General features: G+C 47.0%; 2 long non-coding RNA genes across 2 annotated transcripts in view; both read left to right on the plus strand.

The window, feature by feature from the left end:
- Positions 1-17,863: 17,863 nt before the first annotated feature.
- Positions 17,864-35,971, plus strand: LOC144139275 (uncharacterized). The gene is made up of 3 exons (XR_013316125.1): positions 17,864-17,963; positions 33,705-33,767; positions 35,794-35,971. It is a non-coding gene; the product is annotated as an uncharacterized LOC144139275 (long non-coding RNA).
- Positions 35,972-57,461: 21,490 nt separating this feature from the next.
- LOC144139276 (uncharacterized) overlaps positions 57,462-72,089 on the plus strand; it is a 21,342-nt gene continuing 6,714 nt past the window's right edge. The window contains exon 1 of the long non-coding RNA XR_013316126.1: positions 57,462-57,563. This is a non-coding gene — a long non-coding RNA (uncharacterized LOC144139276). The remainder of the gene's footprint in view (positions 57,564-72,089) is intronic.

Below are 72,089 nucleotides of genomic sequence, written 5' to 3' on the forward strand. Positions count from 1 at the left end.
ACAAGGGCATCCGTTGTATACCTTCGCGAACGAAAGCCCGCTTGACGCTTGTCTACAATCCCGTTGTGCTATAAGGCGTCTGTTTATCATTTGCTCCAGAAGCGCGCACAAACAGCTTGTTAATGCAATCCGCCTGTAGCTGGAAGGTAAACAGGTATCCTTCCCTTCTTTTAGTATGGGAACTACGATGGATTCTTTTCAACATTTAGGAAGGCATCCCGCTTGCCATATTTCATTGAATACGAAAAAATTGCTTCTTGTCCGTCTTGATGAACATGTTTTAAACATTTTATAAGTGATTTTGTCGGCCCCTGGAGCAGTTTTTCGACGGGTCGAGAGTCAACAGCAAACTCAGGTTTGTGAACGGGCAGTTGTAGCCCCTGCGATCTTTCTTTTTCTGCAGAGGCTGCTGTTCCATTAAGGTTTTGTGTTCCAAGAATTGTGCAGTGTGGTGAGCAGAGCTGGAGACACTCTCAAAGTGTTGCCCAATAGCGTTAGCTTGATCTTCAAGCGTGTCTCCAGTTGTGCTAACAAGTGGTAGGGTGTTTGTGTTTCTTCATTGTAGTACACTTATTCTTTTCAAAACAGTCTGTGTATCAGTGTAAGATTAGATGGAAGAAAGAAATATTTTCTAGCTGTCAGTTTTCGCCTCTCCTCTAATTTGGTGGCCCATTGCCTTAGCGTGCTTGAAGGCAGCCACATTTTCAGTAGTTTCATACCTTCTGAGTGCTGCCCAGGCTTTATTATATTGTTTGCAAGCTATCTTGCATGTCTCATTCCACCAAAGCCTCCGTTTGTTGTTGCTTTTACCAAAGGTATTGGGAATTGAGAAATGTGCTGCTTCTATTATGTGTGCAGTAATTATATCTGCCCCTTGACCAATATGTAACTTTTCTATTGAGGCATACGGCAGTTGCGAAATCACCCTGAATTTTTTCCAGTCGGCTTCCTCTTCACGAAACGTTGTGTGCGTGTTGGGATTGTGGGGCTATCTATTGTGGTTAATGCAACAGAAAAATGGTCACTACCGTAGGCATTAGGTGTTACACTCCACTCTACGAATGGAAATACAGTGGGGGAGCCTATTGTGAGTTCGATCGCGGAGTAATTGTTGTAGGTTGTGTTGTAATACGTCGGGTGATTTTTGTTAAATAAGCAGTGGCCAGAAGAGAGCACGAATTTTTCTATAAGTCTTCCTCGTGTATCGGCACGTGCAGAACCCCAGAGTTGATGATGAGCTTTAAAATCGCCTCTCAGTATGAAAGGCTGCGGGAGTTGGCCAACTAAAGTTTCAAATTTATTAGCCTGGAGATGGTAATCTCGGAGTATATATAAAGATCAAACAGTTATTAGCTTGTTAAAGATAATCGGTGTCATGGCAACTGCTTCAAGGCTAGTTTTTAGGCTTATTTGATAACAAGCAATCCACTTTTCAGAGGCTAAGGCAGCACTTCCAGAGGAGTGTTGGCGGCACTCTCTATCCTATCCTTTCTAAAAACCGTGCGCTGTGTCAGAAAGTGTGTGTGTTTTGCGTTCAGATGTGTTTCCTGGAGACAAATTACCTCTGGCGTGTGTTCTGACAATATATAGTAAATGTCAAGATTTTTCAACAGACTCCTACAATTCCACTGCGTAATGTTTCGCAGGATATATTTCGTTTTAGAGAAGACTATGCTCCTTTGTTTACTTCAGTTTCCTTATTTGTTGCGTGGTGGACCTGTTACTCTTGTTATTTGTTTTCTACGCTCAACTTAGGGGCGCCGCTCCCTGGTCACGTCTGGTGCTACTGGGACCGGCGTTAAGTCCATTTCTTCAGCGGGCGCCCCATGAGCAGCTGATGGGTCAGGCTCTTTCCGGCCTGCTCCGAGAGGGTTAGCGTCTTTGTTGGCCGCGCGCGCTGAAGGCGGAGAACCTGGCACGGAAAACGTGGAGGGTGGAGCGGCCCCTCCGAGTCCATGCTAGCCAACCTCTCAGGAACATTGACGGTGGGTGCAACAGACACCGGACTGGCCGCCCCACCTCCAGAAGTCTTTGTCGCCACTGCTGCTGCAGTCACAGGCAGTGGGACGACATTTTGGGCGGCCGAGGGCAGCACAGCGGCGGGCGAGGATGGGAAAAAGTGAGCACTGCTGTACTGAGTTGCCACCGACACCAGACGCGCCTCTGCCCCCCGGCGAGCCGCGTTGGGATACCTAGGAGAAATCATGGCATGTTTTCTCCACGCTTCCTGGTAGGTGATGTTTTGCAATATTTTAGGCTGAATATATGTTTTTCTGCTTCGAACTTTTCACATGTTCGGGAACAGTTGGCATTTTGAGCTAATCAGATGTACATTTTTCAGATGGGTGATCGTGCACTGCATTCTTGTCACACGTCAGCCGTCCGCGACAAGAGTTTATACTATGCCCATACCGTTGGCACTTGAAGCATTGGCGTGGGTTGGTTATGTATAGTCGGACATCGCAATGCAAGAATCCTGCAGTGAGTGACTGGGGAAGAGTGCTCCCATCAAAAGTTAGAGTAACATGCTTCGTGGGTATTTCATTTCCATCACGCCTTATCATTATTCTCCTTACTGCAGTAACTTCTTGGTCACGCCTGCCATCTAGGATGTCAGAATTGTTTTTTTTCAAGAGGTCAGGTTCAGAAATTACGCCTTGCGAGCTGTTTAACCTTCGGTGTGGAGTGACAGGTACTTTGACATCGTGAATGTCAGTCTGGGTAAAACGTTTTGTAGATTCTGCTTTAGTCTGCACTTCAACAAGAATATCCCCAGATGTTAGCTTCTCCACATTGTAGTTTATGCAAACTACACTCTCAATGAACTTGGCTACCAAGAAGACGGATTTGCGGGTGATTGGTGCATCTTTCTCAAGGGACTGTATTAGGAGAAAACGATGGAAGTTGTCAGGTCTTGTAAACAATTGAGCAGAAAGTGGTAAGAAATCAATTACTTCGGTGCGAGCCCTCTTCAGGGCTCGATCGTTTGGTTGGGGGGTTTAGCATATATCATACGCTTTTGTATACAGCAGGGAACTGAGTTACTTTCTTCTCGAGCCTTACGCAGTTAGATAGGGAAGTCCCCGAGCTCCCTGCCTGGTAAACAGACCGGGAGCCCATCCGCCGGAGCTTGACCTGGGCTTCGACAGCCATCGTTTGAAGCTTCTACCCTTCAACTTAAAACACATCGTCACGGTTGGTTCCAGCTTATGTTTGGGGGCTCGGGGTCCGCGGTGTCGCCAATACCGTCACCAAGATTAGTCCAGGTGCCCCGTGTGGTCCTTAGAAAAACATCATTGATAAAGTTAAGGCATTTATGTGCTATTTTAATATAAATGTTCACCTGTGCCAAAAGAACCAAAAAATCCCGGGCCCTCTAAACAAACGTGAAACCTAAAGTAGGGTGGAGCATTCTCGCTTTAATTGTGTTCTTTGGCTCCTTAGCGTTTTGCCCTCGGAGATACAACTTTTTGGGGAGAGATAAGCAGCTTTGCTGTCGAGGTCTCGTGTCTTCGAAGAAGGATGCGTTCTAGCGTGAAGCCATAGAAAACGAGTTTCCCTGTATGTTCTTTTAGAATGCATTTTGTCAACGTCAAGGAAACTTTCAAGAGCGAGGTGTTGGAAAACGAGTGTCCCAGTGTGTTGTTTTAATACACGTTACGTAGTGGCGCGAGGCGTTGGAAAACGAGTGACACGGTGTTTTAGTACCGTGACTTGATGGAACAATGATGAGGACCGGAGACGTCAACAGTCACAGCCACTGGCTTCGCACCTAATAAAACGCCACAACAATCTAATACCCCAACGTATTTGGCCATTCATAGGCAAATTTCTCTTTCATGTCTCACAATGACGTCAAGCGACGTAGAATGGTTGCGAATTGTTAAGTAATTCTCTAAATTTCTAAAACTTTTTTTGGCGCGGGGGAAGACTGGGCCCGGTTAGAACGTTTGCTGAGGCGCTTCAAATTCACTGGTGTAAAGACAATTGTCTGCGTTGGTGGCGCAGCTACCACTATATATTGGTATGCCCACCTGTCGGTATGTTACAAAAATAACACCCCAGGTAAAAGCAAGAAGAAATGCTCGAACACGAAGCATATAAGGAAGGCCTTTCCAAAGTACTGAAGCTTGGCATGGTTCACACATACCACCATTATTCAGCACCAAACATTTAGTCATACATCAGGCAGAACATATAGGTATAACGAAGAGAGGCAGCAAGCTTTTTAATTATTATGCGTGTCCATTAAATTGTTATAAGAACAAAAAAAACGAATGTGTAAACACTGTATTATATATAGCTTAGGTAAAAGCAAACATTCAGAGAAAGGATCTCGAGTTCGAGCAACGCATACCAAAGGTCTAAACAGATGTTGTGTGGGGAGTGCAAACCGGTGACATTTCTACTGAATCGAGCAATAATTCATTGGACCTTCTTGATTATGATCCCGGATCGTGCGCGGACTTAAATGGACACAATGTGGTGCTCAATTTTCTCATGTATTTCAACTGTACCCCCCATCCCAGGCCATGCCTAGACTGCTCTACAGGAGGCTCGTTTGGATAATGATTGGAGGAGGGATACAGCAGCGGATAAGCGTTAGGGAAGAGGTGAAGTGGATGGTGGAGCATGGTGCGAGGGGAGAATGGCTCGCGTATTTTAACATCTGCGAAACAAAAACAGACAGAGGGCCATTTTATCTCACGGTTGTGCCGCAGCTTGCCGATGTTGCACGTGTCAAGCGATTGTAACGTAATTGTAGCAATTTTTTATGTTGTAATAAAATTTTAGGGTCAATATTACTTTTGTCAGGATATCATGGGTCGCACCAACCGGGCCCGGGTGAAATATATGGCTTTAGTTTCCTGCGACATTGAAATCGGTCTTGAACGCTCATGAGAGCGTTTGTTTATTAAGGCAAGCAGCATTGTCACCTACTGTATCACACTACACCACGCACTGCTATTGGTTGGGTTCATGTTGAAAACCCCAACTGCTGTCTTCATGCTTCACGCTTTAAAAAAACACTTTCCAGATGGGGGCTCGTGTTTCACATACGAAAACGACACGTGCAAACATTTACTCACCAGCGATCATCACGCAGTTGTAACTATAGTTACACGAACATCAGAAGAAGAAAAAAGATAATTTCGTTTTGTCATGGTATGATAAGATGCACTACAAATAAGACAAAAATTCTGGAAATTCTGCTACAAATCCAGGTATCCGATAACAAGCACCGAACCGGAAAACTACAGCAAAGTATGGGAACAAGAATTGCTAGAGGTAACCATGAAAATGTCAAAATAATGAAACCCTGCAAAGATTTCATGACAGAATGAGAGAGACCAGCTTTTATGAAATATATGCACGCAGGCCTGCATAGTCCACACATTCCATAGGACCTCTGTTGACGTCTTCAAGCCGCTTGCTAATCTACGGCGCCAGTTGCTTTCTTCTTCGGTGGTTTTTGTTGCGGTGAGCAATCCTTTGTTGGTGGTGTTTTTTTATTTATGTAATCCTTTGTTGGTGGTGTTTTTTTATTTATGTATTCAATACCTCCAGCCGTGATTTGGCAGCAAGGGTAGGTGTGCTACAAAACAGAGGAAGAACATAAGAATTCACCTGCAACCAGTACCCGGGTCCGCATTACATAAGAAAAAAATAATGAGGCATTCTTACAAATTCTCACGATACACACGCTACCAGTAACACGGTCCACGATTCGCAAGGCAGACATAATGCTCATGAAATATGTGTATGGTTCTGCAGTTCCGGAGGATGTGATCTTAGCCTGGTATGGCGTTACATGTGGATCAATTAGGGGGTGGTGTGTCAGGATCTCACCCTATCTTGTGTAGTCTAGCTTGAGTGTCCAAGGTGTCTGTTTGAGCTTGTCTTAAGGGTTGCTTTGTGTCTTGTGAGCGTTTCAGAGAGCAGTCATAGTTCCTTCCTTCCCGTGGTGTCGTCCTTCAATTTAGGTGCTGGCGGGACTCTGAGCGTTTGATTTCGTTCGTGGTTGGCGGGAGTCCGGGCTGTAGCTGCGCGGGCCAGCTGATTAGCTTTTTTATTACCTCCCATTCCTTCGTGCCCAGGTATCCAGTACACTGTTAAAGCAGTACACTGGTAAAAATTACAGCAATACCAGAAAAAAACGTAATAAAACATCCGAACAGCCATGTCTGAAGGTTAAACGTATTAAAAGCGGTTGAAACAATAGATAAATAGTTCATTCTGTCGCACTTTGCTTGCGGGCTTTTGTGCCGTGGTGGTCTATTGTCGCGGCGGGAATTGGTCTCAGTTTAGCCCTTGTCCTTGGACGTACCCGGGTTGCCAATTCGTGTGCCCAGGTACGGGTATTGATAACATTTCAGACCAGAAGAGCTTCGCAGGTTGCAATAAACGATGGCGAGTTCCCTCTGCTCAAAAATAAAAAAGAACATACTTGTACGTCAAATCTAAGGCTGGAGGGGGGCCAAAAATACAAATCTTTCTCGTCACGCAGTGATATTTGGGTATTCTGTTTTTGTTTGATTGTGTTTGCATTTACTGTTGCGGACGGTATGGTGCGCCATTTGTGGCTGCCAGTCAAAGCCTGACGTGTTTTCGAGCTTCACACCAATGCGGCGTTCTTTTACAATTTTGTTTTTTGTTGCAAAATGTTTTCCCGTTTTCTGACATCTTCTATGATTCCTTCTAAAACCGAGGACACATCGTTTGATGTCCTTTTTTTGTTTGACAAAAATAATCGATCTTTTTTTGATTTTGCACACCCTAGCTGGGCTGGTTTGGTGTATCTGCACCAATACACACGGGTACATGCTTTTGGTATTACCGGTATTATCGATGAGAACTCTGGTTGCAACTTTGGCTCAATATTCCTGGTCGCCCCAATGCATGTTTCTGAACTTCCCAAATTTACAAAGACCGTCGTATTTTCGTGATTATCACTGGTTTGATTTCAATGTTGAGTGGCCATTTTTGGGATCCGGATTATCCGGATATTTCAAAGGAGCTGTTTCCTTTATATTTGTTAGTAAAATGGTGCAGCGTTTTTTCATTCACTACGCGTGACTTTGCGACAAGCACAAAAGAAAAATTGGCTGCATAAATTGTGTATCCAACCCCTCGCAAACCGTCGCAAAGAAGTCATAGTAAACGCTTGATATCGCAAGGTGGGCCCGTTTTACTACTGCGAATTGGAAATGAAATAAACAGTTACTCCATGTACATGTAATGCAATAAAACCCTGCACATAATTACGTCCAAACCGTTTCAAAGTTAGGCACTACTCCTGTTGTACTTCAGCCGTGAAAACTAGACTTACCGGCAAGAACAGCATATAAAGCATACCAACAAGCATGCATTCACCATGAATCACGTCTAATGAAACCGCCTATAGTTTGCTTCTGTGGCCATTCTAGGTATGACTGGCCGTCTCTAGATATTCTGTCTTTATTAATAGCTCCCTCGGCAATTAATAATCAAAGTGTCCCTGGCGCCCCGATTTCAAAAAATAACAGATGAACGATGCTCAAAACGTACACTAGTTCTGAGAATGAATCTTGCGGACTGAATTGGAAACAAAATTGGCAAAGCTTGGTTTAGTTGGGTGGACTTGCATAAGTTAAAATTAGGCTACTAGTCAACTACGTTTCAGCGAAATTTGTTGTTTGCTTCTCGATGCCAACGTGGGTATGTCCGAGTCTTGGTAGTGCAAAGAACAAAGAAATGCACGGAGTGTACGCGTTGTTGGCCACCTCTGGGAACTAAGTGTTAGGGAGTTAAAATAAGGCTCGCGTAAGTAATTTGCGAATGTCAATAATGTCGTAGACACGTACAATCCCGCTAGGTGTCCAGTTGGCTTGGCGCCCGAAAGCGAACATGTTCCCAGCTATAAGTTTTGAGAGAAAAACAATAAAGCGAAACACGAAAAGGAATATCATAAGATTACGAAGACAAATTCAGAAGTTTTACAGTCATGCTTTCGCAGTTAATTCTTCATAGGGATAGCTCTGAAGTTTTCTTCATTTTTGATGTTCACATGTTAGATACTCAACCAAGTTTTGAATGTCATACTGGCGTGCTGGTGATATAAAACGGCAAAGGATATGAGACATTTCCACCAGCTTTATAGCCACTTGCTGTGTAAGTTCATCATTCTAAACTATCAAACTCATAGTATAAACAGGACAAGTGTAGCTCGAGTATTTAGATGCCTGGCTCAGATACTAAATTTCTAAACCCAACGCCACAGTCACTCAGTTTTTCTCCCTGTTTGAAAGGTATCAAAATAAGTTACGTAAACGAGGTCACCGGGCTTCAATATTTGTAGGTGAAGCCGTGTGCTGCAGTTAATCACTGCAGCTACACAATCATAGAAAGTGGGATTTTTTTTCAAAGCCAGTGCAAATAAACTGCTAGACAGAAAATCTGCGCGACAGTGCTGTAATTGTAAATTTCACTCTCCGCATGGTTAGCTACATGGTCTTCCATATTCCCAGCTCTCCTGCATATAGCAAAATACAATCAGCACTATCTCAACAAAAAGAGTAGAAATTCTGTCAAGTTTAAAACCTGTTGTTGTTTGAACAATAACACCCAATTACCGAGAGGTTGCAAAAATGTCTAAACTGGCCTCATCCTCAGAATTGGTTACATTCACTCCTGCTGCTTTTGCCAAAGCAATACTAATATGGTATACTTTTATCGCAACCTTGGTGGCCATAGTTCTGCACTCTGAGGGCATCTCATTGTTTCACAACACTTCCAAGTTTCTTGTTGACATATTTGGACATAAAGAAGAGCCCAAAACCAGAGAAAAGTAGCTCTACTTCTGCCATTTTGTTATGTAATAAAACAAAATGCACGTTTAGTGCTGTGATTCTACAGTTATTCATCACTTCATTTAAATATGATTTGAGATTTTAAAATTCTGTAGCGATTCATCATTTATCACAGCATATGTAAATTGTCTTGGGGGCAACAATGTAAAAAAGTTACAGTTTCATGTATACTAGAATTTACCTACTCTAACGAAGCCAGCCAGCTCTTATCAGCTGATGTGAAACAATTTATGTGGCCTGCCACACAAACTCACACTAATATACGCTAGACGGAACACTGAAGCTATTATCATTAACCTCTATTGAAGTAAGTGATACAAATATAACTTACTATTTTGGGCATTTCACGCGCCGGACATAAGCTTGGACGGCAATGCGGGACTTAGTGAAAAGTCCGGATAATGTTTGAACACCCAGGGATATTAAACACGCCTCAAAATCTCTACACACGGGTGCATTTGGTGTGTTCTTCCACGTACAAAGAAGCCGCGACTGCTGGCAATCGAACTCGCGTCTGTGTGCGCAGCAGCATATTGCTTTAGCCGCCGAGCACACGCAAAGTACGGTGCCAATGTGAACTTGGCTTGACGTGAGCCTAGACGCTTGTTTTTTGTTCTAGACATCGAATTTTTCGGCTTGATAGGATTTTTTTAGCTTCAACGGCTCCTTTCGGGGCACAGTTCTGTGAGTGTATCGTTCCAGCGACTGCATTGAAAGACTCCAGCAACAAATAGATTGAATAGGATACTAGAAGCATCGGCAAAACAGGTCCGTTAGAGCCCGGAAAATGCGTGTGAACGTCATAGTTCGTATAAAGATAAGCCATATCGTCCGGTGGCAGGGATCATGCCGTGGAACCTCTTAGATATGCATTTGGAGTTGATTAATAATAGTATGTAATACTTCCAACCTAATTGGTGTCCTAGATAGAGAAAGGAGATTTCTGAAAGGTTTGCCGCGGTCTCCGTTGCCGGCGGCCTGTTTGTCGGCGTTCCAATCTTTTACGTGTCTACTGTATATCGGCTCCTCGGGGTGGCGGTGCCGCCCTCATAAGGAGTTTCCGTTCCCCATTTCAAATTTTCCGTCCCTTCTATCATCGTGACGTGGACGGCGCGGATAGCTCGGACTCACGCTTCACTGCCAAATTAAAGATTCCAATCGGTCATTCCTTTAGTGGCAAGAGTTTGCGCTACATTAACTTTCTTAATGATCCACTGTAATATTTATCTCTTTTGTTTTGTTCCAGCCAGCTTCAACATGGTTCACTTCGTTGGAAACCGCCTTCTTGCTGTTTTTGCTCTCATTCTGGTATGGCGAAGCATCCGACGTATATCTTACGCTTTCTTTAAATTGTGTCATGTTAGTTTCGACCAAATGACCTGTGCGAGTTCGTTGCCTTCAAAATCGGAAATATTTACATTATTCGCATTGTTGCGGAACGTGTAGAGTACTATGCCTCCAGAGGTTCTTCTGCTTAGTCAGTGGTCGAGTCCCTCTTTTCTAATAGAACGTGCACTTTGTACTTTAAGGCAACTCATCAACAGCTTTGCCTGTTCCATCTCCACCAAAAATCCTTCACCTAGATAGTTGTAAATCATGCAAGCCATATTATTTGTTGCGACGACCTTCATATATGTTGTATAAATAAACGTAGAACGATTTCTTGAATGCTGTCAGTTCGCCTGCTTAAAAGAAAGGTACTCCTATTTTTCAGTACTCCTACAGTGCTTAGACTCCTAATCACCCTGGCGGCTCCACCTGCATCCGGCGTCGTACAGTGAAACTGAAGGGGCCTGTTATCGAAGATCGGTGAGCGAAAGATTCGTATCCTCAACAACAAGCTGCACGTCTGGTCCTTGCTTCTTCAGGAAACAAACTGTCTGCCTGCTATTTAGGGTTTCGTGTGGCCGTTTGCCCACGTATATGGTAAATCAGCGTGTGCACATTGCGGCGCCTCCGTGCAAGGCGGTGGTGTATGCGGCGGCGTGTTACTCGCAAATGCAACTCTCCCTGGAATGGTGGTGCAACTCCTATAAAGATGTAGTGGCAGTCGCAGTCTGATTTACAAGGGCAACAGTCATTGTCGTTTCTTCCTAAATTCGGCCAGCAGGTAGCTGTCTCTCATGCATTATTTTTGACAGGCTATTGGCTATCCATCAGCAATGCCCCCTGTGCCTAATTTAGGTGGGTGTGGAGTTTAATGTACCTAATTCCGTGTGGGGTTATCCTGTGTCAAGTCGCCGTGGGAGGCGTGTTCGGGGCGTGTTTGTTGACGCGTCCTTCGTGCTACCCAACCAGCATGGCGCAGCGACACGTGCACTGAAGTACTCTCGCGGGGCGTCTTATTCGCCGGACATTACCTGGTCGTTCATGCCGGGCACTCCTTTATGGCACCTGGAGCCCGATTGCTTGGGGAGTGATCACCACCCCATCATCATAGGCCTATACCCGTCGCGGGCCCGTCAACTGCGTGGCAAGGGCTTTGTCGTAAGTTTGGACAGCTTCCCCTCTGGGCTGGATGCCCACCGTGTGGAGACGGAACAGACCTGGTGGACAGGATACGAAGTGCACACAATTGTGTAATCACTACCACTTAAGTGGACGTGGATCGGCCTGTGCTGCATATCGGCCGCCGTAATCTGTGGTCTGCTCACAGGCAAGCCGATCTTGCAGAAGGCACGCCGATACGAAATGGACCTGTCGCGTCGGCAGTGGCACACTTGGTGTGAGGGGTTTCCTTTGAAGACCTCGGACGTCTTTTCGGAGCGCACATTCCGGGCGACAAAACGTGGACGGCGACATCCGGATCAGGGTGCTCACGCTTGCTTTGCCGCTAGGTTAGGTTGCGAAGATTTCACCATATAGCGGCCAAAGAGTTTTTTCCTTTATATGATGTGAAACCTGTCTAAAACCTCCTGCCTTGCTCAAGATTTATTCCTGCACATGTGGACAAGGCTTTATTGCCTTCTGACGTCGAAGATATTGGCACGGTTTTTGCGAAGGCAGAATTCCTCGCGGCAATTGACTGTGCTAAGCGGAAAACTGCGCTTGGTCCTGAAGCTATTCCCTACGAATCATTCAAGAATTTAATCAATAATGTGGTCGCTCAGCTCCTCCATTCAATCAACTTGGCATCGCTTATTGGAGTCGTTCCTGGTTGCTGGAAAGCAGTGCATTTAGTTGCTATACCAAAACTTGCAAGCCAGCAATGGTACCAGAAAACATTCAGCCAGTATCTCTTACGGCGACGATTTGCAAGCTTGCAGCAAAAATGCTAGCCATTTGCTTGTTGTGGCAGTTTGAAAAGCAGAGGCATTACAACCCCGCACAAATCGGCTTTTACTCATCACTTGGCATGGAGGACGGGCTTAGTATTTTAGCACTGTCAACATTATCGTCAACCTGCAGTGGTGGCGTACGGACCATCCTAGCAATGAACATCCAAAAAGCGCGTGACTTCGGTCACGCAGATATCCTGGACTCAATTGATTTTCCCCACCTTGGCATGGGAGTGGGCAAGACAGGATATTTAACACACGCCTTCAAGGAGAAGCTGTTGGTTCCTTTGTTGATGTACGTGGTGTGCCTCAAGGATCGGTATTAGCTCTGATACTAATATGACCTTGATTCCACTGGCATGGCGCCTTCAGGATGTGCCAGATGTTAAATTTCTTATTTACGCCGATTACGTCACCGTGTGAAGCACTCACTATGACGTGGAATCTGGAGCGAGTTCCCTGAAATGAGCCCTACATTTCACCGCAGCCTTGGCCTCTCCCGTGGCCTTCGGCTTTGAAGAAGTAAAACAACTTTCACATCTGTTGCAAACCGCTGGGGCCACAGAAAGCTGGCTGCCTGTCCCATCTGCCTCTACCTGGCTGGGCAACCACTCCAAGCAGTCCAACAATAGTTCCTGGGGTTGACGATACACCAGTCAGGAACGGTAACAGCTTGGCTTCATCAGGCTAAACACCAAGCTTCTCAAACTGTATCCCTAGTACGCCGTATTGCTCCCAAAGCTGGTGGAGCTTGTTCACACGTTGGTGCGACCAATTGTGAGAGCAGTATTACCATAGCGCTTGGTCCACACTGCTCAGTTCCAGAATTTCACGGCAGCGCAGTGGGATCGAATGGAAGCAATTAACAGAAAGGCTATGAGAGCAATTACTGCGCTCCCACGCATCGCCCCAATAGTTGCTCCCCAAGAAAACGTGCAATTGAACAACGTTGGATGAACTTGTTTAGCCACGTCACGAAGCGTGACGTTTGAAGGCTGCATTGTGTCATTACGCGCAAGCATTAATAGCATACGCAGTGTCGCATACGCTACTAGCCCTAACGCAGTGAGTATTTCTCCCGTGGCAGTTTGTGCATTTGAGTGGCAACAAGCCAACTGAACTTCGTCGCCCAGAGTCGAACAATTGGGCGGCGGCCCTTCAACAACGCATCACCGTGATGGACAGCCGACTTCCAACAATCTCCAGCATATTTTAGGCAGGCGTCAGTACTATGTACTAACCACCCAGCCCTCAGCAAAACGTCCATATTTAGGGTCCCGGTACGTACATCAACGTTCAGTGTGGAAGGCTCCGCTGCTTTAACCGGACTCACTTTGCAGCCCGGTGCGCGCATCGTAAGTCGCACAGGTACCCCTCAAGCAGTCCTCTAACGACGGTTATTTAGCCGTAGCCCTCTGCTCTCCCAGAGTATTTATCACCTTCCGGAACCAATTTCTCACAAGATTCTGGTTGAATAGGTTCCGTGTGACCTACTGACAGCTCACTACACGGCCGACATGGCAGCCGGGCTAGCAGCCTCCATTCCATCTCTGACTTCCCCATTATAGCTGGGTGATGCCAAGTTCCTGCCGACTAGAAAGGAACACGTCCGGCACCGCACACGTGCTCTCATTCCACCACGTGCTTCCACTCCCCCCCCCCCCCCATGTCTTACCCGTTCCGAGAAAGTTTCGCTTAGTAGGATCCGCGTGAGGGGGGGGGGGGGGGGCGTAACTCCCGCCGTGACCCGAAAGTGGCCTCACTTCGGACATGGTTTACAAACCCCGGTTTCCCAGGTTGCCAACACAGCGATGCAATAGCCGACCTACACCACTTGCTGTGGTGTTGCCTCGCCCTGCGTCTGACGAGGCTGCGATATCTTGAGGCGACGGGCCTCCGCTTGAACGACGCATCCGCTTACAACGGGTGGATACATAGGCCCATCATGGGTCCCTTCTAGACTTGATCCGCGAAGCGAACATTTAATGTTCATGTAATAAACTTTCCTCATCATCAACTCCTTCCCCGATATTGGACCTGTGGCAAAATAAACGCTCATAAAAGCGCCTAATACATGGCTAAGAGTGATCAGCTACCTTCACCCACCCCTACAGCTCTTCTCATTTCTCAGGAACCATTTGATTAGACTACCATACAATGTCACCCTCATATACACAAGACGGAACACTCAATGTATTTATTAACCCTCCTATGAAATACATAAAACAATTTAAACTTCAAATTTTCGGCATTCACAGCACCGCAGCTACCCCTGGACTACGACGCGCTTCGTAGGGAAAGGCTCGGGATAATGTTTGACCACCTAGGAACAATAAACATGCCACAAAATTTGTACGCACGTGCGTTTTTGCTGTTTACCTCGATGTGCAAAGCAGACGCCACGGCGGGCAATAGAACTCGCGTCTTTGTGCTCAGCATCGTGTTGCCTTAGCCACCGAGTCACCGCGAAGAGTATGATGTCCCTGCGAACTTGGCTTAACCTGGACGCTTGTTGTCTGTTCTACATATGGAAATTTTCCGCTCAATACCTTCTTTTTAGAGTCAACGGCTCGTTCTGTGGCACAGTTCTGTCTGTGTTCCAGTTCAGTCGCTGCATTGAGAGACAGCTGCAACGCATAGAATGAAAGGATATCAGAAGCAGCGTCATCATTGCACACACTCTACTGCAGAACCTGCCATATACTCAGGCAGTTCTCAAAATGGACGCAAAATATTGATTCCGCACTAGGTCGACAATATGACCAGCACAACCGGCGGCGTACCATTCTATACTCGTTCATGACGACGCATGCGTAGAGAGCTCGATTGCATGCGGTTCCCTGTCCTGATCAGTCAAATACATGTGACTTGTGTGGAAGGCTTCTGTTCAACAGCCCGTACACCGTCTAGAGCGAAGGACTCGGTTTTTTTTCCCGGCATTTTTTTCAAGCGAGCAAAGCTGTTAAAAGAACACACTTTTCTAACTGCTGGTCAGTGTTTTTCGTGTGCGTCATTTTAAGTCATACAATTGCTATCGTACGTGAACCCTTCAGTAAAGTTTTGTTTTATATTGTGGTTGCATAATTGAATATCATCATTTCAGACATGTGTACGTACAGCCATGAAGAAATGAGTAATTGAACAATACTACATGAACGCGAACACGCCAAATTGAAAAATATTGTTCATGGAAAACAGCTGATGACGCGATTATGGTATCATTAGAAAATAAAAATTTTAAACTTCGGTATTATTATAAACCCACGCTCCAATTTGACTTTCATGTATGACCCGGTTTATAATTTCACGCTTGCATTTCATTGGTCAATGACTCTATATTCCTTCGCCTTAACCGCAGCTTACAAAGTGTATACAGCGGGCAAAGGTAAGTGATATTCGTCATAAACACCTTGTGCAGAAATGTTAACGCGGTTATGCCCTTATGGCCTACAAAGAAGGTACACCGCTATGTGGTTTCCACGTAGGCATTTTTGAAAAAGCAGTTTCACCACACTTTTACCAATTTTCTATTTCCTTACGTTAGTACTGGTAACTCGTGTTCATAAACTTCTACGCGCCAGTTTGAACAAAATTCCTTTCGGAAATTTTGATTGGGTGTTCCTTTCATTTTCCGTGAGATGGAGGTCCCTTCTTGCCCATCGGGACTATGTGACAAGAGCTTTCCTCAACCATTACTAATATTGTTCTATGTAAACAAACAACTGAAAGTAATTCATGAAGACAGGAAACGCTAAAGCTTTCGTGCTTACAGGAGTGTAAAGAGTACTGAGATAGGTGCTCATGATTATCAAGAAATTTCCCCCTGTTTTGAATCAGAAAGCTTGGCGCACTATTGAGACGAGTGCCATTTATGCACACGTCCCGACATTGACACAGCAGCAACACTATCTGCCCGTCTTTATTGCATCTTGATTCGCCCGATTTTATCCTAATATACCTTAATTCATCGTAACCTACCTTAATATATCCTAATTACTCACACAGATACATACACAGGCCCATGTACGTGCATGCACACGCCCGCCGATACAACAAAACAAAGCCAGCAAGAAAACAACACGTCGCATTAAAATGCGGCGCATGTTTTAAAAAATACCAAAGGGAATTATGGGAAGCAACAGGTATGATTAGGTTTAGAGAAATGTACATTTTTGCGAAGTGTTCAATGCAAATGAAGAGAAAACTATGAACGAATAACAATTCTCGCGGGCAGTAACTATGCTTCAGCGATGTCACCGCAAACTTTAAAAAATTTCTTTTTTTCTGAAGGTTCCTCATTTCGTTTATGGTTGCAAAACTGGTTAACCTTAAGCAACTAGGTGATAACAAAGTTCCGTGACAGAGTATGGGTAAATTAACAAACAAGAGTGCGAGCAAGTGCCGTGTTGATAACAGTTCTAGAAACGAATACTTTACGTTTTAGTCTGTTCCAAAGAAGCGTATCAAAGTAATTTTTGTAGATCGATCGCATAAATGCAGGATATGTCTAAAAACCAAATATAACGTGTCACCAAACAAGTGCCGTAGGCACACACGAATTAGCCACTTTTTTCTAGGAGACGAAAGCCCAACTTTCCATCGCAATGGGAGAAGAAGAAAACAACTTCATAAAAAACTTGAAGTAGAATTTATACAAACACATGCCTAAAAATCTTAAAACAATGCATTGTTATTTCCACGTCCACGGACGCGCGACCGGTGTTGCTCTTTTGACGTCATGTCATTTTTTAGTTTTGTTGCAGTGTCATTTTGTGGCCGTCCTTTTATAATGCTGGTTTTAGTATCAGCGCTGCACTGTCGTCTGCTGCTTCGTCGTTTTTAAGTGCGAATGCACTTCTTAAGCGACCCTGAACCTGCGTCCACCGGCGATGTCCGCGCACGTGGAGATGGGCGCGCGCAGCCTGGCCGCTGACATGGCACATACCCACGTGGGGGATCGGCCAGGAATCTCATCGTCTTCCTTGGCAACGGGGGGAGATGGACGCGCGCTGCCTGGCCGCTGACATGGCACATACCCACGTGGGGGATTGGCCAAGAATCGGGCGTGAGAAGGGCTAATGCACCTGCTTAAAGGAGTACTGACACGAAATTTCAAAGCTGAGATCCGCTCTAGCAATCAAGTACAACGACAACACAAATAGGTGTCTGTGAATAAATGCATCTTTCTTTCTTTGTAGTTGTGTGTGTGTGTGTGATCTCTCTTTCGCGAACATTACCGAACCGCGCAAATTCAACTCGTGCATTCGCACTTTCACATTGTTCCCCTCGGGGAAATGCGGGGAATTTTTTGGTTCAGCAGCAACGAGCAGATAGAGCCAACATATTTGACACGGGTTTGTTATGCGACGGCGGAGTCTCTTCGGGCAATGTATTGGATTATTAAATTTTTACTTAACAATTTGGCAGTGTTTAGTAAAACAGAGCTACGAACTCATAGAGAAAAATTGAAGTACAAAATGGGTTACATTCCAGGTTTCGTTCTTTAGCGTTATAGTGTAATGTAAACATCCTTATATCCTGTAAGTGAGTGAAAGCCAATGAAGGCATGATCTATTTTAGGACCTACATGGAAAGCTCGCTCTTTCAACCTGTCCGATTCGTATGGAATTTTTTTCTGCGTTTGACACTTTTTGGAGGAACCTTGTCAAATTAGAGCTCAGACTTTTTACCTTTTTTGTACTGCTAATAAAAATAATTGGCCTGTCCCACAGCCAGGGCGGTGTTTCGGAGCATATAAACGGCGCGTGACTACAGCTTCTTCTACAACAATACCAAGTGCTGCAAGCTTTCGCCCAGGCCATCCCAGACGTAACCCGTAAGTGCACACCAGTTTCGCTCACTTCTTACTTACACCTCAATGATAAAGAGTTGCCTAAAACAAGTCAACGCTTGTTCCGGTGATTTATTGTTCAAAGATAAAATACCGCTATAGTCTTGGAGGCTAGAGCTAACGGACATTGTGAGAAAGTATTTTAAAAGTATTTGTTGTTGAAGGAGACCGTATGTCTTGATGTTTCTGTAATGGCGCTGAAAATGCACCTGATATATTTCGCTGTGCAATGCCCAACTCCAGCCCATTTGGAACAGCGAAGACGAACACACCGGGATATCTTTTTCAAATTAGTCTAATCGAAGAACCAGAACTAAGTCTGATAAAACTTTAGTGACAAGATAAGTTCGGCAACGTTCCCCTAAAACAGTGGATGAAACAAAACAGGCCCGATAACACCCGGAAAATGTGTATTAACATCATAATTCGTATAAATAACAAGAAACTGGTGTGGCACGGATCAAAACAAGCCAAATTCATTTGCCTAGTGGGAGTGGGCTTTTGGCGTGATGTCATATATACAGGTGTGAATAGGGTAGAAAGTACGGCAAGCTGGGTTGTCTCATTTGTTGCGTTTGCTGGGCCGTTTGTTGCAAGGTGAATCATATAATCAGCATGCCAGCCTTACTGTGAGTTTCCACCTGACGGCTAGGGCTTTTTTGGAGGATTCTGACAAGTTTTTTCTGCTTTTCGGAGCCGGCTTTTCTTGGATTATAACGGCAAAAAGCCAATCGGCGAAATATCTTTCACCAGACAAGGACTGCAAAAGAAAAGAGAGCCCAGTTAACAGAAGAAGTGACTGAAATAAACTGCGAGATATGCGACAATCATTTCTCCCCATCAACCCCGCCTCTACCGGTTTATTATGGTTAGTTTTGCTCTTAACAGCGGAGCTGCCTAAACGTTGTATTGCTACGGTGACGTCAGCAAAACATTACCGCGAAAAACAGCGCCTGCTGCGTAGGGTGCACCACTACAGATAAAGTGTTATATCTCTGAAGCAAATGGGGAATCTACGTATGCGCACAACCTGTTTATATTGTGGAGTAGCATTTCTTCATTGCTCCCTAACGCAGCGCATTTCCGAAATTTCCCTAGGCCGGGGTTTTCTCATTAGTTGTCTCTATATAAGATTGCGCGCGGGATGCGCGCTAGCGCTGTTTGAAGTTCATTTTTACACGCTCTGCCGGCATATTTGCTCTGCTGCCGATGCACATCTTCGGTTGCTCGACGTAGAGGCTGTGTCGGGTTATGCTGCGTCGCCGGCGCCCCCTTTGAGATATACAGACGGAGTCGTCGCCACACCACCCCCCCCTCCTGGCAGAGAGTAGGCTCCAATAGGGTTAAAAAAAATTCGTAAACGACATGCAACGTCCGAAGCACGTGATACAACTTCCGGACTACCGAGGCCCACCTCGCCCCGAACTCGACGAAGACTTTTCTGCTGCCCAGGCCAGACAGGCCATGTTTGCGCCCAATCGAAAGTCTGAGCCTGGTCCTGGTGGGGTCCCTAAAAGAATGCTGAGAATCCTTGACGCCCCATCAATTGCCTTTCTGACCGACAAGATCAACGAGATCTGGAAGAATGGTGTTGTTCCTGCAGAATGTAAAATAACCTGCACCGTGCTTATCCAGAAACCCGGCAAGGCACCGTACTTCGAGAACACTATGCCCATTTCTCTAACGTCTTAAGTCGGCAAGGTAATAAGGCACGTTGTACTTATTAAGATTAACATATACCTAGAAGACAACAACATTTACCCGTTCAACATGATTGGCTTTCGAGTCGGACTCTCGACGCAGGGTACCATGAAACTAATCAAGCATCAGATCGTGGATGGCCGTTTCTGGAACGTAAAAGGTCTCCTCGACCTGGACCTCTAGAATGCTTTCGATAACGTGCTCCACACCTTCATCGTTAAAACAATTTCGGACCTGGGTCTCGGTTCCAAAAACCATAGCTACCTTGTCTCTTTTCTAACGGACCGGAAGGAAAAGATTCGCATTGGACACTTTCGTTCCGACAATGTCCCCCTCGTAGGAGGGGCACTCCTCAGGGCGCCGGCATATCTCCCATGCTGTTTAACACCTTTACGATTGGCCTTTCGGAGAGGTTGTACGGAGTCGAGGGCATCAAGAATACCATATACGCCGACGACATCTCCGTCTGGTGCTCTGGCGGCTGCGAGGGAAGAGTTGAAGAAGCGATGCAGGAGGCGACCGATGTGACCGAGCAGTACCTCCTCAGCACCGGACTTCCGTGCTCCCCCCGCTCGGTCGGGGCTTCTGCTTTACAGAAAGGAGAAAGGAGCCAGACCCTAAGACTGGAAGCTAGTCTCTGAAAGCAACATCACTGTTCGCACCTGTGACCAGGGCTGATACCCTGGGTCGACGTCAATCGGGTCCTATGCATGTTTGTCGAATTCAATGCCGGGAATAGACGGCTCTCTGCAAAATTATCGCGAAGATAGATAACGCTTTCCACCTCGCTCGAAGAATTGCAAACCGACAACGAGGCATGAAGGAGGACAATCTCTTCAGGCTGATCACTGTCTTCGTACACTTCACGTACATGATTTCTATGTACATCTGGCGCAGAGCGGAACGAGACAAGCTCATCGCTCTCATCCGTAAAGTAGTCAAAAGGACTCTCGGATTATCCTTCAGGACTCATACAGAGGATCTCCTCAAGCTGAGGGCACACAACACCACCGAGGCGATTGCTGAAGCCAAAGAATGTGCAAAACTCGCTCGCCTGAACACCGGAGCAGCAGGCAAACGCATCTTCGAAGTGCTAGGTTACCCTTCTGCAGGATCCTCGAGCAGCACTATCCCGATCCGTAGGTGCATTCGATAGAAGTTCCTAATGGCCTCCATGCACAAAAACGTACATCGTGTCAACAACAAGGGCAGATGCAAGGCGAGAGCAGTAGCGATCCTCAAACAGATTATGGGCACGAAGATTAAAGCAAGCTTCGTTGACGCCGCGGGGTATAGCAATAGGAAGACCTTTGTCGCCGTTGTGGTCGACTCCAACGGCAAGATCTATACCAGCGCTTTCATTCGCCCTTCAGACCTCCAAGTCGCCGAGCAAGGAGCCACCTCCCTCGCCCTGCAAGACGGTGGTGGGTCGGAGATATACAGTGATTCCAAAACAGCAGCCCGGGCTTTTCAGAATGACCGCAGAGCTGAGCAAGCTGCTCGGCTTCTTAGCGTTTGGAGTCCAGATGCTCTCACGCATAATTCAATTCACTGATTTCACGCTCATGTAGGATCTGTCGCGGGTGCTCCACCGAACATCAATGAGTCTTCTCACGAGGCTGCGCGCGAGCTCACTGCCGCGTTCCTCTGTAAGCAGACCTGACTCCCCTCCTCCTTAAGGCCTCAGGGACGTTCCCGCTACTTATAACGAGGTCACAAAATTCTTCAACACGTCTAGAAAGGTCTTCCCACCTCCTCACCCCAAGTAGAATAGTGCGCAAGCCGTTTCCCTTATACTATTACTGACTGGCACATAACCCTGTCTGGCACATCTACAAGAAGTGTACCCCGACGTACAAAGCGACAACGCCTGCCCGTCCTGCTGACAGACCTCTACGCTAGCTCACATGCTCTAGGAGTGCGGGTCCGCATACCTCAGGTTCAGCATGAATTAGTCGGACTCTGTTTTGCGTAGCCCCGCTCTAAAAAGCAAATCCTGCAAGTCCGGCGTGCCTACGACCAGACCTGTGGGTCAGACCTGGCGGTCCCGACGTGAGACTATCCGGGTGCACGACGAGCTCCCGTCATCGCCGGACCCGAATAAAGTTCTTACACTCATCCGAAGCATGTGGTGCAGGAAAAAGACCGATGGGTCTGGGGTGGTTACTGGCGGTTTAGGGGAGGAGCGCATGTGGACGTCCTTCCAGGTGATTCGGAGGCTCAGGGTTTTGTCGTCACGACGAATGACTTGCTATCATTGTTGCCGAATGGGGGACGATGCACGTGAGGGCTGTGAGCGGACGTCCTCCACGTCGGGTCCGCAGTTAGTGGCAAATTAATGGTGCCAATTCGCGTGAAGAGCTAATCTTTTAGTTCCAACATGTTCAGGTTCACGTAAAGCATCGCCTGATACCAATACGGTTAAAGCTAGTGTTTTTTCGTCGATTTGTCCTTTAAAACCATCGAACGGTGGGAGACCGCTAAGCCTAGGCGTGGTCACCGAGGTTAGGCTCTGCGCCGCACCGGTCGGGGTTGGCTGAACCTTAGAAGATGACACGTTTACGCAGAAATGGAGCCGCCCATTCCGTCTACTAGCAATTACGGCAAAATGAGTGTGCAAGTGGAGGGCATAGACAATTCGCCGGAGGCAATGAACGAGGCAGGATGGAAAGTTGCCGGCGAACGACTCGCCCGTAGCCAGCAACGAGAGACCGCATTGAGAGCGAACAAGAACGCTACCGCGCCTAGGAAAGCGGCAAATATTGCAAGAAAAACAAGGTCATCAGCCATAAAAGCGGTGAGAATGCCAGCGTTAACGAGGGATCATATCAAGATCGTCATGAGGCCGAGTAGAGGAATCAGCGCGGCCAAGTTAGAGATGGTCGAAGCGATCGCAGCCGTTCACGCGGCGGTGGGAACCGCCAAGGAAGCCGAATGCGGAAACCCTGTGCGTGAACGCGCAGCAGAACATCATAGTGATCTGCACGGCAGAAGAAGAAAGGGTCAGCCGATAAAGCCAAGTTTAAGAGATCGCAGTGAGAGGGCAGAAGTGCGAGGTGTGGTCCTCCAGAACCGCCCCACACGAAACGGCCAAGGGAATAATCAGGGGAATCCCCACCAATGAAACTCCCGAGAACATCGATGAAGGGGTGGTCAACCGACGCTAACCATAGCGTTAAGAGCCAAGATAATCGGAGAGACGACGACGGACATCGTCGTCTGCAAGAGAACGGAGGTTCCAAACTACATTGACGTACGGATCGGCGCTGCAGCGATGCTCTTCGTACTGCACAAGGGTGGACGTGTGCTACAAATGCGGTCTAGTGGACCACCTAAAAGACGTTTGCCCAAACAGGGCAAAAAACAATGTCCGGGCTGCGACAAGCTAGCCCCGAGGGAAGAGCACTCGTGCAAGCCGAAATGCATGCTATGCGGCGAGGAACACGTGACGGCCGACAGGGCCTGCAAAGCGCACTTCAAAACGACCTACGTGGTCAGGAAAATACAATGGGAGCGGCGCCTTGCGTCCGCGGAAGAGCAGCTTCCGCTGGAGCTAGATTTCCCGTAACCGTAACGGAACTCCGTATTCAGCGGGCCCTCGGAATGGAGAGGCAGATCGTGCCCGAGCGGCGGCATTCTATGGAGGCAGAGTACGAGTTCCAGCGTCACGTGGAAGGGAAGGTCTACATCGAGGGAGCGCGTGAGCTGGCCGGACAAGGCGAAGGGTACAAGGAGGACCGGCGAAAGAGAGCCCCAAAAGCAACAACAAAAGCAGAGGAAAGAGAATGAATCCATGGATGCTCTTCGAGAAGAGTACAGGGAGATGAAAAAACTATACAGATGATGACGGAAACAAAGAACGTGGTTGCTACGCCCAGCCCCTCGATCTCGGCGGTGGAGCGACGTACCGGGACTTAGAGAGCCGGCCATAAAGAAGAGAAAGATAGGAAAGCGGAGCACCCAGAAGATTATTAGGATCGACGCCGGCAGGGAAGAAAGACTGAACGGCATCGAGGGGCGAATGACGAAAGGTTGAACAAGTTCGAAGCGAAAATGGAACGGGTGTTTGAGATGATAAAGGCAACCATCGCAGAGAAGAACAGGCAGGACCACTAGCGATTCATGAAAATAGAATGGGCAGTCCTGCAGCTACAGAGCCACATGAAAGCAGTTATCGAATATCAAGACCCGCGCAGCTCGCCGCAGGGAGGCATCGCTAGAACGAAACAAGCATGCACCCAGAACCAACAGTGATCATCTGGCATTGGAACTGCCGCGGCCTGGAAAGGGAGTGGGCGGTACTACTGCAACACGTCGAGAACAGCAAGAAGAAACCGTATGCAATCTTACTACAGGAAACAGAGGTGATGCATCAGCCACTTCACGGCTACACAGTGATCTGGACCACCGACGAAGACAGCAGGGGACTGTGCATCATGACCAAAACGGAGACCAAAATGCTGGAAATTAAACTACAAAATGTCGCAGTAAACCGCGCACTGGCCGAGGCGGTAACTGGCAAGAAGAGGAAGGAAAGCGTCTACGTCCTCAACGTGTATAGCAACCCGAGCCCCGAGCAAGCGCAAACAACATTTTAGGGCATTGCCCTACAGGGCGAGGTTACAGGCAAACGGCTCCAAGCTGCTGGTCTGAGGCGACTTCAACACCAGAGACCAGTCCTGGGGGTACGCCAAGACCAACGCCGATGGCATGAACCTGGCACAAGACGCGATCGACAGCGGATACGTCCTCGTCACGGACCCCTCCAACCCGACGAGAACGGGAAAGTCGGTATCCAGGGTTACTACTCCCGACCTCACTTTCGTCAAGAACGTTGCAGCGGACAATGTCGCGTGGAGAAACACTGGGACGAACTTGGGCAGCGACCACATAATCATGGAAACAACAATTCGACTGAGGGGGTCCGAGTGGCGCAGACGCAAAAACACAAGTGGATAGACTGGGAAACGTTCAGGAAGCTGAGAATGAAAGTGCGGAGGGAGATCAACAGAGAGAAGACATCGGGGCCTGGATGGAAACAATCACCGGGGACGTGAACGCAGCCACCAGAGAGATAGAAACGGACGACCAGGTAGACTGCATGGACAGCATACAGGCCCACCTTATGGAAGCCAAAAAGACCATACAGGAGAGGTGGACTTAGCAAAGGGTGAATAGGAGGCTGCGAAAGAAGGTCAATGAAATGAATGGTAAGATAGAGGAGCCCTGCTGCACGCTCGGCCGCCAAATATGGGACGAGATATGCAACGTGGCAGACGGACAACTGCACAACGGCAAGACCTGGAATCTATTCCAGTACCTTCTAGACGAGACCAAGACCAAGTCTCACCAGAGGTACAGGCTGGCGAAGATCATACACGCGGAAGTCAAGGAGAAGGGAACGTTGGAGGTGGAAAAGAAGCTGCTGGAGAAGTACAACCCCACCACTCAGAGGGTATTTCATGGAGACAATCGCGGAAGACCCAAAGAGGAGCTAGATGGAGACAATAATGTAGAAGAAGCGCGGCCTGCCCTGCAAGAGCTCAACAGCAGGTTGGCGCTGGGCCCAGACCGCGTACCGGACAGCCCGCTCAGGAACCTCGATGATGCATCAATGGAGGCACTCACCAAATTCTTCAACTGGTGCTGAATAAAGGAAACCGTACCAAACTAGTGGAAGCACTCGAAGATGATCCTGATCCCTAAGCCAGGCAAGCCGCCGAGCACAGTCAACCTCCGGCGCATTTCGCTCAATTCGTGCGTGGGCAAAGCATTGGAGCATGTATTGATGGCGCGATGGCAGGACTACCTGGAGGACAACGACCTCTATCCCTACACCATGATTGGTTTCCAAAGACACTTGCGCACGCAGGACGCTATGATCCAGCTGAAGCACCTATTCGTTGACAGCGACTCCCGCGACTCGAGGGCTATCATGGGTCTCCATCTGGAGGGAGCATTCGACAACGTAAACCACTTGGTGATTCTAAGTCAAGTATCGAAGCTGAACATGCGAGAGAGAACCCATGCGTACATCACAAGCTTCCTGACGGGTTGGACGGCGGAGATCAGCGCGGGTGACATTGCAACGAATGTCTAAGAGGTCGGGAGGCGAGGCACCCCGCAAGTGTTTGTGATCTCACCTCTCCTATTCAACCTTGTCATGATCGAAGTCGCGAGCAGACTCGCAGAGGGGGAGAGCGTCCGTCACACTATATATGCTGATGATATCACGCTGTGGGTCGAGGGCGGCGGTGATGCCCGAGTAGAAGAGGACCTGCAGCGAGCTGTGAGAGTGGTCGAGGACAGCCTGGAGGGCACAGGTCTGAAATGCTCACCGGGCAAGTCTGAGCTGTTGTTGTACAGACCCAAGGAAAGGACGCGCGCAGAGAGGAGAAGGTAACAAGAAGAAACCGTGGTGTACACCAGAGACGGCTCTGCGATCCCCAGGGTATCATACATACGCGTCCTTGGCATGCTCCTCTCACGAACGCAGAAACAACGGGAGTATGGTGACGCGGGTCGTTGGAAAGGCGGCCAATGCCATCAGACTAATCAAGAGAGTGTTAAACAAAAACAGGGGGCTACGCGAGGAGAACCTCACATGTCTCGTGCACTCCTTCGTAATGAGCCACATTACGTACGTGGCCGCCTTCCACAGGTGGAAGAATGGCGAGAAGAATAACTTTGTGGCGACCATCCAAAAGGCATAAAAGGTGGCCATCGGGGTACCGCGTCTACAAGCACCGGGCGACTGCTCAGCCTAGGCATCAAAACCACCCCAGAAGAGGTCATTGAAGCGCAGCGAACGGCGCAGCTGGAGAGACCGGCAACAACTAAGACTAGAAGGAGAATCCTGGAAATCTGGGGCTTCGACGGGATGCCCCTGGGAGCAACTGGTTGTCAAAATGCCGATCTCGGACGAGGTCAGGGGCATGATCCGGGTGGACCCGATCCCGCAGAACATGCACCCCAAGTACAACGAGGGCAGACGAAAAGCGAGGGCCAAGGCACTCGCGGAACTACACGCCGGGGACGCGGGCGCCCGCTACGTGACGCCGCCGAGTACGAGAACGGAAGCGGTTTCGCCGTAACCATGGTCAATGCCGAAGGCGACGTCAGGGCGGCGGCCAGTACGAAAAGCGACAAACGAGAAGAAGCGGAGGAAGTGGCCGTAGCACGACTGCCTGCTCTCTGCTCAGCCCTTTGCATGGCTGAGCAGAGAGCAGGCAGTCGTGTACGGGCAGCTCCAGACAAGAACGGTCATGAGCCCGTCTCTAATGCACAAGATGCACCCGGAGACACACCGAGACGACACGCGCAGTGTGTGTCGTAAAGCCACTGCGACCCTCGAGCACATCGTCTGGGATTGTCTCAATTTCCTGGAAGGACTCACGACAGAAAGACTGCACCCGCTTTTGAGGAGGCGAAGCGATCCGAAGACCAAGACCTCCAACTCCAGGCCGTCCAGCGGGTCCTCGTAGCGCTGAAGAGGCAGGAGCGCGAGCGACCCTATGACGGGAAGCAAGGCTCGGGCCTGGCAGCGACGGCAAGGGCGACACCGGCCATGTCTGAAGTCTTAGTGTAAGGCTTCAACCGCCGGCCCAATAAAAGTTTTTTCCAATCAAATCCAATGCGGAATGGACAGCCCCATTCTGTTCGAAATCCTTCGGGAGGAACGAAAACTTTCCGCAATTTCTTTCCTTTTGATTCCCCAGAATGTAAAAATATTGCCCATTCCCATTCTCTTAATGGCCGTAAAGTTCAATGCCAATCGTCTCAATTCGCAATGCAAAAACTTCTTTGTTGCTGTAGCAATTTACAAGCGCAACATAACGCTGTCGTTATCAGGTGTGTTGAAAACTGCAGAAATATATTTTCACTTCGCCAAATCCCAGCGATGGCAGCAGTTGCTGAAATCTCGCGCAGAGAGTCATTTATAAAAAAACTATCGTCGCAACAATGCTTCCTCGTGGGATGTGAGAATCAGCGAGCATCACTGCACTTTGACGTATGCCACTGAGTTCTGTCGTTAAATGAAGTCTCGCTAAGTGTTCTGCAGGTTGAATTCAGTGTGCTAAACGCATGATGAAGCGAAACGTGGGGCACCACCAACAGACCGCATTTAAAATATTTCTTTATTAGGGATATTTTCCTTGCGTTTTTTCTTTGTTTTATTTATTTCTCGTTATAAAAAAAAGCCTTCGCGACTCGGTAATGTTAGACCTATGTTCAGGCTTAGCACTAGGAAAGCTTATCGTTTAGCTTAACGACGTAGCAAGGAACGCAAAATTCATTGTATGTCAAACTGCGGGTCCGGTTGAAGACAGACCTAAAATCGTGCACTTGATGGTTGACATAGTGGGATGACATACGCCCGTCCACCGCTTCCTCACTAGCTACTCGGCTCGTTACCCTTCTATATTTTCACATATTTTCTTTTGCCACAGGTCACCCTTCCCAAAAAAAGCCGCCCGCATCTTCCCACGAGGGAACTCGAGTAAATGCGTCACAGAGTGGTGGGGGTATCGCGTGAATGTTGCGTAATTGGGTATGGTTTGGGAATGCTTAATTGTTATTTCGTCTGTAATATTTTTATTTATTGAACGAAGGAGAAGCGAAGGCAAGGAGTGTAGAGTTAAAGTCTGTCTTTATTGCTTGGTGCCGTCAAGCAAAGCGTCAAGTCAAGCGAAAGCCAAGCAAAGACGCGCTTGACTGAATTCCGAACGCGCGCTCCGCCGCTTATCTAATAACCGCCCGCGTTCGAGGGAGAGGAGTACGGGGGAGAGACGCTCATTCGCACACTTGCGTACACAAGCGCGGGAACTTTCCACGCAACCACCACGCCGTTATCACGTGTACACGCCCTGCCGCCGTTACTGTTGAGCGCGACGGAGCGTACGGGTAGCTACGACGCATGCGCGCACAGACGCGCTCCCCCCGCATAGCCGCAGCTGTTGTTGAGAGCGACGGAGCGCACGGGGTACACGCGCTCCTCCCGCACCGCCGCACCTGTTGTTGAGAGCGAGGAGGGTACGGTGAGAGACGCGCACCAGCGCCTCGACGCGACGCGCATGCGCAGTGAGCGTGTGGACGGCGCAGACAACATGGACGAGTGACATCGCGAGCCCAAGAAATGCTCCGCATTTAAAAAACATTTATAGTACATCAGCTCTTCTTTTCAGCTACATCTCGCGTACCAGCCTGTGGGGTCGCCCGCCCGGCGCGTACTCGCGGACGGAGCCAATAGATAGGTCAGCCCAAGGCATACCCGTAGGGCAACACATACCCGGTTTCGGTGCTAGTGCATCCCGTCGTCCGCAGATAATGGAACGTTGGCGTCCAAACTTATACCAGAAGAGAACGTTTTTTTTTGCCACCTGAGCACGTAATGTTTCAGCCAGGCTAACCCCTGAAAAGGTTCACATGGGTGCCACCCTTCGTACTACACCGCCTGAGAAGAGTCGGCGTCGCACACCTCATTGGGCCCGTTCTTTGCGCGAAGTGAAACTTGTAAGCGCTAAGTTAAGAGCAAACGCCCAAACTGCAGTGTTGAAGCGTGAAGAGGGGGCGGGGAGGGGGGAATGCCATCAGGGCACAGTTGTGCCAACGCTTTGAGATGATGCGGCCCTACAGAAATTGGAGAGTGTGACCACGTCATAATTGCTTTCAATTTCTTGAAACATCGTACTTCATTTCAGGAAATTACGTTTTAGTTTATCTGAGGCTGACATGTGGCATTAGAACATTGCTCATTTACGCTACCCGAAAGATGAGATGCACGGTAGTGGAGGTTGTCATCGCCATGGTGGGTCAGGGTGGCCGTGCTTACTACTGCGGTGCTTGACGCTTGCGCGTCTGCGGAATGCAAGGGTAGACGCGCGGAGCATTCACTTTAGCACACATTTGGGGCCAGAAACATTTCACCTGTCTAGAGCTTCTTTTTTGCCGGATTTAGTGCAGGAGTCACAACTTTCAACTAACATTTCCCAGCAGCTGCGTAGAAGTAACGACAACGATTGGCCGCTTTGGTTGCAGTGATGCTGGTTACACAGCTAGCTTGGCTGTAGGACGCAGCACAAGATCTTCAAACCTGGAATAAAGACTGACCCCGTTTCATTTCCATTCTATTCCGGGCAAAAGCGCTTAATGCGAAATGCAATACCATTACTCTAAACCTTCCCGGCCTTCCATTCCCATTCGACCCTTCGGTCGCGAAAAAGTGGAATTAACCGGGAGTCATTCCGATTCCGTAGTTGTATCTCCGCCACAATTCTTGGTATGTTGCCTAGTAATGTAGTTGGAGAGGCGCACGTACAGTGCCGTCGCAGAGAGAAGCGTGCGTTCATTTTGCCGAGTTCTTAAATGCGAACGGAACCAGCGTGGTATGATCGAAACCGGGCGGCAAATTCGAGAGCATTTAAGCTGGGGATGTCGGAAGCCGTGTTGGAGAATTCCCCGGGAAGGCGAAGCTGTTCCCCGTATACCAGTTCAGCGCTTTTGGCTTGGATGTCTCGTTTGAAGGTGGTGCGCAGAGTGAGAGTGAGAGCAAGGGGTGTCTCGAGCCATCTTTAATTAGGGTGGCACTTGATGCGTGCTTTGACCTGTCAGGTCATCCCGTTGGCTCGAGGGTGGTAGCAGGTGGTCGCAAACGAACGAATCTGGGAGACAGTCCGAGGGGCCTGAAAAGCTAGAATTAAGAGTGCCACCCTTGATGTCTGACGCGACGAGGGGTGCAGAAGAGGGATATATAGCAGGAGAAGAAACTCGAGGCGATCTTCTGCTGTAATCTTTCTGAGAGCCCATTCCTCAGGCCATTGTGTGAAATAATCAGGGGAGGTGAGGCAATAGCGGCAAGTTCCGGCTTATAGAAGGGCGCTAATAATGTCGATGTGGATGTTTTGGGGACCACTGTGACCGCAGCAGAAATGCCCGGGCAGGCTAAGTGAAATTCCGCGTGATTTTTACGCGTTGGCATTGGATGCAAGTGCGTGCCCAGGTGCGACAGTCACGCTGCATTGCCGCCACAAGTAGCGGTTAGTCACAAGGCGTGTAGACACGCCAATGGCGGCTTGGCTGAGATTGCAAAACTTGTTCAAATTTAATTGAAATTTACTGTTTCAATTTAAGGAAAGCCAAAATCATCATTCACCTATTATTTGTAAAATCCGTCGCATATTTTTTAAATTTCTTGTGACTGTATACTACCCTCAGCTGAAATTTAAAACGTATTATGTTATAACTTTGAACTTTCACATTGTTGTATAAAGGTATGGTACAAAATTTTCGCTTTTTGTCTTAAACTCCGTTTGGGTGTGTTGGACCTATTTGGAAAATAACACCATATATATCAAATAGTAACGCTTACAATGCGTTGTCGTGAAACCATGAGCAGCTAGCAGCCTACCAGACAGTGGTGTCATAAATGTTGTTACATTAGCGAAGGACTTGAACGGAAAATAAAACTTGACTAAGTGAGCATTGAATTATCAAAAAAAATTAAGTGTCCTGCTGCACTCTCTAGAAGGATCACATGCGGAGCTTGGTGCAGTTCAATAAACTTGTAAATCGCCATTGCGGATACTTCCCAGTTTATTAACTGCCTGAAACTTAGAAGGCGTACAGTCTAATTCTAGCGGACCAAGGAAAGGCTGACCGTTTCACTCCAGTAAAGACCAATTATATTCCAGCAGACGATAATTGCATATTATTTTCAACCTCGATGTGGACTCTCTATTTACAATGACTGCATAGAATTTGTCGTAATATTACAGCCGGCCCAAAGGCTGATTTAAATGCAATTTTTGGGGAGCAGTTTACATTGAAGAACTTTTAATGCCGTCTTCTGTAACCATGCTCCCTCCAGAAACAGTTAATTATCGTGAGGAGCCGGGAACGGTGTGACGTTCACGAATACACTGTGAAATAATTCTGACAACTAAATGAAACAAAGCAAAAGTAATAGAGGCGACTTAGGGGCCAATATTCGTGTGATTTGTTTAACTCAAACTTGCGATTTCAAGGTAGAAAACATTTTCCAAAAATTTGGCTTTGGTGCAGGATTTAATTGTATCGACGAGTCTTTTCTGTCAGAACCTAGCCTATAACAGCTCCTCTAGAAATTGGCGGATTCCACGCACAGGTGGAATTGAACGTAACAACAAGATTTTACTGTGGCTTCGCCTAGGTTCTCAGTCTTCCGGACGAGGAGTACTGGGGGAGGGCATTGACAAAAATTCGGCCCCCCTAGCAATTGAGATGCAAAGACTTAGCCAATAGTGCATCTTGTGGTATACACCAGTTTTAACTTGGTTTTTCTGAGATCTGTTAATCTTATCGGTAGACTGGACACTGCTGCCGCCAAGCGAATGCGGCACCTCTAAGCTAGGAAAAAAAAACCTGCACGTCAGAGAAACGTCCTCCCTAGGCGCCTCTAATTCTCGACGAGCCCCATTAACCCCCTTTAAGCATCTGTCCACTTCCTTTCAGCCAAACTGCAAACGGAACGCGCACGCTACAAACACAAAGAAAATATTCGTCGCCTCCAATGCGATGACAGCGCAATATAGTAAAGAAAAAAGTTATATCAATGGGAGAGACGCCGGTATCATAGCGCGAGGTACCGTCGTTCGATTGCGACCAGGGGAAACGTTTTTTCTTCATGCTCGCACTACCCACACTTACTCGCTGGCTCTTTGCCCACTCCCACTTGTTGGTATAGCAGTTTTCTCCTCTCCACTTTGGTTCTCCAAATTCGGAGCGACGCCTGACACGGACGGAATAAAGCTTTAACAGCACGGCTGTTGCAATACGAGGTGTAACAATGAGCGCTAAACGTCTCGATCTGCCTCGATAAAAGCCATCAGATGCACGCGCAGAGAACGTGGTACACGCTGTAACAGCAGCTTCCTTTTCTTCTGTTCCGCCAATCTATTGTGCCGGTTGCGCTCATGCTGCGGTACAAGGAGGCGATCGTTATGTCGTGTAATATAAAAACACTGGCCCACTGTGCATGGTTAACGGAGGCAGCTCCCCGGAAAATTGGTGGTAGAGCCAAACAAAGAATCTCTTCAATATCGGGGGAGAATCGTTTATGGAAGGGCAACTATTACCTTACGGTAGCATGACGATATTTTCACAAAACTTTCAATGGTTTCACAGTGCATCCCAATAATAAAATGTTTCCTTGGGCAATTTTTATGGCTTGAGTTAAAAAGTCAATGTGCGCCTATGTAAACAAATATGGTTATAACGCGATGCTTGCCCCCAGACAATCTACGTCAATGCTCACAATCCAAAGTGCTTCGTCCATGTCCGACTGCTGTAGACCGGTAGACGGCAGCTTCATAACGCGGAGACCCAGGCTCCATTCCAACCACGGGAGGCGCATTTTCTTTGTGGGCATGATGTGCCTTTATTGAAACCAATTCTGAAAATTGGATGTCCTGCTGTGCGTCCTGGTGGAACTATTCGAATCAAGGGCGTTGATTTCGGGCGTTTAAGACCTTAGCTTTTCAACAAAGACAGCTTCGCGTTTAACCAGTCTTTCGCTTCGCCCACTATCATCATCACCATCATAGAAATTTCGCCTACCTAAAGTACATTTTGATACAATGTCGCCATCTGTGAGCTTACACGGCTCACCTTTTAGATATGCGTTTGGAGTTGGCGAATGCTAATATGTAATACTTATGACATATTTGGAGTCTAGGATAGACGATGGGGGATTCTGAAAGGTTTTCCTTGGTCTACGCTCCCAGCAGCATCTTTGTCGCCGTTCCAATCGCGTGCCTGTCTACTTTACTCCTGTTCCCCGGGGTTGCGTTCCCGTCCTTACGATGAGGTCACGTTCCCTATTTTGAATTCCCGGCCTCTTCTGTCATCGCAACGTGGACTGCGGGGAAAGCTCGGATGGCTTCGCTGCCACCTGACAGATTTGAATTGCTCATTAATTTACTCGCATGTGTTTGCGCAACATTGACCTTGTGAATTACCCGCTGAAATCTATTTTTGTTTTTGTTGCAGCCAGTTTCAACATGGATCACTTCGTGGAAAACCACCTCCTTGCTGTTTTTGCTGTCATTCTGGGTATGGCGGAGCGTCTGACATAATTTGTATGGTTTCTTTCAGTTGTTTTATGTTAGGCGTGAGCAAATGACCTCTTCGATTTCGTAGCCTTTAAAAGCGGAAATAAGTAACAATATTCGTGTAATGGCGATACGTGTAAAGGCATATGCCCCCACGGTGTTTTCTGCTTAGCTAGTTGTCGAGACCCTGTTTTGTAAGCGCCCGCACGCTACGCAGTTTAAGGCAACTTGTCTGCGGCTTTGTCTAGTGTAGCCTCGCCAAAAGTCCTTCCTCTAGGTGTTTGTAAATAATACAAGATTTATATTCTTTGAGATGACCTTCGTATTTGGTACATAAATAAAAGTAGTATGTGATCTTGAATGTTGTGAGATGGCCTGTATAGAAGAAAAGTACCAGCGCTAGTCAGGTAATTATATTTTCGGAATTTGCGCATTCCACGCAGTTGAGGTACCCTCAAGTGCGCCTCCGTCAGTTGTTTCACAAAATGAGGCTGGTAACTAAATTTTTATGAGCTTAACGTCATCGTCAACTGTGATAGAGGAAGACATTTATCAAACCCATTCCATCCAGATAACAGCGTAGTGTTTGTTCCTTTTTGTTTGGCGCAGTGGGGACAGAAAGGTAAAAATCTCAAAATGGAATTTAAGCCTGGAGATTCATGTGTTAATTCGGAAGTCAAGATGATACCTCTATCCTGCACATTTTACGTCACCAGTTTCCTTTTCAGAAAAACATTACAAGGAAAGAAAACAAAAAATAGAAAAACGAGGAATCCGAGCGGTGCACTCGGTTGGTTATTCTATGTGAAGGGAATGTAGAGCCGCTTGGCAGGCACGGTAAATAGATAAAGAAATTGCAAAGTGTACCATTCATCAAAAAATAATTACCACTCAAAAAAAAACATTGAATTCATGCTACACTAGAGAGAGAGAGAGTGAGTTAAGGTGAATAGCTTGGATTCACAGTAGAAAAAAACGACGACGGGCTGCGACCGGCAGAGTACGAACTTTAGGACTATCCAGTTGGAGTTACAACACACAGAAAGAATCTGCTGGAAACTACTCTGCTGACGTTCGTCAGAGAAGCAAGCACCGACGACTGCCTTTAGGGCCACCTTCGTTTCTCCGTTCTCCCCCACTTCTTACTTCCTAACCAATTTTGTGGTCTGCACCGAGGCCTCGGGAAATGTTAAGGCGTTTCTCTTTTGAATACACCTATGTTAATTCATTCAAATAAAACAACACTATCAACTAGATAGCACCCCGCACAAAGATGTATCTGGAGCCATTACCACGAAGCAGGTGGACGAAGAAACCAAAGGGGTGCTTTACTCACTATCAAAAAAGTAATGGCAATCATTTAGGGAAGGTGGATACACCCGTGCTCTCGCTATGGCCTTGATGCACACGGCCTTACATCCGGGCAATTGGAGCCAACATTCTTCAAGTTCATTACTAGTCGTGCACCTCTCAGGATTTTTGGTGTGTAGTCAATACATATGCGATGCACAATTCATGCTCATTCGGACACGTTCCACGTTTAAAAGGTCACATTTACCAGTGTTTTTGTTATCCCGCGGTATTTGTGTGCGACGTTTTTTGTTCCGACTGTTATCCAGGTTGACATGGTGTGGAGGCTGTTTTCTTGGGATAAAGTCGGTAGCGTAAATGCCGTTTGCTCTGTACATTTATTCGGTTAAACGTCTCTTGGGGACGTGGGAGTATCTTTGACCAAAACGAGGATTTTACATTTCGCCACGAGCGGAACAATACTGTTCCACCGGAAAATGTATCATGCAGTTGCTGAAAGTGTGGAAAGTTTTGAAATTTAACACCTACATTCTTGTGAAAAACATATGTGTAAACACACTTCGTGTGGCTATCGTTATATCCTAGTGAGGTTCGAAAGACGCCTCCATTTTAAAAAATAAGGCGCATTCTTTTTAAAGTTGCGAGATATATTATGCGCGGTAGGCAATTCACTGAAGCATGGTCGAAACTAATTCTGCGGCATATTTATCTTGCAGTCTTGGTGTCCTTTATCCAGGACTCCGCGGCGATGTTTCCCACCGGTGCACTTCAGGACCTCAAAAATGCTATTACAAAAGCTGAGATCATCTTCGTAAGGGATGCCTAGCTGACGCAATACAAGAAGTAGACGTACTTCTGCAACTGCGTATACAATAAAAAGACGTTGTATGTTGCCTTCTCCTGAAATGGTTCAATTACTTCGCACGGTTGTAAAATTGCAGGAACCGGGTGTAAGCTTTTGTTTCTTTCTGGATGTTTCAACCACCATTTCAAGGCTTGCCGAAGAACGTGGTGTGGCTGCTGGAAAAACGCGGGGGTGACAAACCCTCTCTGTTATTCTCGCACGAACGCGCACGCACGCACGCACGCACGCACGCACACACACACACACACACACACACACACAAACACACACACACACACACAAACACACACACACACACAAACACACACACACACACAGACATCCACACACACAAAACACACACACACAAACACACACACACACAAACACACACACGCACGCACGCCCAGGCACGCGCACAACACGGGATACAAGATTTTCTCTCAGTCAAGGTTACAGGAATTTTTATCTGTGGATGCGGAAATGTTGCAGCTGGTATTATACACAGGTGAGAAGTTGCTTGGCTTTTGCATAAATAATTTGAATGATTGTTTTAAATGCGACCGAATGAAGCGTCTTTTTGCATTTCGTACTACTTTATAGCAACGCTCTGCATGCTGGATGTCAGCTGCGCTCCAGGCATGTTTCCCACCGGTTGTGCTGCGAAAGAGGTTACCAAGCCGCTAAATATTGGTTGTGCGACACATGTCAAGGAATTCTTTTTGTGGGCCTGTCTATATTCCACGTCGGCCGTAAGTAGCTATGGGCTTCAGGGGCTCTTCTTAGCGCCAATCAGCCAACGAGGCCCAGTTATGTTTCGTTGTTTGTAAGCAATTGAGTGCGACTTTGATTTTGAGATGGCAAAAAGGTTTTCCAAAAGGAGAGGAATATGGATTTCGGGGCACAGGGAGACGAGGTGGGCAGAGGTGGCAAAAATTTGCAGTACAGGCGTGAACTCTGGCTGGTAGATATGGAACGAGATGGCGCTGTTAGAATGTCCAAGCTTTTAGACGGCGCCTAATTCACAATTTTTTGACAAAGAGGGCACGGTGGGGCGTGCGTGCCTATGGCGAGTGTGGCGGTAGGGCGACAGGATGAGACTTGAGTAGGATATAATGAAATGTCCAGGGATTGCACCCGCGGCCACATCATGTACCGCTTCGTTGCCATGGAGAGAGGCACGTCCCTGTGTGATTATGATGGTGACTTTGAGTAGCTAAGGGATAGCTTTGGAATTTTTTACGCCGCCACGGGTACACGTCCCAAGACGGAACTTTGGCCGACTTGTTGATAAACGGTAAAAACGATTAGGTGGATGATGGGTGTGCTCGTGTGCCCGCAGAAATTGTGGTGGGGTGGGTTTGGTAGCTCTTGAGGAAAGATAATGAAGACTTATGGTATCGTCGGTGTCGGAGGCTGTTACAGTCAGCGGGGGTATGGTGGTTCTGGGGTAATTTCGGTGTCCCGGGCATCCAGTGGCGAGGAGTACTTCTGTTGAAGGTGTTACACTAGGACTTCGCATCACCCGCTGTTGTACGCTGGATGTATATTATGTACAGGTGTTGCCCCTTGATATCGGTCCCAATATTGAATGGGAGGTGGGGCAGCACATTCTGGTGGATTGGCGTGCGGTGGCGTAACGCCCTCAGGAGAGTTTGGGCGGTTGCAGTGAGTAGCAGGCACGCCTACAGACACGAGTGAGGTGCCCTGTTCGGATATGGTTCTTGCAGACCCAGTGATTCAATTGCTGGGGGTAGAAAGCTGGAAGACCCAGTGTGCCCTTGTCGGCCCCACAAATGATTTCATGTAGTACTATTGTGTAAGGACCGACTAGTTGTTTTACAATCAGGGCTACGTCCACTTGTGTAAAAAGGAACGCCAAATATTTGACTTGTATTGACTTGCTGGACCAGTGTATCCTTGATAATAGTTTGCGGATATTGTGCGGTGCACATGTGTCGACCGCGGTTTCTTGCACATATGACAAAGAGTGTTTGCCTGAATTATAAACAAGGTAACGTGAAATACTGATGTATGCCGGAGGCGGAAACGTTGAAATCCTTCGCGCGCTGGAACGCGCAGGGTGGTGGACGCTGAAACTAGCCGGACTCGAAACGCTGGGATCTAGCAGGCTTTGGAACGCGAGGTGCTCTATTTGCGTAAATGCGCAGGCAGGTTACGCCGAAACACGCCGAATACCGGTCCTTCTTCAGCGAATAGTGCGGCCGGCCGATGCTCGCGCAAGAATATTTTAATAGCCGTATATTGACAAACCTGCGTAGGTGTTTACTGAAAATACATACCTTTTTTTTCACGGAAGCGTAAGAAGCACTACAAAATTTGATTGATTGATTTGATTGATTCGGGGTGAACGCGTTGGTGCTACACAGGAGTTGAGGTGAGCTATAGTGGAGCGGATTGAGCGGATCCTGATTTATTTTGAGCACCTGGGGATCTTTACAATGCGGCAGAATCTCTAACACATAGGTGTTTTCGCTTTCCGCCTGCAGTACAAAAGCGGCCGTAGAGGCCCAGAATCGAACCCGCGTTTTTGGGCGAAGCAGTGCAACGCCATAGCTTCTGATCCATAGCGGCGGGTGCTACACAATTTGTCCAGGTTTAATTGGTCACGTTTTTCGTGCTGCTTATTGCATTGCTTCATCATTGCTTTCTGTCGCTGAAAATGAATCGCCAGGTAAACGCGAATTTAATCTCCTAAATAGAAAAACGCAGGAACATCACACTAACGCGTACGACTTGAAGCAGTGAAGGTGTACGCAACCTTGACGACCACTGCGACGGTTTTGGTCCACAATTGCACCCGATTTGCTTTTTCTTCACTGCCGAACGACCTATACTTCATCGTTGTTGCTATAAACGTGAATTAGCTCAATTGTTTTTTTGGAAGTGACTATTTTTGGACATCACTTTGGAGGGGCTTATCCGATGACGTGTCCATCTTGTTCCGAGCAAGTATTGCCCCGCCTATAGCACACGCTAGACTTTCAGGCCATTCTTGGCCACTTTGTCTAAGTGAGCATGCTTGGCTTTACATAATGGCGCTGGGGACACAAGGCCGCCGCCGAGAGCCAGGCACTCACGAGCGCTTCGCATTTTCTGGCTGTTTTTAGCTGCCGGGAGGTCGCCTAGAGAAACACGCTAACGTGGGCTTGGCATTTTCTCAGTTTTTAAAACTCGGGACATCCTCAGATAGAAAAAATATTGAAGCAGCATTGATGTGTAAGGATTCGAAAATTGGTTCGTTATATTCCGTAAGACCATACACACATAAGGGGACAAATATTTTTGAACCCGGTTTTTTTTAAGCAGGACGTGAGAAGTAAAATGGAAGATGAATCCTTAGCTTGGTTCCTTCGTTTGATGAACCTTGATCTCTTGATGCAACCTTCGTACAACAAGACTCTGAAAGGTATTCTGTGGTTTTAAAAGCCAGCGCATCTGTGGTGCAGCAGTGCTTTGAAGAGTTAGCACGAACAGTATCTACCAAATTCATGAAGGGATCATTCCACTATCAGACTGTTCTTGAAGCCCATCGGACGTATTCACAACTACGCTGAGTGCGAGATTCGTCAGAGCCTAGAATTATTTGTCCTTCGCTGTGACTGCATCAATCACATCAAAGTACAAATAATTCATGGCACTGTAATTTGTGGTCGCCATTACAGTGGTTGCTTCGTAGGGCCACTATTCTTGCTATTACAAGAGCTTATAGAACTTTACATGTGAGTGTGGACACGTCTCCGCGGCATATATTGAACATTTTGTGAAAACATTCAGGATAAATACTCTCTATGAAGTACACACAGAGTAAATGTGAGCTGAAGAGAACCGCTCAGCCAAGCTGCCAGAAGCAAATTTTGGGTGAAAATTCGGAAATCTGGAAGAAATAACAGTGTACCAGGAATATAGGCAAACGTGTTCCAGAGACCCCTCCTTACCCTACTTCATTCGAGGCATTGGGGGTGCCCCGCTCCGCGAGTCACTCTTCGGGACACCATTCGGTAGGGGGGTTGTCCTAAACTATCCATTTCCGTTTTCACCAGTATCACTTGAACCCATTCACAAAACGCCTGTTGCGTCCGACCTGTTCAGTTTAGGTTCGTTCCCGAAACGATCTTCCTGTTTGGCCACTTCCCCTTTCAACGCATTAACTAAAAGCCCTCCCCGTTTCAATCCGCTCCCAAAATGCTCTTCCCCTTTGAACCAGCATTTTGTTAAACTGTTTCAATAGATGAAAATTTGCATTACAGTTTTGAAAGTGCTCCTGCAAAAGTGCATACTAGGGAAGCGCCATGCACTACTGTAAAGCGTCCTATGCAGAAATATATCTCGAATTGTCAATACGGCCGGCATTTCCAACCGATAAAAACTTGCCAATGGCTGAAGTCGATATTGTGATTTTCACATTGATTTTGCAGCAGCGAAAGTGCAGTGCAAAAGATACCCTAGACCTTGAGAAGGCACGTGCATTAAGTTTTTCTGCTGTTGGTGTCCGTACTTGTGGCTGAAATTGATTGAACAGCCGCTCCAACGTTTATTGTTTAGAGCGTACCTTTTTATTAGTGTTCGACAGATGTATAGGAGATCTAAAAAATCTGGAGGAGAGATCTAGGAAAATCCCTAAAAGGTGCTGAAATTAGGAGAATCGGTTAAGTATTAGAGACGGGCGATAGATCGCTTAACCTTCATAATAATAGATAATTTTTCAGTCCTAATATGTTTGATCGGTTGAAGTCAATTGAGAAACACGAACCAAGATTCCCATGTGGATATTTTTCACAACGATGGTGACAGCCGGTCGTGTGTTATAACAGGAATCAGAGCAGGTTTGCTAACTGGGACCGCTCATGAAATCCGCCAGATGATAGAGAAGGCACAAGAAAAAAAATTATTCAGTTACTGCAAAGAGAGAGACATATGCAGAGCACTAAAATTAGAGCACTGGCACTCAGAACACTTTGGCCCTGGATAGACTAACTGACGTAAGTAAACTATCAATGATCATTTCCCCCTCTAATAAAAGTTAGGACATCTGGGAGAGCCGGCGTTAATGGCTGCGAAATTGTTTGATTGACAACAAGCATGGGGATAAGCGCTTCGGCCATATCATCGTCAAAATTATAATTAGCTTACCTCGTCTGGAATTTCTCAGAACAGGGTCAGAACCATACTGATAGCTGAAAATCTTTTACATTTATTTGCCGTAGACCAGCAGGAACTCTCTATAAATGGACAGAATTGCTGAAACTATACAGAGCCGGCTATCTCACGTGAAACTCAGTTATCAATGGTGAAAAATGTTTTCCTTTTTTCTTCTACTATACCACACCCTATTATTCGATCAATTACCTATTAAAGTCTGGTGACTGGGTAAAATGTTGAAGCAGCATTCATGTGTAAGGATTGAAAAATCGGTTCGTTATATTCCACAGGACCATACACACATCAGGGACAAATATTTTTGAACCCGGATTTTTAAGCAGGACGTGAGAAGTAAAATGAAAGATGAATCCTTAGCTTGGTTCCTCCCTTGATGATCCTTGATCTCTTGATGCAACCTTCGTAAAACAAGACTCTGAAAGGTATTCTGTGGATTTTCAAGCCACCGCATCTGTGGTGCAGCAGTCCTTGGAAGACTTAGCATGAACAGTACCTACCAAATTTATGAAGGGATCATTCCACTTTCACACTGTTCTTGAAGCACATCGTACGTATTCAAAACTACACGGAGTGCGAGATTCGTCGTATCCTTGGATTATTTGTCCTTCGCTGTGACTGCATCAATCACATCAAAGTACAAATAATCAATGGCACTCTAATTTGTGGTCGCCATTACGGTGATTGCTTCGAAGGGCCAATATTTTTCCTCTTACAATAGCTTATAGAACTTTACATGTGATTGTGGAGACGTCTCCGCTGCATATATTGAACATTTTGTGAATATATTCAGGATAAATACTTTGTATGAAGTGCACACAGAGAAAATGTGGGCTGAAGAGAACCGCTCAGCCAAGCTGCCAGAACCAAATTTTGGATGAAAATTCGGAAATCTGGAAGAAAGAACAGTGCCCCAGGAATGTAGGCAAACGTGTTACAGAGACCCCTCCTTACCCTACTCCATTCGAGGCATTGGGGGTGGCCCGCTCCTCGAGTCACTCTTCAGGACACCATTCGGTAGGGGGGTTGTCCTAAACTATCCATTTCCGTTTTCACCAGTATCATCTCAACCCATTCACAAAACACCTGTTGCGTCTGACCTGTTCAGTGTGGGTTCGTTCCCGAAACGATCTTCCCGTTTGGCCACTTCCCCTTTCAACCCATTCACTGAAAGCCCTCCCCGTTCCAACCCGCTCGCAAAACGCTCTTCCCCTTTGAACCAGCATTTTGTTAAACTGTTTCAAGTGATGAAACTTTGCATTACCGTTTTGAAAGTGTTCCTGCAAAAATGCATAATAGGGAAGTGCAATGCACTACTGTAAAGCGTCCTATGCAGAAATTTATCTAGAATTGTAAATACGGCCGGCATTTCCAACCGATAAAAGTTTTCCGATGGCTGAATTCGATATTGTGGTTTTCACAATGATTTTGCAGCAGCGAAAGTGCAGTGCGAAAGATACCCTAGACCTTGACAAGGGACGGGCATTAAGTTTTTCTGCTGTTGGTGTCCGTACTTGTGGCTGAAATTGATTGAACAGCCACTCCAAAGTTTATTGTTTAAAGCGTACCTTTTTGTTAGTGTTCAGCCGATCTATAGGAGATCTAAAAAATCTGCAGGAGAGATCCAGGAAAATCCCTCAAATGTGCTGCAGTTAGGAGAATTGGTTAAGTATTAGGGGCGGGCGATAGATCGCTTAACCTTGATAATAATTTATAAATGTTTCAGTCCAAATTGTTATGTTTGATCGGTTGAAGCCATTTGAGAAACACGAAGCAAGACTCCCATGTGGAAATTTTCCTCAACGATGCTGACAGCCGGTCATGCGTCGAAACAGGAAACAGAGCAGGTTTGCTAACAGGGAACGCCGATGAAATCCGCCAGATGATAGCTAAGGTACAAGAAAGAAAAAATATGCAGAGACTGCAAATAGAAAGACATATGCAGTGCACTAAAATTGTGGCACTGTCACGCGCAACGCTTTGGCCTGGATAGACTAACTGACGTAGGTAAACTACCAATGATCATTTCCCACTCTAATAAAAGAGAGGACATGTGTGAGTGCCAACGTTCCTGGCTGCGAAATTGTTTGATTGACAACAAGCATGGTGATAAACGCCCCGGCCACATCATCGACAAAATTATAAATAGCTTACCTCATCAGGAATTTCGCGGAAGAGGGTCTGAACAATACTGATAGCTGAAAATATTTTACATTTCTTTGATGTAGAGCAGCGGAAACTCGTTGTAAATGCCTGGAATTACTGAAACTAGACCGAGCCGGACGTGTGACGTTGAACTCACTTATCAATAGTGAATAAGTTTTTCTTTTTTCTTCCACTATACCACACCCTATTATTCGATCAATTACCTATTAAAGTCTGGTGACTGGGTAAAATCGGCTGAATTAGGTTTCACCGTATTTCATTCCACCTAATAATGAGTGTCCAAGATGAATTAAGGGCAGCATTTATTTATTTATTGGCAGATCATTTTTTGGATAATGCAGGACTGAACACACGGATATACATATGTAAAATATAGCGTACAACTACCTGAGTACTACTTGAGTACTCTTGAGTACTGCTTGAGTACTGATACCTGAGTACTACTTCGCATAGTTTTGAAGAACTTCGCGCAGTAGAATTGAAGAACTCGGCCGATGCTAAACAAGGTGGGGCAAAGGGTGCACACTCGCCATGAACTGAGGACCCTTCATATGTGGACGTTCTGAGAAATGATTATCAAACGGTTCCGAGCGGTGAGGCTCTTGGGCACGAGTTTTCACAAGCATATAGCACTTTTCTGTCCAGTAACATGCAACAGACCACCGCAATCATCAACGACCCCAGTCATTGTCTCACCATTTCTCCGTTTCTTCCTTTTACTACTCCGGACCCCATGCAATAAACCTCTTCAAATCTACGTTTGGTAATTGCTCGTCTAGAAATGGAGTAAAACAAGTAACCAAATCCCAACAAAACCACAGCTTACTCGCGTCCGCCTACCGCACTTCCATAGATAAGGTGGAGAGGCAATTAAGAACCACTTGGTGTTAAAACAGCGCTCAGAATTTTTTTCCTTCCCAACGTATTCCTCAAGGTGAAATGTCTAAAGTAGATCACACTGTAATTCCTGGCATTGAACGAGCAAACATCAATGCTCGCAATGGTTTGGACATAGCCAAACAGGGCTTTGAACATCGCTGCTACTTCAGGAATCCTTGTGGAAATAAAGTTGCTGTCATTGATGCTTCCCAATCTGTGTTCCAAGTCTTGAAAGACAGACACCATCTCCTTATTGGCTGGGCATCCTGCTCTATAAAAGAAAACTTCGATGTTGCGTCTTGGAACCGGTGCTGCTCCTATGGCCATGTATCTGACAGTCCTACTTCTGATTATGTGTGTTGCCTTATGCCGCTGAACACCACTCCGCAACAGACTGAAAGCTCGCAGGTAACAATAGGGTGGTATCCCGTGAGTTCGGTGGGGGGAGGGTAGGAGCCACGATAATACGATCAACATTGTAAGACTGCGGGCAAGAGCAATTGATAAGGATGCACCCCCTAACCCCCAATCCGCAGCTTCGTAAAAATCACCATGAAAATGTTCAATTCATATACCTGCCCTGACTTACTTTCAAACCAAAAGTGTCTGTACAGTCAATATATGTTACCAATAGAGACTTTTGAATGTGCTATTGTAATTTCACGCTTCCGTTGTGTTATCTCCTGTTCTATTGCCCGGACCTTCAAAAACCCGCAACGCTTCATTGACATTCCTTCATCCTTCAGAAAACAGGCGGGAAGGAATAGTCCTACAGCCTGGGACTTTGTATTCCCCCGCTGCGCCCGATCCCCTTATAGATTTTGCAACGTATAATGACTTGACGTCTAAGTGATGTGTAATTTATATGCTGATGAATATACAATTGAGGTTATACAAGAGCATTGGTTGACGTTATGTCACCCTGAGACACCCCATTGTATGGTGGTTATTCCACGGCTCAAGTATGACGTCTATCCTATTAACATCTCACCGTATATCTTGGCTCCGCAGCTGCTGGCTTTCAAGGTGGTATTGTTATTGATAGGAATTTACGCCGCGCCATCAGTGCCCTCTCATACGTCTTAACATGAATAGAAGGATTCTGAGGCAACCATCCTATAATGAACGTTGCAATCGCCCGACACTTCAACTCAAGAATTCTGCTGAGGCGTGAAAGTGTTTTCACAGACCTGGAGACAAGCTGGAGGAGTTTCTTCACGCTCGAAATGTACAGCTGTTCAACGACTCAAACACCATACTGACATATACAACGCTATATATGGATACCTGGATCAATATCACTGTAGTTGCTGGGCCATTTGGACGACTGAAGCGTTCCGGAAGGTTCGAGGCCTTCCTACAATTTCAGAGCAAATATTTGTTTAGTTTGGCCTTCCATCATGTTCCTTCTACCGCCAGAAATGCCTCACCAAAACTGAAGCACGACGACTTGTGGAAGAGCGGGCCAAGGACCCTTCGCTGAATGGCTTGAGCCTGCAGCCAGTGGCGTCACAAAAACTACTCGACAAAACTTTAGATTGTTCCTCCGAAAAATGTATTGCATTAAACAAAAATATGAGAATGCCCCCACAAAATTTAATGGCGATATTTGGTGGACTGTTGAACTGGCACAGGAAAGATCTGGTGTTCGCACACTACGCTGAAGATATCAAAGCTAACACTACCCATTATTGAGAAGTGGTCTCTATTTCACCTACTATAGATCTCTGGCCAGATAAAGATGGAAGATAGAGCAAGCTAAAGACATTGCGTTTCAAAGAAATTGTCGAACGGTGTCCAGAAAAAATTTCTTCGGGCCCCTTTTGACCACTGCGTTTCAAGCATTTTCCTCCCGATCAGACCCCTTTTGGCTTTCAATGAGACCTTAACTAGCAACACCTCGCAGCTGCAGGTTTTTCTCCTGTATAGACTCCTGCAAACTGATATAACTCAAAATGGCACACTCTCTCGACGTGACTTGAGAATATTTTTTACGAGACACACGCATGCAACGCCTTCCCGTGAGCATGATTTCACCATTACGCGACTTCAAAAGGCTATAAGAGGTTTGAAACCTAACCCTGCTGGGGGGGTTCATTGTATCGTGACGTACATGATGCACCTGTTTTTTTTCTTTAGGCATCGCCGTTTTTACTTCGTATACTTAATTGCGCCTTGCACCATGCCCACTACCAATCGCACTAGAAGACAGACAGTGTTATCTTTATTCTGAAGCCTGGTCGTCCTGCGGACGAACTCACAACGTACAGGACAATTTGCTTTAGCTCCATTTTTGGCGAAGTATTGCAGTGCATGCTAAAGACAGGTCTGTGTTTTGTAGCACCGGTCCGGACCACTACACCCTAATAAATACGGATTTACTGAAGGAGACAGCTCCCCCGGAAGCACAGTAAAGACGAGGGCAGTTATGCGTTAATCCTCAGTTTTGACTTAGAAGGGGCTTTTGATTCCATTTGGCATTCTACTCTGCATTATTTCTTCTGAATCCCAAACTGCCCTTCCAACAATTACTATCTTCTGTCATAATTTCTGACAGGCTATACAGCCCATTACAAGATGTTTTCTTGAGACATAGGCAACGACAACAAAGGTGTGCCCTTAAGGATCTCCACCGAGTCATTTGCTGCGGAATGCCTGTTGTATGATTTACTCAAGTTATAAATCGCTGAAAATACGCACATTCAAGCATACTTTGATGATACCATGAACGTCCGCATTACACAAGTAACAAGGTCCGCATTACACAAGAAAGAAATAACGAGGCATGGTTACAAGTCCTTACGGTACGCACGCAATCAGTAACACGGTATACGATTCGCAAGGAAGCAGTAATGCTCATTACGTATGTGTAGGGTTGTGCAGTTCCGGAGGATTTGATCTTGGCCTGGTTTGAAGTTGCATGTGGAGCAATTGGGAATGGTGTGTCAGGATCTCACCATATCTTCTGTAGTCAAGCTGGAGCGTCCAAGGTGTCTGTTTGAGCTTGTCTTAATGGTTGCTTTGTGATTTGTGAGCGTTTCAGAGAGCAGTGGTACTTCCCTCCATCCCGTCGAGTACTCCTTCAATTTAGGTGCGGTCGGGACTGTGAGTGTATGATTTCCTTCGAGGTTGGCGGGAGCCCGGGCTGTAGCTGCGCGGGCCAACTGATTATCTTTTTTATTACCTCCCATTACTTCGTGCCCAGGTATCCAGTACACTGTTAAAGCAGTACACTGGTAAAAAATAAAGCAAAATCACAAAAAAAGAAAATAAAACATCCCAACAGCCCTGAATGAAGTTCGAGCGTATTAGAACCGACTAAAACAATGAATAAACAGTCCATTCAGTCCAACATTGCTTGCGGGTGTGGTGGTGTTTTGTCTTTGTGGGAATTGTTCTCAGTCTTGCTCTTGCCCTACACCTACCCGCTTTGCCAATTAGTGTGCCTAGGAACGGGAATTGATAACATTGCAGACCAGAGAAACTTCACAGGTTGCAATAAACGATGGCGAGTTCCCTCTGCTCAAATATAAAAAGAACACATTTTTACGTCAAAATACAGGCTGGAACCAGGCCAAAAAATACACATCTTCCTCGTAGCGCATGATTTATTGGGGTATTGTGTTTTTGTTTGATTGTGTTTCATTTACTGTTGCGGACGGTATGGTGCGCAATTTTGTGTCTGCCAGTCAAACCTGACGTGTTTTCGAGCTGTTTTCGAGCTCGAGCTGTTCGAGCCTGACGTGTTTTCACACCCATGCGGCGTTCTTTTACAATTTTATTTTTTGTTGAAAAATATTTTTGCCGTTTTCTGACATCTTCTGAGATTCCTTTAAAAACCGAGGACACGTCGTTTGATGTCCGTTTATTTTTGACAAAAATAACTGATCCTTTGCGATTTGGCACACCCAAGCTGCGCTGGTTTGGCGTATCTTCACATACACACGGGCACATGCACTTGGTGGGAGCAATTCCCGGTATTTCCAATGGGAACTTTGGTTGCAACTTTGGCTCAATACTCTGATATTCAGCAAAGACCGACGTGCTCATGATTATAACTTGTTTGATTGCAACGTTGAGTAGCCATTTTTGGAGTTCGGACCATTCGGGATATTTCAGAGAAGTTCTTTCCTTTAATATTTTTTAGTAAAATGGTGCAGCGTTTTTTCATTCACGGCACGTGCCTTCGCGACAAGCACGAAAAAAATTGGCTGTACAAATTGTGTCTCCAACCCTTTGCACATTGTTGCCAAGAAGTCGTAGTAAACGCTTGAGAATGCAAGGCGGGCCCGTTTTACTACTGCGTATTTGCAATGATATAAACAGGTAATCCATGTACATGTATTGAAATGAAACCCTGCACTTAATTATGTCCAAACCGTTGCAAAGTTAGGCACTTTTCCTATTGTACGTCAGCCGTAAAAACTAGACTTACCGGCAAGAACAGCATATGAAGCATACCAACAAGCATGTATTCATCATAATTCACGGCGAATGAAACTGCCTATTGTCCGCTTCTGCGGCCATTCTAGGTATGATTGGCCGTCTCGAGATATTCTCTCTATTATTAGATCCCTCGGCAAGCAATAAGTATAGTGTCCCTGGCACCCCGACTTCAAAAAATAACAGATGAACAATGCTCATAAGGTACACAAGTTCTGAAAATTGAAACTTCTGGACTGAATTGAAAACAAAATTGGCGAAGCTTGGTTTAGTTAGGTAGACTTGCACAAGTTGAAATTAGGCTACTAATAAGCTACGTTTCAGATAAATTTGTTGTTCGATTCTCGATGCCAACGTGGATATGTCCGAGTGGTGGTAACGAAAAGAATGAAGAAATGCACGGAGTGTACGCGTTCTTGGCCACCTCTGGGAACTCAGTGTTGGATAAAATATGGCCCACATAAGTATTTTGCGAATGTCAGTAATGTCGTAGACACATGCAATCCGGCTAGGTGTCCAGTTTGCTTGGCGTCCCGAAAGCAAACAGGTTCCAAGTCATAATATTTGAGAAATTGAAGAAAGCGAAGCACGAAAAGGAATATGATAAGATTACGAAGAAAAATTCGAAAATTTTACAGTGATGCTTTCGAAATAATTGGTTCATAGGGATAGCTCTGAAGTTTTCTTCATTTTTATGTTCATATGTTAGATATTCAACCAATTTCGGAATGTCATACTGGCGTGCTGGTGATATAAAACGGCTAAGGATATCAGACTTGTCCACCAGCTTTAGCGCCACTTGCTGTCTAAGTTTATCATTCTAAATTCATTCATTCTAAGTTTATCATTCTAATTAAACTTATAGCATAAACTGGACTAGTGTAAGCTCAAGTGTTTAGATGCCTGGCTCAGATACTAAATTTGTAAACCCCTCGCCACAGTCACTCAGTTTTTTCCGTGGTTTAAAGGTATCAAAAGAAGTTACGTAAACGAGGTCATCGGGGCTCAACATTTGTAGGGGTAGCTGTGTGCTGGAGTTATTCACTGCAGGTACACAATCATAGAAAGTGGAAGTTTTTTCAAAGCCGGTGCAAATAAATTGCTAAACAGAAAATTTGCGCTTAACATGAACTTGGCTTAACTTGGCTTAACATGAGCCTATACGCGTGTTTTTTGTTCTCGACATCGAATTTGCCTGCTCGATAGGTTCTTTTTAGCGTAAACGGCTCCTTTCGGGGCACAGTTCTGTGATTGTCTCATTCTAGCGACTGTACTGAGAGACATCAGCAACAAAGATATTGAAATGAATACTAGAAACAGTTGCAAAACAGGTCCGTTAGACCCCTGAAAATGCGTATAAACTAGATCCTGCGGTGGCACGAAACATGTCGTAGAACCTCTTAGATATGCATTTGCAGTTGATGATAATATTATGCAATATTTCCAACCTTATTGGTGTCTTAGACAGAGGCCGGAGATGTCTGAAAGGTTTGCCGCGGTACCCGTTGCCAGCGGCCTGTTTGCCGGCGTTCCAATCCTTTGCGTTGCTACTTTATATCGGCTCCTCGTGGTGGTGGTGCCTTCCTCATGGGAAGTTCCCGTTCCCCATTTCAAATTTCCTGTCTCTTCTATTATCGTAACTTGGACGTCGCTGATAGCTCGTACTCACGCTTCGCTGCCAAATTACAGACTCTAATCGGCCACTCCTTTAGTCGCAAGTGTTTGCGCAAGATTGATCATGTGAATACCCCACTGTGATATTTATCTCTTTCGTTGTCTTGCACCCAGCTTCAACATGGTTCCCTTTGTTGGAAACCACCTTGTTGCTGTTGTTGCTCTAATTCTGGTTTGGCGGGGCGTTTGGCGCATATCTAATGCTTTCTTTAAATTGCTTCATGTTAGTTTCGAGCAAATCAATGGTGCGAGTTTGTTGCCTTCAAAATGAAAAATAATTACATTATTCGCATTGTTGCTGTACCTGTAGAGTACTATGCCTCCAGAGTGTTTCCTGCTTATTCAGTTGTCGAATCCCTCTTTTCTAAAGAACATGCGCTTCGCCCTTTAAGACAAGTTATCAACAGCTTTGCCTGTTGCATCCTCGCAAAAATCCTTCACCCAGAAGTTTTAAATTATTCAAGCGTTATTATTCCGTGAAACGGCCTTAATATTTTTTATATAAATCAAGGTAGAACGATGTATTGAATGCTGTCAGATCGCCTGTTTAAAACAAAGGTACTTCTATTTTTCAGTACTCCTACTGTGTTTAGACTCCTAATCACCTTAATCACCTTGGTGACTCCATCTGCATCCGGCGCCCTACAGTGGAATTGAACGGACCTGCCATCAAAGATTGGTGAGCGAAAGACTCGTATCCTCAACAACAAGCTGTACGTCTGGACCTTGCGTCTTCCAGAAACATGGATATTGTGTGGCAAAGTGAAAAGAACATAAAATATAAATGCCTCAGCCTGTGCCACTAGGTATAACAAACGACCTGCCTGCTATTTAGGGTTTCAGTTGCCCCATCTATGCTCGATCAGCGTGTGAATGCTGCGGCGCCTCCATGCAAGACGGCCGTGTTTGTTGTGGCGTGTTACTCGCAAATGCAACTCTCCCTGGAATGGTCGTAACACTGGCATCAGGATGTAGTAGCAGTCGCAGTCCGATTTACAAGGAAAACAGTGATGGTCATTTCTTCCTAAATTATGCCAGCTGGTGGCCGTCTCTCATGCATTATTTTTACCAGACTAATCGCTAACCGTCCGCAATACCCATGGTGCCCAATTAAGGTGGATGGGGGCTTCATTGCACCTACTTCCGAGTAGGGTTATCCTGTATCAAGTCCCCGTGGGAGGCCTGTTCGGGACGCGTTTGCGGACGAGTCCTTCGTGCTACTCAATCACCCTGGAGCAGCGACACGTGCGGTAAAGAATTCTCGCGGGGCGTCTTATTCACCGGACATTACCTGGTGGTTCGGGTCACGCACTCCTTTATGGCACCTGGAGCCCGATTTCTTGGGGAGTGATCACCACCCAATCAATAGGCCTACACCCATCGAGAACCCGCCCACTGGATCGCAAATACTTTGCCGTGAGTTGGGACAGCTTCGAGTATAGGCTGGCTGCCCAGCCGATGGAGGCAGAACAGACATTGTGGACAGAATACGAAGTGCAATCAATTGTGTTACCACTACCACATGGGTGGCCCTGAATCAGCCTGCACTGCGTATCGGCCTCCTTAATCTGTGGTCTTCTCACAGACAAGCAGATCTTGAGCCTTTCTTGATCCTGGTCCCCTAAACGCTCGCGGGCGCTTTCAGTTACTAACAGCAAAGGCAAGCCGATACGAAATAGAACTGTCGCGTCGTCAGTGGCACACTTGGTGTGAGGGGTTTTCCTCAAAGACCGGGAACGCCTCTTTCAGGCGACAGAGCGTGGGCGGTGACGTCCGGATCAGACTGTTCACGCTTGCTTTGCCTTAAGGTTAGGTCCCGAAGATTTCGCCATATAGCGGCTAGAGAGTTTTTTTCCGTTTCATGATTTGAAACGTGTCCGAAACCTTCTGCGTTGCCCACGATTCATTCCTGCAGATGTGGACAAGGCTCCTTTTGACGTCGATGATATTGGCACGGTTTTTACGAAGGCAGAATTCTTTGCAGAAATTGACTGTGCTAAGCGGAAAACTGCGCTTGGTTCTGAACTAATTCTCTACGAAGCCTTCAAGAACATAATCAATGACATGCTCGATCAGCTCCTCGATTCAGTCAACTTGGCATGACTTAGTGGAGTCGTTCCTGACAGCTGGAAAGCAGCGCATGTACTTGCAATACCAAACTTGAAAGCCAGCGATGGTACTAGAAAACCTTCAGCCAATATCTCTTACGGGGACGATTTGTAAGCTTTTAGGAAAAATGCTACCCATTCGCTTGTCGTGGCAGTTTGAAAAGCAGGGGTATTACCACCCCGGAAAAGTCGGGTTTCACTCATCACTTGGCACGGAGGATGTGCTTAGTGTTTTAGAACTGTCAACGTTATCGTCAACCTGCAGTGGTGGTGTACGAACCATCCTGGCAATGAACATCCAAAAAGCGGATGACATCAGTCACGCTGCTATCCTGGACTCAATTGATTTTGTCAACTTTTCCATGGGAGTACAGGAAGACAGAATATTTACGGTACGCCTTTATTGAGAAGCTGTTGGTTCCTTTGTTGCTGTACGTGGTGTGCCTCAAGGATCGGTATTGGCTCTAATCCTAATGTGGCCTTGATTCCACTGGCATTGCACCTTCACGATGTGCCAGATGTTACATTTCTTATTTACGCCGATGACATCACCATGTGAAGCACTCACGATGACGTGGAAACTGAAGCGAGTTCCCTGCAATGAGCCGTAGATGTCACCGCAGCCTTGGCCTCTTCGGTGGGCCTTCGGCTTTGAAAGAGTAAAACATCATTCACATCTGTTGCAAACTGCTGAGGCCACCGAAAAATGGCTGCCTGTCCCATCCGCCTCTAACTGGCTGGGTAATCGCTGCAAGGAGTCCAACAATATGTCTTGGGGTTGATGACACTCCAGTCAGGAACGGCGATAGCTTGCCTTCCTCAGGCTAAACACCAAGCTGCTGAAACGGTATCCTTAGCACGCCGGATTGCTCCCAAAGCCGGTGGAGCTGGAGCTTGTTCACACGTGGAGCGACAAATGGTGAGAGCAGTTTTACCACCGCGCTTGGTCTACTTTGCTCAGTTCCGGAATTTGACGGCAGCGCAGTGGGATCGAATGGAAGCAATTAACAGATAGGCTATGAGAGCAATTACTGCGCTCCCATGCATCGCCCATAGATTTGCTCCCTAAGAATACGCGCAATTGAACAACGTGGACGAATTTGTTTACCCGCGTCGCGAATCTCGACAATTGAAGGGTGCATTGTAAGATTCTGCGCGAGCAATAATAGCTTACGCAGTGTCGCATGCGCTACCGGTCCTACCAGAGTGAGTAATTCCCCCGTGGCAGTTCATGCCATTGAGTGGCAACAAGCCAACTGAACTTCGTCGCCCAGAGCCGTAAAATTGCGCGGATGCCCTTCAACAACGCATCACCGTGGTGGATAGCCGTCTTCCACCCGGCTCCACCCTATTTTATGCAGGCGCCAGTACAATGCAGTAACAACCCAGCCCTCAGCAAAACGTCCAGGTTTAGGGTTCTGGAACATAGATCAACGTTTGGTGCGGAAGGCATCGCTGGCTGTAATCGAACTCACTTTGCAGCCCAGTGCGCGCATCGTTGGTCCCAAAGGTGCCCTTCAAGCAGTACGCTTACTACGGTTATTTAGACGTAGCCTTTTGCTGGCCCAGAGTATTCACCACCTTGCGGCGCGAATTTCTCATAGGATTCTGATTGAATGGGTTCATTGTGACCTACTGACAGATCACTACAAGGCAGACGTGGCCGCTGGGCTAGCAGCCTCCATTCCATCTCCGACGTCCCTGTTATAGCTGGGGGATGGCAATCTTTTGGTGACTAGAAAGGAACACGTCCGGCGCGGCACACTTGCTCTCATTCTACGATGTGCTGCTACCCCCCACCCGTGTGCTACCCGTTCCGAGGAGCTTACGCTTAGTAGGATCCGCGGGAGGGGGGTGGCCGTAACTCCCTCCGTGATCCGCCTGTGGCCTCACTTTGGACAATGTTTTACCAACCCCGGTTGCCCAGTTTGCCACCTCAGCCATGCAATAGCCGACATACACCGCTTGCTGAGGTCTTGCCTCGCCTTGCTTCCGACGAGGCTGTGACATCTTGAGGCTACGGGCCTCCGCTTGAGCGACGCATCCGCTTACAACGCGTGGATACATGGGCCCCACCATGGGTATCTTCAAGACATGATCCGCGAAGCGAACATTTTTCTGTTCATCTAATCAACTTTTCTTATCGTCAACTTCTCCCCTTATCTATGCCCCGTTGCAAAATAAACGCTCATGAAAGCGAATGATACATGGCAAAGAGTATTCAGATGCCTTCACTCACCCCTGCAGCTCTAATCAACGTTTAGGAACCATTTGATTGGCCTACCATACAATCTCATCCTCATATACGCTAGACGGAACAATGAATGTCTTTATTACCCTCTTATGAAGTACATAACACAAATAAAACTTCAAATTTGGGCATTCACTGCACCGGGGTATACGTGAAATATGATACGCGCCGTAGTGAAAGGCTCGCGTTAATGTTTGACCACCTAGGAACATTAAACATGCCTCAAAATCTCCACAAACGGGAGTTCTTGCTGTTTACCTCGATGTACAAAGCTGGCGCCACGGCAGCAATGGAACTCGCGTCTTTGTGCTCAGCAGCCCGTTGCCTTAGCGAGCGAGTCAACGCGAAGAGTACGATGTCCCTGTGAACGTGGCTTACTTTGAACGTTGACGCTTGTTGTTTGTTCCATATATTAAAATTTCCCGCTCAATACGTTCTTTTAAGAATCAACGGCTCCTTCCTTGGCACTGTTCTGTCTCTGTTCCATTTCATTGGCTACATTGAGAGGCAGCTGCAACGAATAGAATGAAAGGATACAAGAAGCAGCGTCATCATTGCGTACACTCTAATGCAGAACCTGTCATATTCTAAGGCAGTTATCAAATTGGACGCAAACTATTGATTCCGCACAAGGTCGACAATATGACCAGCACAACCGCGGGCGTACCATTCCATACTCGTTCATGACGACGCTTGCGTGGAGAGCTCGATTGCATGCGTTTCCCTGTTATGATCAGTCAAATACATGTGACTTGTATGGAAGGCTTCTGTTCAACATACCGTATACCCGCCTAGAGCGAAGGACTCGGTTTTTTTTTGCCCGGCATTTTTTTGAAGCGAGAGGAGCTTTAAAAAGAACATACTTCTGACTACTGGTCAGAAGTATCAAAATCGCCTTTACAGTAGCTTACAAAATGTATACAGCGGGCAAAGGTAACTGGTATTCGTCATAAACACCTTGTGCGGAAATGTTTGGGCGGGTATGCCCTTACGACCTACAAAGAAGGAACACCGCTATGGGGTTTCCACGTAGGAGTTTTGAAAAAGCAGTTTCAACACACCTTTACCATTTTCTATTTTCTTCTTTTAGTATTGGTAATTCATGTTCATCAACTTCTACGCGCCCGTTTGAACGACATTCCTTTCGCAAATTTCTGATTGTGTGTTCCTTTTATTTTTCGTTAAATTGAGGTCCCTTCTTGGCCATCGGGAGTATGTGATCACAGATTTCCTCAACCATTACTAATATTGTTCTGTCTAAACAAGAAAACTGAAAGTAATTCATGAAGACAGGAAACGGTAGAGCTTCCGTGCTTACAGGAGTGTAAAAAGTACCGAGATAGGTCCTCATGACTAGCAAGAAATTTCCCCCTGTTTTGAATCAGAAAGCTCGGCGCACTATCATGACGAGTGCCATTTATCCACACGTCCGGACATTGACACAGCAGCAACACTATCTACTCGTGTTTAGTGCATCTTGATCCACCGGATTTTATCCTTATATACCTTCATTCATCGTAACCTGCCCTAATATCTCTTAGTTACTCACACAGATGCATACACAGGCCCACGTACGGGCATGAACACGCACGCCGATACAACAAAACTAAGCCAGCACGGAAAAAAACAAGTCGCATTAAAATGCGGCGCATGTTTAAAAATACCAAATGGAATTATGGGAAGCAAAATGTATAATTAAGTTCTGAGAAATGTACATTTTTGGGAAGGGTTCTATGCGAATGAAGAGAAAATTATCAACGACTAACAATTCTCGCGCGCAGAAGCTATGCTTCAGTGATATCACCACAAACATTAAAGAATGTAGGTTTTTCCGACGGTTCCTCATTTCGCCTATTGTTGCAACACTGGTAATCTTGAGAAACTAGGTGTGAACAAAGTTCTGTGACCGAGTATGGGTCTCTTACTAAAAAAAGAGTAGGAGCAAGTGTCGTGTTGATAACAGTTTTTTTTATAAACGAATACTTAAACTTGTAGTCTGTTCCGAATAACCATATCAAATATACTTGTTTACACCGATCATGCTAACGCAAGGCTCGTTATAAAAACAAAACAACATTTTGCCCAACAAGTGCCTATGCGCACACACGAATTAGCCCCTTTTTGTCCAGGAGACGAAAGTCCAACTTTTCATCGCAATGGCAGCAGAAGAAAATGCTTAAAGAGGTGCGGGAAGGAAAGCAACTTAATAAAAACTTTGAAACCGAATTTCTACAAGTACACTTGTCTACAACTGTTAAAACTGTGCATTATTATTTACAGGTCCACCGACGCGGAAGCGACATTGCCGCTTTGACGTCATGTCATTTTTTGGTTTTGTTGCAGTGTCATTTTGTGACCATCCTTTGATAAAGCTGGTTGTATTATCAGCGCTGCACTGTCGCTTGCTCCTCTGTCGTTTTTTGGTTCAGCAACAACGAGCAGATAGAGCACACATGTTGGACATGAGTTAGTGATGCGACGGCGGAGTCTCTTCGGGCAATTTATTGCATTATTAGATTTTTACTTGAAAACTTGGCATTTTTATTAAATCAGACCTACTAACGCTTGGAGGAAAATTCAGGTACAAAATTGGTTATATTCAAGGTTTCATTGTTTAGCTTTTTACTGCATTTTATGGGTCATTATATACTGTCAGTGAGTGAAAGCCAATTAGGCATGTCCTATTTCAAGACCTAAATGGAAGCTCGCTCTTTCAAACTCTCTGACTGATATGGAACTTTTTTTCTGCAATCGAAACTTTTTCGAGGAAACTTGTCAAATTAAAGCTCAGAATTTTTTCCTTTTTTGTTCTGCTGATAAAAATAATTGGCCTGTCCGCCAGCCAGGGCAGTTTTGCGGAGCATATGAACGGCACGTCACTACAGCTTCTACCACGATACCCAGCTCTGGAAGCGTTCGCCCAGGCCATCATAGACGTACTACGTAAGGATACACCAGTTTCGCTCATTTTTACTTACACCTAATGATAAAAAGTTGCCTAAAACAAGTCAATGCTTGTTCACAAGATTTATTGTTCAAAGATAAACTACGGCTATAGTCTTGGAGGCTAGAGCTAACCGACATTCTAAGAAAGTATTTTTGAAAAATGTTTGGTTGAAGGAGACCGAATTAATGGTGTTTTGTATTGGCGGTGAAAATGAATCTGATATAATTCGCTGTGCAATGCCCAACTCCATACCATTGGGAACAGTGACGACGAACACACCGGGATACTTTTTCAAATTAGTATAATCGAAGAACCCGAACCAAGTCAGATAAACCTTTAGTGACAATAGAAGCTCAGCAACGTTCTCCAACAACAGCAGTTGAAACAAAACCAGTCCGATAACATGCGAAAAATGTGTATGAACATTATATTACTTATAAATTAACGAGAGACTGCTGGGACACAAAATAAATGCGCCAAATTCATTTGCCCAATGGGCGTGGGCTTTTGGCGTGATGTCATATAACCAGTTGCAATAGGGCGGAAAGTAAGGCCAGCTGGATTGTTCATTTGTTGCGTTTGTTTCGCCTTTTGTTGCAAGGTGAATCATATAACCAGCATGCCAGCCTCATTGTGAGTTTCCGCCTGACGGCTAGGATCTTTCGGGCGATTCTGTCCAGTTTTTTCTGCTTTTTGGAGCTGGCTTATCTTAGAGTCTAATGGCAAATAGCATATCCCTCCACAGACAAGGACTGCAAATGAAAAGAGAGCAAAGTTAACAGAAGAAGCGACCGAAATCAATTGCGAGATATGAGACAATCATTTCATACCATCTACTCCTGGTATACCGGTTTATTATGGTTAGTTTTGTTCTTTGACAGCGGAGCTGCTTAAACGTTGTCTTGCTATGGTGACGTCAGCAAAACATTACCGCTAAAAACAGCGGCTGCTGCGTAGGGTGCACCACTACAGATAAGGTGTTATATCTCTGAAGCCTATGGGGAATCTGGGTATGCGCACAACTTATTTATATTGTGGAGTAGCATATCTTTATTGCACCCACACGCAGCGCATTTTCAAAATTAACCCAGGACGGGGTTCTATAATTATTGGTCTCTACAGAGGAATGCGCGAGCGATGGGCGCTAGCGCTGTTCGAAGTTCATTTTCATGCGCTCTACCGGCATAGCTGCTCTGCTACGGAGGCGCATCTCCGCTACTCGACCTAGAGGCTGTGTCGAGTTCTGCTTCGTCGCCGGCGCTCCCTTTGAGATATACCAAGGCAATCGTCTTCACACCACCCCCCTCCTCGCAGAGAGCAGGCCCCCATATAGTTGAAGAAAATTCGTAAACGCCATGCAGCGTCCGAAGCACGTGATACTACTTCCGGAGTACCGACGGCCTCCTCGGCCCGTAATGGACGAAGACTTCTCTGTTGCCCAGTTAAGCCAGGCCATTTTTGCGCTCAATCAAAAATCTGCGCCTGGTCCTCATGGGGTCCCTAACAAAATGCCGAGAAACCTTAACACTACTACAATTGCTTTCTGACCCACAACAACAACGAGGTCTGGAAGAATGGCGTTGTTCCTACATAATGGAAAATGGCCTGCACGGTGCTCATCCCGAAACCCGTCAAGGTCCATCCATCGAGAACCATTGGCTGATTTCTCTAACGTCTTGCATAGGCAAGGTAATGGAGCACGTTGTACTTAATAGGATTAACAAGTAACTTGAAGACAAGAAGATTTACAAATTCAACATGATTGGCTTCCGAGTCAGACACCCGACGCATGGCGCCATGTAACTACCGTAATTACCCAATTCTAACGCTCCCTTTTTTTCCAGAAGAATAGGTCGAAAAATCGCATGCGCGTTAGAATCGGATACGAAACCGAAACTGCCGAAACAACAGAAATTTCGTCCCGCCCATCACCATCGCCATCTCAAGCAGGCGCCAAAGCTTTTAGCAACGATTTTTCATGCACAGGAAGCATAGGTATGGTGCCTAGAATATTCTCAGCACTATAGCATAGGCGCCTAGGATTTTCTATCGGCGTTCACACAAATCGTCTAATCGTTCCACTTGCGACCTTGATAACAGCAATGGCGGCAGAGGCTCTCACGCGTTCAAAACATGGAGGAAGAGTTCAAAACGAGTGGTAGGCTGAAGCGTGCGCCTCTGGAGAAGATCGCAGGATGGGCGTTCGAGGCATGGGCCACGATCCCATCGATCATGGTTGAACGTTCGTTATGAAGTGTGGCATCGCGAACGTGCTTGACGGCACCAAGAACGAGAGGTTGTGGTCTACGGAGAGCGGCGAGGAGTGAGATGAGCGAGATTATTTCGAAAAATAAATCGCCGGTTTCCCTCGCAGTCGTTTTTCTTGCTCACAAAGTTCCGTGCGCGTTACAATTGGAGGTGCAAATTTTTTCGTTTTTTTGCCAGGAAAAGCGGGTGCGAGTTAGAATTGGGGGCGCGTTAGAACCGGGTAATTACGGTAATCAAGCATCAGTTTTTGGAAAGCCGTTTCACGGACGTCAAGGCTCTGCTAGGCCTCTCTACCTTGAGAACGCTTTCTATAACGTGCTCCACACCTTCATCGTCAAAACAATTTTGGACCTGGGTCTCTGTTCTAGATTCCACAGCTACGTTATCTCTTTTCTAATGGACCGGAAGGCCAAGCTTCATATTGGAGAGTTTTGCTCTGACGATGTGCCCCTCCGAGCACGGGGCACACTTCATGGAGCCGTAATCTCTCCAGTGCTGTTGAGGGAGTCGAGGGCATCCCATAGAGTCGAGGGCATCAAGCATACCTTCTACGCCGACGACATCCACATCTGGTGCTCCTCCGGCGGCGAGAGAAGAGTTTAAGAAGCTATGCAGAAGGCGATGGATGTGTCCGAGCAGTACCTCCGCTCCACCGGCTTAACGTGCTCCCCCGCTAAGTCGGAGCTTCTGCTTCACAGAAAAGAGAAGGGAGCCAGACCCAAAGACTGGAAGCCAGTGCCACAAAGATACTTCACTCTTCGGACCACTGACCGGGGATGATACCCAGGGTCGACGTCAATCGTGTCCTGTGCGTGTTTGTCGAATCCAATGGCGGGAATACAACGAGTCTCTGCAAAATCATCGCAAAGATGGAAAACGCTTTCCACCTCGTTCGAAGAATTGCGTACCGACATAGAGGCACGACGGAGGACAATCTCTACAAGCTGATCAATGACTTCGGACTGTGCCACTTCACGTACACGATTTCTATGCAGCACTGGCGCAGAGTGGACAAGACAAGCTCAACGCTATTATCCGTACAGAGTCATCTCCTCAATCTGAGGGTACTCACTGCCACCGAGGAGATTGCTAAAGACCAAGAATGGGCGCAACTCGCTCTCCTGAACACCAGAGCAGCAGGCAAACGCATCATCGAAGAGCTCGGTTACCCTTCTAAAGCATGCTCGAGCAGCGCTACCCCAATCCCTAGGTGCAGTTGAGAGAAGTTCCTAGTGGCCTCCGTGCACGGAAACGTACATCCTGTCAACAAGGGAGACGCAAGGCGAGAGCAGTAGCGATCCTCAAACAGATCATGCACAAAAAGATCAAAGCAAGCTTCGTTGAAGCCACGGAGTACAACAAGGGGAAGACCTTTGCCGTCATTGTGGTCGACTCCAGCGGCAAGATTTTTAATAGCGCTTCCATTCGCACTTCAGACCTCCAAGTAGCCAAGCGAATAGTCATCTCCCTCGCCCTGTTAGGCGGCCGTGGGTCTCAGATATACACTGATTACAAATCGGTAGTCAGGGCTTTTCAGAATGGTCGCATAACTGAACAAGCTGCTCGCCTTCTTAGCGTTTGCAGTCCATATGCTCTCACGTACCATTCAATTCACTGATTTCCCGCCTTTTTAGGATCCTTCGCGGGTTCTCCACCGAACCTCAATAAGTTTGCTCACGAGGCTGCGCGCGACCTCCCTGACGGCGCTTCCGCTGTAAGGAGACCTGACTTCCCCCCTCCTTACGGCCACAGGGACGCTCCCGCTAATTTTAATGAGGTCACAAAATTTTTAAATATGTCTGGAAGGGTCTTCCACCACCTCACCCCAAGGTGAAAAGCGCGCAAGCCGTTTCCCTCAGACTATTACTGACCGGCAGATACCCTTGTCTGGCACTTCTACACGAAGTTTTCACCGACGTATATCGCGACGACGCCTGCCCGTCCTGCTGACGGTCATCTACTCTAGCTCAGATGCTCTGGGAGTGCGGGGCCGCATACCCCTGGTTCAGCAAGGAGGATTGGGACTCTCTTCTGAGTAGCCCTTCACTAGACAAGCAAATATTGGCAGTCCGGCCTTCCCGCGACCGGACCTGTGGGCCAGATCTTGCAGTTCTGACGTGGGACTAGCCAGGTGCACGACGAGCTCGCGTCATCGCCGGATCCCGAATAAAGTTCTTTCACTCACCCGAAGCACGTGGTGCAGGGCGCAGACCGATGTGTCGGGGGTGGTTATGGGCGGGATAGGGGAGGCGTGCAGGGTTTGGAGTTTGGAGGGATCATATCAAGATTTTCATGAGGCCGAGAAGCGGAATCAACGTGGCCAAGTTAGGCCTGGTCGAAGTGACCACGGCCATTCACGCGGTGGAGGGAACCGCCAAGAAAGCCGAATGCGAAGACACCCTGTGCGTAAACGCGCAGCAGAACATAATCGTGATCAGCATGGCAGAAGTAGAAAGAGCCAGCCGCTACAGCCAAGTCATAGAGACCGCAGTGAGAGGGCAGACGTACAACGTGTGGACCTAGAATCGCCGCACACAACACGGCCAAGAGAATCATCAGGGGAATCCCGACCAACGAAACTCCCGATGACATCGATAAAAGGGTGGTCAACTGACGCAACCCGCAAGCGCTAGGAGCCAAGAGAATCGGGGAGACGCCGACGGTCATCGTCGTCTTCAAGGGAACGAACATTCCAAACTACGTCAAGTACGGATTGGGGCTGCTGCGATGCTCTTTGTACTGCAAGAAGGTGGACGTTTGCTACGAATGCGGTCGAGTAGGCCACCGAAAAGACTTGTGCTCAAACCGGAGCGAAAAGCGATATCCCGGCTGCGCCAAGCTTGCCCCGGCGAGAGAACACTCGTGCAAGCCCCATGCAAGCTATTCAGCTGGGAAAACGTGACGGGCATCAGGCACTGCAAGGCGCGCTTCAAAACGCCCTACTTGGTCAGAAAAAGACAATGGGAGCGGTGCCTCTTGTCCGCGGAAGAGGAGCAGCTGCCGCTGCAGATAGATTTCCCGGAACTGAACTCCGAAGTCGCCATCTAGGGGGCTCTCGGAATGGAGAGGCCGATCGCCCTCGAGCGGTGGCACTCTACGGAGGCAGAGTAGGAGTCCCAGCTTCACGCGGAAGAGAAGGTCTCCGTCGAGGTAATGCGTGAGTTGGGCGGACAAGCCCAAGGGTACAAGGAGGACCGGCAAAAAAGAGCCCCAGAAGCAACAACAAAAGAAGAGCAAAGAGAATAAATCCATAGAGGCCCTTCGAGAAGAGAACAGGGAGCTGCGTAGAATTCTGAAAGTGATGAAAAAAGCACACAGAGCATGACGGAAACGTAGAACGTGGTTGCTACCCCGAGCAGCCCGGAATCGGCGATGGCGGAAACTCCGCCGAAAGCGCAGCTGATGGATATAACGAGTGCCGTACAGGAACCCAGAGAGCCGGCCATAAAGAAGAGAACGATGGAAAAGCGGGGTACCAAGGAGATTAGTAGCATCGACGCCGGCATGGAAGAAAGACTGAGCGGCATCGAGGCGCACATGGACGACAGGTTGAACAAGTTGGAAACAAAAATGGAACGGATGTTCGAGACGATAAAGCCGGCCATTGCAGAGGAGAGCAGGCTGTACGACAAGCGGTTCATGAAAAAAGAGTGGGCTGTCCAACAGCTACAGTGCTTCATGCAAGCAGTTATCCAATATCCGGACCCGCGAAGCGCACCGCATGGAGGCATCGCTAGGACGGAACAAGCATGGACCCAGAACCAGCAGTGATCATCTCGCAGTGTAACTGCCGCGGCCTGCAAAGGAAGTGGGCGGTACTACTGGAACACGTCCGGAACAGCAAGAAGAAACCGGACGTGATCTTACTACAAGAAACACTGGTGATGCATCGGTGATTCCACGACTACAGAGGGACCTGGTCCTCCTAGGATGACAGCAGGGGACTGTGTATCGTGACCAAAAAAAGCAGATAATGCTGGAAATTCAACTAAAAAATGCCGCAGTCGACCGCGTACTCGCCCAGTTGGAAATTGGAAAGAAAAGGAAGGAGAGAGTCTACGTACGGGTATAGCAAGAAGAGCAAGCGCAAACAATGCTTTAGGGCACTCCTGTACAGGGTGACCTCGCAGGCAAACGGCTCCAAGCTGCTGGTTCCTGGTGACAACGAAGCAGACAAGTCCTGGGGGTACGCAAAAGAGCAACGCCAAGGGCAGGAACCTGGCGCAAGAAGCTATTGACAGCGAATAGGTCCTCGTCACGGCCCCTCCAACGGGACGAGAATGGGAAACTCGGTATCCAGGGATACTACTCCCGACCTCACTTTCGTCAAGAACGCTGCAGCGGACGAGGTCACGTGGAGAAACACCGGAATGGACTTGGGCAGCGACCACATGATCGTGGAAACTGCGATTCGATTGAAGGGGGTACGAGTGGCGCAGACGCGAGAACACATGTGGATCGACTGGGAAGCGTTCAGGAACTAGAGAAATGAAGTGTGCGAGGGGATATCAACAGATAGAAGACAGCGGAACCTGCATAGAAACAAGCACAGGGGACGTAAAGGCTGCATCGAGAGGGATCGAAACAGACGACCAGGTAGACGGCATGGACAGCAGACTGGCCCACCTCATCAAAGCCAAGAAGTCCATATAGGAGAGGTGGACGAAGCAAAGGCTGAATAGGAGGTTGCGAAAGAAGGTCGCTGAACTGAACCCCAAGATAGAAGAGCACTGCCGCACACTCGGCAGCCAAAAGTGGGACTAGATATGCAACGCGGCAAACGGACAACTGCAAAACAGCAAGACCTGGAATATGTTTCGGCATCTTGTGGGCGAGACCAAGACCACGTCTCACCCGAGGGACAGGCTGGCGAAGATCATACACGTGGAATGCAAGAAGGGAACGTTGGCGGTGTAAAAGACGCTGCTGTAGAAGTACATCCCCACAACTCAGAAGGCCTTTCATGGAGAATATCTCGGAAGAGCCAACGAGAAGCTAGATAAAGCCATTAACGTATAAGTGCGGACTGCTCCGCAAGCTCATCAACAACAGGTCGGCGCAGGGCGTGGCCCGCATACCGCACAGGGCGCTCAAAAACCTTGACGACGCATCAATCCAGGCACTCACGAAATTCTTCAAAAAGGGCTGGAGAACGGGAGTCCTGCCGAAAGAGTGGAAGCACTCGAAGATGATCCTCATCCTCAAGCCAGGCAAGCCGCCATGCACAGACAACCTCCGGCCCATTTCAATCACGTCGTGCGTGGGCAAAGCATTGGAGCATGTATTGATTGCGTGATGGCACGACTAGCTGAAGGACAACGCCCTCTATCCCGTGGCCATAATTGGTTTCCGAAGACACCTGTGCACGCAGGACGCCATGATCCAGCTGAAGCACCTAACCGTTGACAGGGACTCCCTGGACTCGATAGTCATCATTGGTCTCGATCTGGAGGAAGTATTTGATAACGTCAACCACTCGGCGATTCCAAGTCAAGTATAGAAGCTGAACATGGGAAAGACAACACATGCGTACATCAGAAGCTTCGTGACGGGTCGGACGGTGGAGATCACCCTGGTTGACATTGCAACGAAAGTCAAAGAGGTTGGAGAGCGTCGGTCACACTATATATACCGACGATATTACGCTGTGTTTCGAGGACGGCAGTAATGACCGAGCGGAAGAGGCCCTACAGCGAGCGGTGAGAGTGGTCGAGGACAGCCTGGAAGGGAAGGCACAGGCCTGAAACGCTCACAGAGCTAGTCCGAGCTGTTGTTGTACAGACCCAAGGAAGGCACACTTGTGGGGAGGAGAAGGGGACGGGAAGAAATCGCGGTCTACACAAAAGACGGCTCTGCGATCCCCAGGGTATCAGACATCTGCGTCCTGGGCATGCTCCTCTCACGAACGCAGAAACAACGGAGGTACAGTACCACGGGTCGTCAGCAAGGAGGCCAATGCCATCAGACCTATCAAGAGAGTGAGGTCAGGTGACTGTGAGAGGGACAGATTTTCCCAGCCTGCACCACATATCTATCGAAGGGCAACCAAGAGAGTGTCAAACAAAGAGAGAGGGCTACGCCAAGAGAACCTCACAAGACTCGTGCACTCGTTCGTAATGAGCCACATCACGTACGTGGCCGCCTTCCACAAGTGGAAAAATGGTAAGGAGAATAAGTTGGAGACGACCATCCAAGAGGCATATTAGGCGGCCATCGGGGTACCCAAGTTTACAAGCACCGGGAGACTGCTCAGCCTAGGTATCCACAACACCCTAGAAGAACTCATTGAATCTCAGCGAAAGGCGCAGCTACAGAGACTGGCAACAACTAAGACTGGAAGGAGAACCCTGGAAAGGCTGGGGCTTCGATATCGCGCGCATAAGGGAGTCAAGATGCCGATACCGGACGACGTCAGTGGCATTATCCGGGCGTACGCGATCCCGCGGAACATGCACCCCAAGCCCAATGACGGCAGACAAAAAGCGAGGGCCAAGGCACTGACGGAACTACACGCCTGAGACGCGGGAGCCCGCTACGTAGACGCAGCCGATTACCAGAAGGGAATTGGTTTCGCCGTAACAGGGGTCAACGCCGAAGGCAACGTCAGAGCGGCGGCCAGTAAAAAGCGACAAACCAGAAGAAGATGAGGAAGGAGCCGTAGCACTGGCACTTAAAGACCTAGGTTGCACCGCCGTGCTCAGCGACTCAAAGCAAGAGGTCAGAAACTTTGCCCGAGGAAGGGTCACCCGTGCTTCGGAGACAATCCTGACAGGAGCGCAAACGATCTTGGAAAAGAAGAAAATCAAGTGGTTCCCGGACACGCAAGAGGGGTGACGGACGTCTGTCCGACCCACAACGAAACCGCACACGCCCGGGCGCGCGAACTGTCAGGCCGTGCAGGGCCGAGCGGGGAACTCCATGGCACAGCAAGGAACGCAGAATGACGAGCTACAAAAAAATCACCCAGGCATATCGACTCGCCAGATGTGCGCTCCCGCCCCACTGCAAAGGTCTTAGCAAAGAGCAGGCAGTCGTGTTCAGGCAGCTCCAGACAAGATCAGTCATGAGCCCGTCCTTATGCACAAGATGAACACGGAGACGCACCCAGACGACACGTCCAAGGTGTGTCGTAAAGCCACCGCGACCCTCGAGCACATCGTCTCGGACTGTCTCAACTTGCCAATTGGCTGGAGCTGCATCATATGGCGGTGGCACTGCACATTTACATATTGCCTTGGTTAAACACCAGAGTACTTCCAATTACTAACGATACCGCTTCACCAAAGTTATGTATTTGTATAAGCTGTCAAATGCCAAGTAATTTATTTGGTAATAAAGTAAGTAAAACGGGACTAATTTTTCTGCAACCAAACTCCTCCTGTTAACCCAGTTTAGTCAGAGCCTAAGAGAATTTAGATATTTTGCTATTCGTTTTGAAAAAAAAATAATTGCATTTCGGCAACACTCGCCGAAATGTTCAATTTGTAATAGCAGCCATTGTAACAGCCTTATTGGAAAATTGATGGCTGCAAAGATCGTTTTTTTATAACACTTGTTATACTATGAAAGGTATTAGGGAGTCTGATGATTCCGAACCACGGACCAGTAACCGCTTTTCACTGTAAGCCGTGCTCTACTTCTCGAAAAGTTACATACAGAAGGGATTACACTAAAAATCAATAGAAATTAAAATGAAAGGAAAAAGACAACAATGTAACATCCACCGTTTGAATAAAAATGCATTTTTTCGGGATAATATACTTCACCGTTGTAATACAGCAAATGTACATCCCTTTCAAAACGAAACAAATGAAGTTTTAAACATAGGATCAGGTGCAAAAAATTAGGTTACGCAACGTATTTGCCTACCTATCATCACATCTGGCTGTAAAAATCGCAGTAATTGCATGCGCCGCCAAATCAAAAGAGTACAGATCGCAGCTGTGCATTAAAAAATTGTAAATGCCCATCACTCTCGTGAAACCATTTTACAGAATACGGCTGACATTCAGAAATTTGAACAGTGCAAGGTCGTATCTACCTTGGAATTCCTTTACCCGCTTTACTCCAGACATTTTAAACCGTCGCGGCAATACTACCCCCCTGAGAGTTTCAAACCTTCAGCGAGACGACATCACATAAAAATATTACCAGAGCAATCTTCCACTTAATATTCAAAACTTGGCATTGCTTTATCGTGAGTGTGTTCACTTGCATAAGAGGCCGGAACAAACAGCCAACTCGGTATCGAAAATGCATGCTTTGGTTGAAGTCCTGTATTTCAGAAGCAGAATATATTACGACACTTTTTTGTGTCCACTGGATGCTGTTCTTTCACCAATGTGTGGCGCGTTTTAAGAATACGCGAAGTAATACTCACGTATCCTTGTGTACTGTTTATTTTACATTTGTATGTCCGTGTGTTCAGTCCTGCTTTAGCCGGAAAAAATTCCCCGCATTTCCCCGAGGGGAAGAATGTGAAAGTGCGAATGCAGGAGTTGAATTTCCGCGGTTCGGTAATGTTCGCGAAAGAGAGATCACACACACACACACAACCACAAAGAAAGAAAGATGCATTTATTGACAGACACCTATTTGTGTTGCCGTTGTACTTGATTGCTAGAGCGGATCTCAGCTTTGAAATTTCGTGTCAGTACTCCTTTAAGCCGGTGCATTAGCCCTTCTCACGCCCGATTCCTGGCCAATCCCCCACGTGGGTATGTGCCATGTCAGCGGCCAGGCAGCGCGCGCCCATCTCCCCCCGTTGCCAAGGAAGACGAGGAGATCCCTCGCCAATCCCCCACGTGGGTATGTGCCATGTCAGCGGCCAGGCAGCGCGCGCCCATCTCCCCCCGTTGCCAAGGAAGACGAGGAGCGCGCGCACCCGCAGCTGTTGCTATGTGGACGGACGGCGGTCACCGGAATTCAGGGTCGCTTATAAAGTGCATTCGCACTTAAAAGTATCTGCAAATAGATAAAAAATGCTGCCCTTTATTAATCTTGGCAACACTATATTAGTAGGAATGGAATACGGTGAAACCTAACTCACTCGATTTCTCCGATCGACAGACTTTATTTGGGTAATTGATCGAAACAAAGGGTTTCGTAATCGGGAAGAAAAAAAAAGGAAAAATTATTCATGATTGACGAGTAAGTTCAACGTCACACGGCCGGCTCGGTCTAGTTTCAGTAATTCCAGGCATTTACAGCGAGTTTCCGCTGCTCCACGGCAAATAAATATAAAATATGTTCGGGAATCAGTATAGCTACAACCCTGTTTAGTCATTTCACACGAGGTAAGCTAATTATAATTATGACTCCGATACGGCCGAGGTGCTTATCACCGTGTTTGATGTCATTCAAACGATTTCGCAGCCAGGAATGTCGCCAGTAATCCATGGCCTCTCTTCTATTAGAATTATAATTGATCATTCGTTGTTAACTACGTCAGTTATTCTATCCAACGCCAAAGTGTTTCGTGTGCTAGTGCGCCAATTTTTGTGCTTTGCATAGGTGTTTGTATTTGCATTTAGTGGCTATTCTTTTCTTCCATGTGTCTTGGCTATCATCTGGCGGATTTCATCAGCGTCACTTGTAATTAAACCCTGCTCGGTTTCCTGTTGTGACACATGACCGGCAGTCAGCCTCATTGGGCAGAATTTCCACATGGCAGTCTTGGTTTCTGTTTCTCAAATTAAATCAACGGAATGAAAATTGTGATTGAGACGAAAACATTTATCTACTATTCTATATGTTAAACGATCTTAAGGCTTTAACCGCCAGCCCAATAAATGTTTTTTCCAATAAAATTCAATGCGGAATGGGCAGCCCCATTCTAGTCGAAATCCCTTCGGAGGAATTAAAACTTTCCTGCAGTTTCGTTCCTTTCAATTCCACACAATGTCAAAACATTGTCCATTCCAATTCCCTTAATTGCCGTGAAGTTTAATGCCGATCGTCTAACTCCTCAATGCAAAAATCACTTCTTTGTTGCTGTATCAGTTTACAAACGCACCATAACGCTGACGTTATCAAGCGAGTTGAAAACTGCAAAAATATGCCTTCACGTCGCCAAATTCGAGGGATGACAACAGCTTAATGAAATCTCACGCAGAGAGAGTCATCTATAAAAAACTATTGTCGCAACAATGCTTTCTCGTGTGGTGTGAGAATCAGCGAGCATCACTGCACTTTGAGGTATGCCACCCAGTTGTGTCGTTAAATGAAGTGCCGCTAAGTGTTCTGCGGGATGAGTTCAGTGGTGCTAAGCATATGATTAAGCGAAACATGGGATACTATCAACAGACCAAATTTAGAATATTTCATAATTACGGATCTTTTCCTTGCGTGTTTTCCTTGTACAATTTCTTGTTATAAAAGAAAGCCTTCGAACTTCGCTCTTATTAGACCTATGTTCATGCTTAACACCAGGAAATCTTATCGTTTAGCTTAACGAAGTAGCAAGGAACACCAAACTCATTTTTTGTCAAACTGCGTCTCCGGTTGAAGGCAGACATAAATTTTTGCACTTGATGGTTCACATAGTGCGATGGCATACGCCCGTCCGACCTATCCTCACTAGCAACTTGGCTCGTTACTCTTCTATATTTTCACATATGTTCATAGGCCACAGGCCACCCTTGCCAAATAGACATTCATATTACATCAGCTGTTTGTTTTAGCCACATCTCGCGTACCAGCCTGTGGGGTCGTCCTCCCGCCGCATACTCGCGGCCGGAGGCAATAGAGAGGTCAGCCCAACCCATACCCCCAGGGCCACGCATACCTGGCTTTGGAGACAATGCATCCCCGCGTTTCAAGATAATTGAACCCTTGCATCAACGCTTATACGAGAACAGTGCGTTTTTAACCACCTGAGCACGTAACCATTCACTTTGGCTCACCCATAAAAAGCTTCACATGCGTGCCACCCTTCCTACTACACCACCTCGGAACAGTCCGCGTCGTACACCTTATTGCGCACGTTCTGTGCGCGAAGTAAAACTTGTAAGCGCTAAGTTAAAAGCAAACGCCTAAACTGCAGTGTTGAAGCGTGAACAAGGGGGGGCCGAATACCATCACTGCACAGTTGTGCCAACGGTTTGAAATGATGTGGCCGCACAGAAATTGGAGTGTGACGATGTCATAATTGCTCGCAATTTCTTGAAACGTCATATTTTATTTCAGAAAATTACGTTTTCGTTTATCTGAGGCTGACAGGTGGCATTAAAAATTGCTCATTAACGCTATTCAAAAGATGAGATCCCCGGCAGCGGGGGTTGGCGTCTCCATGATGGGCAAGGGTGGCCGGGCTTGGTGCTCGGGCGTTTGAAGATGGCGTGGCTGCGGAATGCGAGGGTAGTCGCGTGGAGCAGTTACTTTGGCGCACTTTGGGGGTCAGAAACATTTTACCTGTCTAGAGGTTCTCTTTCGGCGGATTCGTGCAGGAGTCACCACTTTCGCCTTACACTTCCCAGCAGCCGCGTAGAAGTAAACACAGCGATTGGCCGCTTGGGTTGCAGTGGCGCTGGTTACACAGCCAGCTTGGCTGTAGGACGCAGCACACGATCGACAAAGCTGGTTTAAAGGAGCCATGAAGAGAAAACACAAGTTTGGTTCATTCAAAAGATTGCCTCGTTAAAATCATACTGACACCACTTTTAACGTAAACTTCGCTCAAATAAGCTACATAATTAGGAAAAACGGGAATGGTCATGCGACCCACCAGCTCATTTCCCGCAACAGAACCTATGTCGTCACATGAGCTAAGCTCTGCGATTGGCGGAGGCTGGCAGAAGCAGACGCAAATTAGGTAGAACTTACAAACGAGACGAACGAGCGATTTGCGCTTAAATTTAGGGCACATTCTTTACAAAGCAATAAGAATGATGGGACAAACAGTGGAAGTTACGAAAGCACATGTAAACATAGAAGTACTGATGCGTTCTGCTGTTCGTACTGCGCACAGCATGCTTGGTGTTTTGCTGCACAGCACTACGGGGCTTGGGGTTGTCTCAGACGACACTGGACGATTGACGCAAGCAACGGTGTCTTACGTGACCCCATTTGTCGAGCGAGCACTGTTTCAGGGAACGAATATTTTCTCCCAGAACAAAAACAAACCAGGTTTAAATGCGGGCAAAAACAAACCAAACGCTTGCCACGGTATGGTGGCGCCATCTAGGTTACGGAACGTAAAGAAACGCGGGAACAAACCAACACCGCTGTACAGGGTGGAGACAACCGTTGAACGG

This window comes from Haemaphysalis longicornis, unplaced genomic scaffold, assembly GCF_048455015.1.
Source record: "Haemaphysalis longicornis isolate Haplotype H1 unplaced genomic scaffold, Haemaphysalis longicornis Haplotype H1 scaffold_5, whole genome shotgun sequence".
Lineage (NCBI taxonomy): Eukaryota > Metazoa > Arthropoda > Arachnida > Ixodida > Ixodidae > Haemaphysalis > Haemaphysalis longicornis.